This window comes from Miniopterus schreibersii (genome assembly GCF_964146895.1).
Source record: "Miniopterus schreibersii genome assembly, chromosome: 8".
Classification (NCBI taxonomy): Eukaryota; Metazoa; Chordata; class Mammalia; order Chiroptera; family Miniopteridae; genus Miniopterus; species Miniopterus schreibersii.
In genome coordinates, this window is record NC_138109.1 from 4,034,803 (window position 1) to 4,104,561 (window position 69,759).

The 69,759-nt window shown below is 55.1% G+C and overlaps 1 protein-coding gene across 5 annotated transcripts; it reads left to right on the forward strand.

Annotated features, from left to right (window-relative positions):
* Nucleotides 1–18,668: 18,668 nt before the first annotated feature.
* On the forward strand, nucleotides 18,669–57,276 carry DHRS3 (dehydrogenase/reductase 3). 5 transcript variants are annotated; one of them, XM_081145119.1, is made up of 7 exons: nucleotides 20,747–20,941; nucleotides 21,706–21,855; nucleotides 49,410–49,553; nucleotides 50,206–50,325; nucleotides 50,673–50,911; nucleotides 54,368–54,493; nucleotides 56,746–57,261. In XM_081145119.1, exons 1-7 carry the CDS (start codon nucleotides 20,828–20,830, stop codon nucleotides 56,828–56,830), a joined length of 978 nt encoding a protein of 325 aa, XP_081001245.1. In that variant the 5' UTR covers nucleotides 20,747–20,827; the 3' UTR covers nucleotides 56,831–57,261. The 5 variants fall into 5 exon arrangements, with proteins under 5 accessions (XP_081001242.1, XP_081001244.1, XP_081001241.1 ...); XM_081145116.1 differs by lacking the exons at nucleotides 20,747–20,941; nucleotides 21,706–21,855 and adding an exon at nucleotides 18,669–18,781 and having other exon boundaries at nucleotides 56,746–57,276; XM_081145118.1 differs by lacking the exons at nucleotides 20,747–20,941; nucleotides 21,706–21,855 and adding an exon at nucleotides 19,816–19,963 and having other exon boundaries at nucleotides 56,746–57,276.
* Nucleotides 57,277–69,759: the final 12,483 nt, after the last annotated feature.

Consider the following 69,759-nt stretch of genomic DNA (forward strand, 5'->3'; position numbering starts at 1 on the left):
ACCCATCCTGTCCCAAAGGGTACGAGATCCTTCTTTACAGCTGCGTAGTATTCCATGGTGTGAATGTCCCACAGCTTTTTTATCCACTCATCTCCTGGTGGGCACTTGGGCTGCTTCCAGATCTTAGCTATTGTAAACTGTGCTGCTATGAACATCGGGGTCCATATATTCTTTCTGATGAGTGTTTCAGGATTCTTAGGATACATTCCTAGGAGTGGAATCACTGGGTCAAAAGGCAGCTCCATTTTTAATTTTTTGAGGAACCTCCATACTGCTTTCCATAGTGGCTGCACCAGTCTGCATTCCCACCAGCAGTGTACTAGGGTTCCCCTTTCTCCACACCCTCCCCAGCACATGTCGTTTGTTGATTTGTTGATGGAGCCATTCTGACACGTGTGAAGTGACACCTCATTGTGGCTTTAACTTGCATCTCTGATGATTATCGGCATTAAGCATTTTCTCATGTGTCTCTTGGCCATCCGTATGTCCTCTTTGGAGAAGTGTCTATTTATGTCCTTTGCCCATTTCTTAATTGGGTTGTTTGTCTTCCTCTTGCTGAGTACTATGAGTTCTTTGTACACTTACACTTCGGAAATTAGCCCCTTATCAGATGCATCCTTGGCAAATATGTTTTCCCAGACCGTGGGGTTCCTTTGTATTTTGAGGCTGTTTTCTTTTGCTGTGCAGAAGCTTTTTAGTTGGATGGAGTCCCATGTTTATTTTTTCCTTTGTTTCTCTTGCCCTAGGAGATGTATCAGTGAAAAGTCCACTATGTGGCATGTCTGTGACTTCACTGCCTATGTTTTCTTCCAGGATTTTTATGGTTTCATGACTCACATTTAAGTCTTTTATCCATTTTGAGTTTATTTTTGTGTATGGTGAAAGTTGGTGGTCTAGTTTCATTCTTTTGCATGTATCTGTCCAATTTTCCCAGCACCACTTATTGAAGAGACTGTCTTTACTCCATTGGATACTCTTGCCTCCTTTGTCAAATATTAACTGACCATAATGGTGTGGGTCTATTTCTGGGGTTTCTGTTCTGTTCCATGGATCTATATGCCTGTTGCTGTACGTATACCAGGCCGTTTTGATTACAGTGGCTTCGTAATATAGTTTGAAATCCTGTAATGTGATCCCCCCCACTCTGTTCTTTTTTCTCAAGATGGCTGCAGCTATTCGGGGTCTTTTTTGGTTCCATATAAATTTTCGTAATTTTTGTTCTAGGTCTGTGAAATATGCTGTTGGTATTTTAATAGGGATTGCATTGAATTTATTAATTGCTTTGGGTAGTATGGACATTTAATGATATTAATTCTTCCAATCCATGAGCATGGTATTTTCTTCCACTTGTTTAAATCTTCCCCTATTTCTTTTTTCAGTGTCACGTAGTTTTCCGAGTACAGGTCTTTTACATCCTTGGTTAAGTTTATACCTAGGTATCTTATTTTTTTTAGTTGCAATGGTAAATGGTATTGCTTTTTTAGTTTCTCTCTCTGAAAGTTCATTGTTGGTGTATAAGAATGCCATTGATGCCCGGCCAGGCATGCCTCAGTGGTTTAGCATCGACCTAGGATCCAGGAGATTGGGGTTCGATTCCCGGTCAGGGCACATGCCCCGGTTGCAGGCTAGGCAGCCGATCAATGACTCTCTCATCATTGATGTTTCCGTCTCACTCTCTCCCCCTCCTTTCCTCTCTCTGAAATCAATAAAGATATGTTTAAAAAAAAAAAAAGAATGCCATTGATTTCCGGATGTTGATTTTGTATCCAGCTACCTTGCCAAATTCGTTTATCAAATCTAGTAGTACTTTGATGGAGTCTTTAGGGTTTTCTATGTACAATATCATGTCATCTGCAAATAATGACGGTTTTACTTCCTCCTTTCCAATTTGGATACCTTTTATGTTTTCCTCCTGTCTGATGGCTATGGCGAGGACTTCCAGTACTATGTTGAATAAGAGTGGTGAAAGAGGACATCCCTGTCTTGTTCGGTCTTTAATGGAAATGGTTTTAGTTTTTGCCCATTGAGTATGATGTTGGCTGTAGGCCTGTCATATATGGCCTTTGTTGTGTTGAGGTATGATCCCTCTATTCCCACTTTGCTGAGAGTTTTTAATCAGAAGTGGGTGCTGGATTTTGTCGAATGCTTTTTCTGAGTCTATTGATATGATCATATGATTTTTGTCCTTCATTTTGTTTATGTGATGCATCACGTTTATTGATTTGCGGATGTTGTACCAGCCTTGCATCCCTGGAATAAATCCCAGTTGGTCATGATGTATGATCTTTTTAATGTATTGCTGGAGCTGGTTTGCTAGTATGTTAGTGAGGATTTTAGCATCTATCTTCATCAGGGCTATTGGCCTGTAATTCTCTTTCTTTGTAGTGTCTTTATCTGGTTTTGGGATTAGGATGATGCTGGCCTCATAAAAAGAGTTTGGGAGTTTTCCCTTCTCTTGAATTTTCTGGAATAGTTTGAATAGAATAGGTGTTAATTCTTCTTTGAATGTTTGGTAAAACTCGCCTGTAAATCCATCTGGTCCAGGACTTTTGTTTGCTGGGAGTTTTTTGATTACTGCTTCAATTTCATTAGTTGTTATCGGCCTGTTCAGGTTTTCTGCCTCTTCTTGATTCAGCTTTGGAAGGTTGCATGCTTCTAGGGATTTGTCCATCTCAACCAGGTTGTCCAGTTTGTTGGCATATTATTGCTCATAGTATTTTCTTGCAATCCTTTGTATTCCTGTTGGGTCAGTTGTTATATCGCCTCTTTCATTTCTGATTTTATTTGGTTCCTCTCTCTTTGTTTCTTAGTGAGTCTGGCTAAAGGTGCATCAATCTTATTTATCTTTTCAAAGAACCAGCTTTTAGTCTTGCTGATTTTCTCTATTCGGTTCCTGTTTTCAATTTCCTTGACCTACACTCTAATCTTTATTGTTTTCTTTCTTTTTCCTGCTTACTTCGAGTTTAATTTGTTCTTCCTTTTCTAGTTTCCTAAGGTAAAAGCTAAGGTTCCTGATTTTAGATTTCGTCTTTTCTAACATATGCAGTCAATTGTATACATTTCCCTCTAAGCACCACTTTCACTGCATTCTACAAATTTTGATAAGTTGTATTTTCATTTTATTCAGTTCAAAGTGTTGTTTTTTTAAATTTCTGTTGAGATGCCTCCTTTGACCTACGTGTTATTTTAAAGTGTGTTGCATAATCACCATGTATTTGGGGATTTTCTTCAGCTATCTTTCTGTTACTGATTTCTAGTTTAATTCCACCACGGTCTGAAAGCAGGCATGATTTCCATTCTTTTAAATTTGTTAGGGTGTGTTTTTTAGCCCAGAATGTGATCCGTCTTGGTGACAAATGTGTTGTTGCTCTTATTATTTTGAACAAATGTTATTTATTAGATAATTAAAAATAAGAAAAATAAAAGTTTTTTATTTACCTTTACCTATTCATTTTCTAGTGCTCTTACTTTCTTTACATAGACCTCAGCTTCTAATCTGTATTATTTATTTCTCTCCAAAGAACTCCTTTTAATATTTCTAGAAAGGCAGGTGGATCTACAGGCAAGATACTTCCTCAATTTTTTTTTTTCTGAGAAAGTTTTAATTTCTCCTTCCCCTTTGAAGGATAATTTTACAGGGTACAGAATTCTAAATTGGCTTGTGGTTTTCTCTTAAACTTTAAATATTTAACTCCACCCTCCTCCTGCTTACTTGGCTTCTGGGAAGTTAGATATAATTCTTATCTTTGTTCCTCTATAGCTAAGGTGTTATTTTTCCTCTGGCTTCTTTCAAGATTTTGTCCCTTATCTTTGATTTTCTGAAGTTCAAATATGATATAGTTAGGTGTAGGCTTGGAGGCATTTGTCCTGCTTGGTCTCCTCTATGCTTCCTGGATCTGTGGTTTGGTGTCTGACATTATTTGGGGAGAATTTGTTAGGTATTATTTCTTTTGTTTCTTTCTTTTTCTGCATCATGCCAACATTATACCTTTTAAAATTTTCTCACAATTCTCAGATATTTTGTTCTGCTTTTTTCAGGGGTTTTTTCTCTTTGTTTCTCAGTGTTGGAAGTATACATTGTTATATCCTCAAACTCAGAGATTTTTTTCCTCAATTGTGTCCACTCTTAAATTTTTTATTTCTGTTATAGTATTTTTTATCTTTAACATTTCTTTTTTTATTCTTTCTAAGAATTTCCATCTCTCTGCATTTTCCATTTGTTCTTGCATATTGTCTACTGACACTCCTATGCTGCGAATATTGTGAAATTTCATGTTGTCCCACAGCTCCCTTAAACTGTCTTCCTGTTTTTCAATGGTTTTTTCGTTTTGGTTCTCTGATTTAGTGATTTTTTTTCTACCCTGTCTTCTTATTCACTGATCTGATCCTCAGCTTCCCCTAACCTTCTGTTTATTCCTTCCAATGCATTTTTTATTTCTACTATGTCCTTCTTAATTTCCTCCATAGTTTCTATATCTTTTCTCATGCTGTTGAGCATCCTTACAGTCAGTATTTTGAACTCTATATCTGATTGATTGCTTATCTCCATTTCATTTAGCTCTTCTTCTGGAGAATTCTCTTGTTCTTTCATTTGGGGCTTGTTTTGTGTGTGTGTGTGTTTTGTCTCCCCATTTTGGCTGCCTGTTTGGGTTTGTTTCTATGTATTAGGTAGATCTGCTAGGACTCCCTGTCTTTTGGATGATCTCTGGGGCAGGCCAATGTCAGATGCTGTTTGTGACTGGCCTTGAGAACCTTGTTTGAAGCTTTTCCGCAATCTAAAGCTTGTGGCTCCCTCTGCTGGGGCTGGGAGTGTTTGGACAGGACCAAGATGTGCACCAAGGTCTGCTTTTCCAAGCCCTAGGTCTAGGAGCAGATCAGGCAAAGACTCAAGGCACCCAGAAGTTGATTGGTGTTCAGTCTCTTAATTAGCCTCAGGCTGTAGACCACAGCAAGGCAGAAACTCCACAGGGTGGGGCGAGAGGTTTTCAATGGGTGGGGCAATTGCTCCCTCCACAGGCAAAAGCTGCCTGAAGGGTAAATGTCTGCCTGAGTAAGATGTCCTCTGCTTTATGGGGAAATGACTCTGCACAGGAATCCAAACAGGTGCCCTCCAAGCTCTATCTCCAGATCCGGCAACCCTGGATTCTCCTCACACAGCTCTAGTCTACTCTACCCTCCCTCTTCCAGAGAACAAGGTGAGTGGCTGCACACAAAACTTTGTGCCGTGGCTCTTTAAAAGGGGGCCTGCATTTCCAGTGGTCTCTCCCTGGCAGGCAGAAACCCTCTCCTTTTCATAGCCAGGTGTTATGTGGGCACCTTTCTCAGTTCTGGTGCTCTGGGCTGGGGAGCCCAGCTTGGGGTTTAGGCCCCAGAGTCCTCAGTGGGAACCCCCCACAGCTGAGATCTCCCTCCCGACCTTCAGCTGCTGCCTGTGGGAGCCCAGCAAGCCCTCTCGAGCCTCTGCACTTCCTACCTATCTCTATGCAGTCTCCCCTTTTCCTCCTTGGTTATGAGGGTGTTCCCCAGCTTGTCTTCAGTTGCAGTTGATCATTCAGGATGGTTTCTCTATACTTCAGTTGTAAATCCGGTTTGGTCCTGAGAGAGTGTCAGTGTCCACTTAATCCACCACCATCTTGGAATCTCTCTATTGGTTATTTTTTCCATTAAGGCCCTTAGCATATTAGACACAGCTTTTTAACAATGTCTGGTCGGATGATTCCAACATCCCTGCCATATCTTACTTTGGCTCTGATGTTCATTCAGTCTCTTCAAATTATGTGCTTTGCCTTTTAGTATGCCTTGTAATACTTTGCTGAAAGGAGGGCATGTACTGGGTAAAAGGAATTGTGGTAAAATAGACCTTTAGTAATGACTACAGTGATAAGGTGTGGGAGGGGGGAAGCACTCTACAGCCCTACGATTAGGTCTCAGTATTTAGTCAGCCTACGCCCCTGGGCTGTGAACTTGCCAGTGCTTCTAAGTGTGGCGGCCTCCCAATGGCAGGTCCCTCTGGAGTGTTTAACTGTTTTGTTCATGCCGAGCCCGCAGCAGTTTGTCAATTACAGTTCAGGTTTTCCTACCCCAGCACTGATTCCCACAGAGATTTGGAGTCTGAATGCATTTCAGGGCCAAGGTGATGTTTCCTTTAACACTTACAGACCTCATATGAGGCTTCCCCCTCTTAGGGGGTACAAATCACTGTATCGGAAAGGAAAGACGCAAGTTAATACATGGTGGCTTCCACACAAGAGGTATGGTCCTAGCAGCACGCATGGTGGTCATGGAAAGAAAATGTGACTTACAATTTGGGGGTTCACAAAGTAAGACCTACATGAATCGAAGGCTACAGATTAACAGTGCCTCCAACAAATGCAGTAGGGTTTCCTAGTGGCAGAGCAGCTTCTAGCACAGCTTCAAGTTGCTACAGAGCTTTCTGTTGCTCTGATCCCCACTCAGAAAAAGCAAACAGGCTGTAAGGGATTTTGTAAAAAAGCCTAGTGAGCATTGTGCATTTTTCATGCTAGGTGGCGCAGGCATATTACAACTTATCTTTTACCTTGGAGATGAACCCCAAGAAACTCCACTGAGATGGTTGTCCCTCAAATGTTTGAGGGTTTATCAATCACTCTCCACTCTGCATATGTCTTACTAAGATATTTTAAACTACATGCTTGCCAGATCTATTAGCATAATGCTATCAACCTAGTGGATTATCGTGATGTTTTCTGGAATGTCAAAACAATCGAGATCCCTAAGGACTATGTTATAGCAGAAAGCTATAGTGGACAAAGCCCGGAGGGGAGACTGGAAGGTGCCCTGTTGGCCCTGCCGGATGAGGCACATGGCTCTGGGATCCCTCACCCGTTGGTGTGGGGGAAAACACATCAGCCAGGTCAGTAGCTGCACCCCAAGTGCCAGGGCCGTGTGTATGAGCTCCAGTAGAGGTGCCACGGCTGGGACAGCAGCTGCAGCCAGAGTCACTGCATACCCTTAGGGTAATACACAGTCATTCTGCGAGGTCCATGTCTTCTGCCCTGGTTTTATTTTTAGAAACAACATCATCCCTCTACAGAGGAAAGGTAACAGCCCCAGCCAATTAGTGGGGTGCTCCCGGGGGCCCTGAAGAGGGAAGAGTGATCTTGGACAAGGGTCAGCCCAGTAGATGGGAGATAGTTAACCCCTAAGAAAGGGAGCGAGAACATCACACTGCAAATTCAGATATTGTTTGACTATCTGCCACCAGGTGGCAGCACATCCTAATCTCAGGGACCTTACGTAATGGAAGAAGCCAACCTCAGCCTCAGTAAATTTTCTCACATGAGCCTGTCCACCTATCCATCCACCCAAGCACCCATGCATCCATCCATCCATCTAGACAGACAGACAGACAGATGCATGCAGGCTTACCCTCCAGGACTTCCCAGGCCAGCATCCCACACAGAGGTGGTCTCTGAAGCCGACTCAACACACCTGAACAAGTAGATAGATGGGTGACTTTCTGGAATTAGACGCCCGGAGACACGTGGAGCTTCGCTGATCACAGCAGGGCTTTGAACCAAGGTTCCAAAGCACGGACTCCAGAGGGGAAGACAGCCCAGGGCGTTCCGGGTGGGAGATGGGTGCTTCCCGTGTGCAGCCAGCGAGGCTCCCGCATCCTGGCCAACTTGGGCCTCACCCTGTCTTTTCCAGCCACCCTCAGAGTCTCCTGGGGACTCCCAGCACCGAAAAGGTGGTGGCTTAGAATTCCAGCCCGTGGGGGAGGGTAAGATTTTGAACCCCATTTTGCGGGTGAGAACACTGGAGTTCAGGGAGGCTAACCCTGCCCAGATCTCACATAAGGCCCCGGGCAGCCACCCAGGGACTCCCTCCCTTTTGGAAGGGCCCAGGGTCCCTCCCTCCCCAGGCCGGTCCCTCAGGAGTGGTGCTGCCTTCACTGGGATGTGCCCCCTCCACCCCATCCCCACACAGGGAGAAACTCCAGGACACCAACTCCAAGGAAATTAAGTGGGGACTGAGCCCCGCCAGGAGGCCCTGGCCTCGCTGGACAGTGGGAATCCTTGTCCTGGTGCCCCCTCCCATCCCACCCGCTCCCTGGGCTGCCGCCCAAGCCCCCTGCCGTGTAAGTCAGCCTGCTGACCCAGCCCTGGAACAGACCCCTTGGGGACACTCCCCTTAGCCAAGAATTCCAAGCATTCAGGGGGCAGGGCCCTTGAGAAAACAGACATGTGACTCTTGCTATTTGGGCCGAAGCAGCCTTTCCATCCCTGGCCTGGGAGGGCTCACACGCCAGGCCCAGGGGGTCAAGGGCCAAGGCTCTCACCCACCTCTCCCGCCCTCCACAGTGCTGGCCGGGAAAATCCTGAGCAGCGTGCAGCCCAGAACTCTCCTGGGGGCGGAGCTGCCCTTGGAGCCAAGCAGTGAGGAGGCAGCTTGGCTTCAAGTGGAAACTTGGTTAGGATTCAAATTCAAAAGAATGTCCAACTTATTGAGTCTGACATTTATTGAACAGCCACACAAGGCTTTTCTAGCTCCAATCTAAGCATTTATAAACTAAGGGGTAGTAGCATAGGGGATATTGTGCCTGTTTTGCAGGTCAAGAAACTGAGGCACAGAGAGGTTGATTAACCTGCCCAAGGTCACACAGCAAGTGAATCCCAGAGCGGGAATCTAAACTCAGGGAATCTGACCCATAGTCTGTGGTCTGACCACAGTGAGGCCCTGCCCTCCCTTTAATGGGGTGTTGAAGATGACAGGGAAGGAGGTCATTCCCATTCTCTGACCGCAGTGAGATCCTGCCATCCCTTTTAATGGGGTTAAAAGTGACATCACAGGGGGCCGTTAGCACCGTTTCCCACAGCACAGCGTTGGTGGCCCCTGATGAGCCAGGGTCCTGTCTTGGGTGTGACAATCAATAGTGGAGGCTGGCGCGGGGGCTTCTACAGGTCCTCGGTGCCCCTGCGGAGAGACAGCTGGTCGCGGCCAGAACTACTGGGTAATACAACCTTCAACGCTCGATGCCAGGTGAGGGGCATTTAGGGAGCCAGGCCTTTCTCTGAGAGCTTTACCTACAACATCTCTTCAAGTCCTCACCACCCCCCATAGACACTACAGGCGTCCCCGTTTCACAGATGTGGGGGCCGAGGCTCAGGAGCGACAAGAAAAGGTGCCAGTGAGGCAGCTGGTAAGTGGGGAAGGCAGGTGGACTCATCTCCTACGGCCCCTAGCCGATGGCCGCCAGGTTGGCTTAAAACAACAGCCTTGTCCCTCAACTCTAGCGGCCCGGGCGCAGGAGTGGGGGCGCAGGCCTGCGCACTCCCGAGCTCCCCCCCGAGGGCTCTGAGGAGAACCCCTCTCCAGCCTCTGGTGGCATCACTGTTGTCACGGGGCCTGGTCTTCATCTCTGTGTGTCTCTTCTATAACCACACATGTCATCGGACTGAAAGCCTGTTGGGATAATCTAAGATGATCCAGAGTCTCGATCACACCCGCAAAGACCTTTTTCCAAATTCACTCACATGCTAGAGATTAGGATGCGGGCATATCTCTGGGGAGGAGGCACCTTTCAGCTCACTACGGTAGGATCTGAAGTGGTGTGACTGCCACCTGGGGGGCTTTTAAAAGCATAAGGCTGGGCGGGCAGGGGGGGCTCAAGTGCCCAGGATGCCAGTCCCTGCGAGGGGCTCGCGCAGGCCCAGGTGGAACTGAAAACACACCAGACCCACTTCCTCAAGATGCCTGGTCACTGGAGACAGCATAGCCTGGGGCCTCTAGGTGTTGGGGACAGGGCGCCTGGGTGGTCTTCTCACCTCCAGTAGTTTCCCCAACCCCCCGCCCTGAGCAATCCCCAGTCCCTGTCGCTTGCTGCATCCTGCCTTCGCCTTGGGACCCTCCTTTGTCTCGGTTGAATCAACAGTCGTTTCTTTCATTGGAGTTCACCAACCACCTCCCGCACGCCTCCACTGCGCAGGCCCTGTGCCGGGCCGAGGACAGACACTCAGACATCCTTCCTGCCCTCTCGCATGGAGGTAAATGCGCGACGCCCCGGCACTCCCAGGGCCCGCTGCACTGGGTGCGGGGCTGCAGGAGTGCGCGGGCCGGGAGCCAGGCGCAGGGCTGGCTGCCGCCCGAAGGCCCCTTCAAAGTGAAAATGCCCCCCCCCCCCCCCCCCCGTTCAAAGTCATGAAGGACCTCAAGACACCACAGCAGAGTGTTAACCCGGTGTGGGGCCTTCTAGGGTGGGGCCCGAGTGTCTGCAGAGGTCACGCACCCACGAGGCCGGGTGGGCCCACGCCCTGGGGAAGCTCCCAATCGGGTGCAAGATTGGGGCAGGCTGTTTGCCCTCTGTCTCTGTTTCCTTAGCTGGAAACTGGGTTTGCACCTGCCTCTTACATCAGGCTGTTGTGAGCATCAGATGAATGATGTTGAGAAATCTGCCGGAGCAGAGACCAGGATGCGGCAGATCCCCGATAAATACTAGCTATTATCATTCCAACAGGTTTCAAGAAGGGGAGGAGGGCCCCCGGGGGGGGGGGGGGGGCAGTTCCAAGAGCAGCTTCTTTAGAAGCGGTGGTGAGTCCACTAAGCCTTGAAACGCAAGTGTGCCCGGCCGGGTGGCCCAGCTGGTTAGAGTGTTGTCCGGATATAGCAAGGTTGCGGGTTCGATCCCAGGTCAGGGCGTATATTAGAAGAAACCAATGAATGCGTAGATAAGTGGACCAACAAATCCATATTTCTCTCAAATCAATTTTTTAAAAAACGTCATACAAGTGTGTGCTCCCCACAGACAGAGACAAACTGAGGATTTTGTGCTGATGTATAGGGCTGCTATGGTGGTAGACTCCCGTCCGTGTTGGGCTTTACGTATTTGTTCCCATTAGTTATCTTTCCTGATGGCCCCTCCACCTCCTGGCTGTGCGACCATAGCCCCTCCAGGCTCAGCTTTCCTTATCTGTGAAATGGGTATAATAGCAGTACACACCTCAGTGTGTTGTTCTGATGACCACGCATGAACTGCCTGGGCACGTGCTGGCAAGTGGGAAGAGCTTTTCATTTTAGTTGGAGGAAGGAAGCATCTAGAAGTATCTGGGATGCCAAGAATGAGCTAAGACCAAGCGGAACAAAGTCCACCATAGCCTGGGCGGCTTAAACAACAGGAATTTATGTCCTCACGGTCTGGACGCCGAGTTCTAGATAAAGGTTTGGTGTCTCCCGAGGCCTCTTTCCTTGGCCTGCGGGTGGCCTCCCCCCTCGCCACCCCCTTCCCCGTGTCCTCACAAGGACTTCGCCCGGTGCACGCACATCCCAGGTCTCTCTTGTGACCAAATTTCCTCTTCTTATAGTGACACCAGTCAGGTTGGGTTAGGACCACCCTAGCAGCCTCATTTTAACTTAATCACCATTTTGAGGGGCCTGTCACCAAGTATAATTGAATTCCGAGGTACTTGGAAGGAGGGTTCCGACATATGGAGTTAGGGGGACACACGTCAGCCCATAACAACCTGAGCTCTTCAGAAATGTCAAGGTCACGAGAGACAAAGAAAGGTAGAAGAGCAGATTAAAGTGGCCAACGGAGGCATGACAGCCAAGTCCCACATGTTCCTCTGGACTGGATCCCGGACCAGGAAAAAAAATTGTTTGTCTTTGGTTATGAAGGATGTTAGTGACACAATTGGCAAAATCTGAATAGGCCCGTAGATTACGTAACAGTATTCTATCCACGTGAACCTCCGGATTTCGCTTTTTAAAAAAGCGCCGTGGTTATGTAACCATTCTTGGTTTTGAGACATATACACGGAAGGGTTTGGGACTACGGAGCAATCGGGCCCACAGTGTACTCTCAAAACAAGGTAGACAGACAGACAGACAGATAGATGACGGGAGGATGGGTGGAGAGATAAAGTGTAAAATGTTCGCACATGAGTGAAGACGGCACTGAAATTCTTGGTTCCATTTATTGACCTTTTCTGTAAGTCTTTTCAGACCTAGGTGTAAAGACATCTAGACACGGAGCTACCACCCAGGACAATGTGGTGGGGACAGGGGAGGAGGGAAGGACACCTATGCATGTCAGGCAGCCTCTGCGGTCTTACGACAGCCCTGCAGGTAGTGGCCGGAACCCCCACTTTCAATCTCAGGAAAGGGAAGCACAAGGAAAGGACTTGCCCAAAGTCCTTTCTGGTTTTGTTAGGAGGGCACCCACGCCTAGGCCCCGCTTCCAGGTGGGGCGCCCAACACTTACACTCCCCCTGCCCCACTTCTGCCACCAGCCCCAAAGCAGCCTGGGAGAAGGCCCAGCCCCTGGGGCAGGTGCGTGAGTTATTGCTGGGTTTACACACCCGTGGTTTCTGCTGGGTCCCGAAACTTCGGGGGCAGCCTCGGCCCCTTCCGGCCCCGCAGCTGGCAGCGCTCAGGTTCGATGAAGCAGAGGCCCAGCGTGATCCGAACAACGTGTTTCCATAAAGTCATGAAAAGAGTCCTTGTTAGAGAGGCTCGGGCAGGAGGCAGGCGCGGGGCCGTGACACGTCTGATCACTTCTGCAGACTCCTGGCAAGCGGTGATCATTAGCAGATTTTGCTCTGGGCAGGCTCAGTGTCAGCCCCACGATACGGGATTTTATTGGATTTGCGCGCAGAACTTTCCTACAAAGCAAGGTATTATAGGACGGATTAGACGGTTCCAGAAAGCAAAGGTCTGGCTCCCCTGTTTGATTTTTTAGCAGATTTTTAAAGAGGCCCACAGTCAGGGGCTCTGCGGCCTCAAACCAGAACTCCTGCATCCTGCTGGGTCTAAAGCAAGCAAACGTGTACAAAAAGGCCATTGAGTGGATTCTGCTTAATATAAACTCATTATAGAACACGGGGAATATGTGAAGGCATTTTAAAAAAGATGAAAATCATACCCGACCTGTGTGGCTCAGGGGTTGGGCATCGACCTATGAACCAAGAGGTCACTGGTTCCATTCCCCGGCAGGGCACATGCCGGGGTTGTGGGCTCGATCCCCAGTAGGGGGCGTGCAGGAGGCAGCCGATCGATGACTCTCATCATTGATGTTTCTCTCTCCCTCCCTCTCCCTTCCTCTCTCGGAAATCAATAAAGACATTTTTGTAAAAAGTTGAAAATCACATCTACTGTCATATCACTACCCGACTACCGTCCAGAGACCGCCACTGTTGACATTCTGATGTGTTTCTCTCCTGTCTTCTTTCTGTGTGTACACTCGTGTGCGTGTGACTGTGCGTGTGCACGTGTTCCCGTCGACAGCGACAGAGAGAGAAAGACAAAGCGCCAGAGCAGGGAGAGGGAGGTGCAGAGAAAAGGGCTTTGACCTAAAACTGAGCCGACTTTGAATTCCCTACCTGCCACTCATGGACTCCGTGACCTTGGCCAAGCTGCGTGACCTTCAAGCCCACAGATCTCACTGGGGAATGGAGAGCCTACCTCACGGGGACCGTGTTGATTAAATGAGATTAAATTAAATGGATCCGAAGCAGTTAGTGACCTGCCTGACACACACTGAATCCCGGCCAAATGGTAATGAAATAAATATGAATCTATAGCATAGGCGTTTTCCTTCCAAAAGTGGGATCATGCTGCTATACGAACCTGGGGCCTAACACTCTAAGGGGTTTACTGCTGTAACTGTGGGAAAACAGATTTCTATTCCCAGGAGCTAAAAATATGTATAAAATTCCCAGTCGCACCCTGCTCTTTAGCCTAAATGCTGAATGGTGTAGGTAGTCTGTTCTCGATACTGTGCGCGTGTTTCGGGGGGATTCGTTCCTGCTCTTTTCCTTTGCAGCCCACCACCCCAGGGTAAGCTCAACAGCGCCTCACGGCTACATCCCCGTGCCCAGAAGTTCTAGTTATTCCACCTGTGTCCCAGCAACACCACTGCAAGCTGCACGGTTTGGACAAGCTGCTCTGCCTCTCTGGGCCTCAGTCTCCCCATCCATTGAATTCAGGTGATGCCACTTGGCCCTCAGCAGGTGGCTGTGATGGCCACGGGAGAGAATCCACGGGAAGCAGGTGCCTAGCAAGTGCTCAGTAAAAGGTAACAATTATCATTCTGCTTCTTCCATTAAAGAGACATAATCTCCATAGTAGCGATATCTGCACTTCCGTTTGCCTGTTTCCCACTTGTTTTTGTAAACTGATGAGCGTCGTACGCAATGAGGCACTGAAATAACTGCCCCGATGGAGCTTTTCAACAGGGGAGCCAGGGCTGGCAGGCCCTGAGGGACAGGAGGCCAGGTGTGGCCAAGGAAACGGAGTCCGGAGCATCTGGGGGGCATGTGCAAAGCCAAGGGCTCACATCTGTCCCCCACCTGAAGGCACGGACTGGGCCTTCGTGGGCATCTTTGAGAGCTGTTATAGTAAATGGCAGAGATAGAATAGATTTTAGGGACGTCCATTGTTGAGAGGCAATGAAGGGGAGATGCCAGGATCCCAAGTTAGACCCCCTGGAGTTCTACCTCCTGCTCGAATGTGTACAAGCCTGTGGTCTCGGGAAAGCGACTTGACATCTGGGGTTCTCAGTGTCTTCATCTTTTAGGACTGAGATGTTACATTTGAGGGGCTGGAAAGAGCACCCAGGGTGTGGCGAGCTCTCAGTCGATGTCGGCTCATCGTAGTGACTTAAACCCATTACTAGGCTCTCAGGCCTATTTCCTTTTTCCCTTCTTGGTGAACTCAGTCTCCCCCGAGATCCTGTTTCTCACAGTGGACAGTGACTTGGTCGGGCCCTATGCACACATTTCCAGAAAGAGGCAAGAAAGCAGCTGCTGCTTTTCTGAGGCTCAGGCTTCACCAGTTTCTTAGGTCTTGGTAGATCGGTGTTTGTTAGCTCGGTGGTGGTCTAGGGCAGAAATTGGCAAAGTACAGGCCACAGGCCACAGGCCACGTCTGGCCCACAGCCCTGCTGCCGTGGCCTGGCTTTCAGGACCATAGTGGAAGAGAAACCTGCAGGGGCGCAGCCCGAGGCCTGCGGAGGGCGGGAGACGTAACCACAGGAAAGGCTCTCCTGTCGGGGGAGGTTTCCATGTCTGCAAGGAGCCATTCTACCTGCTTTTGGTCTTTTCTTAATGTGTCCAGTCCTGTTAGCCAGGCCTCACCAGGAAGACAAGGGCCCCTTCTGGCAAATGTGGATTTAGAAGGGGAAGGTGTTCTAGGAAGGTTGTAAATGTCTCTAAGCTTTGCAGGCCAGCGTCCCCTCCCCGCAGGGATTTTCCTATTTCCCCCGCTCTGCTTCTCACACAGCTCATGCTCCCCACAGGTGTCCATCTCCACCAAGACCCCCCAGGACCACCCATCTTCAACTTCACAGAACACTGCTTTCTGCTAGGTCAGGAGGGTCTCCCAATCCAGCCCCTCATTCGACACTGCCAGCTTGTTCTGCTCAGGGCAAAGGAGCTCGCTGTCCAATAAAGCTGTGTGCGTGTGTGTGCATGTGTGTGCGTGTGAGCGTGTACCTGTGTGTGTTGCATGCTAAGTTATCAGTATTAAAACCCTGCTCAACAGGAGTGTCCCTTGGAGGGAAGGGACCTCCCAGGAGGTCCCTGAGCTGGGTGCTCTCGGTAGCAGGGCCTCCAGGTGTCACTGTCCACCCGACGTTAACCTGGTAGCTGTGGCCGTCTCTCCCTGACCGTCCCACACCGCCTCCTCGCCGCTGTCCCTGTGTCCACCCTTGGTTCCCTACAGGCTGTTCTGGGCCCAGCAGCTGAGCACTGCTTCTAGAACACGGATCTCCCCCGTCTCCCCCTGCTCCTGTCACACAAAATGAAACCCACAGCCATCCTCATGGCCTGCAGGATCCCCCCTTGCACTCCCCAAACTTCAGTGTGCACAAAATTTCCAGGGGCGGAGGCAAATGAAACACAGACTCTGACCCTGGAGGCCGAGGCTGGGGCCTGGGATTCAGCATGTCTCACCTGGAGCACCAGGTGACCACCTGCATGCCAGGTGATGGTGATATCCCTGGTCCAGGACCACACCAAGCCTCTGGGGGGTCCTGAGCCCTGACTACCCACCTCCTTCTCCCTATCTGGCTGCTCCAGGCCACCAAGCATCCTCCCACCTTCGCACTTCCTGTCCCTCCGTTAGGGCTCTTTACCCAGATTTCCTCGGGTTCGCTCCCCACTCCACTCAGGTCCCTGCCCCAATGGTCGCCCTACAGAACAGCTGCCTAGCGCACCCCCATCTCTCTATCCCCTGCCCACTCTCATCTCTGTCCCCCAAATACCCCATCGCTTTGTCCCCACAGGTCCATCACTCTGGCCCCCCAGGGACATTGGGGACTGAGAGGGGAGCTGGAAAGAGCTTCCTGGGAAAAAATACCACTTGAGCTAAAGGAGACCTTGCGAGATGAGTAGGGGTTTACTTGGCCAAAGAGAAAAGGTCCTGGGGGAGGGTGCTGGCAGGTGTGGGTGGAAGGTGGCTGGGGGGGGGGGGCCAGGAACACCCGGGACGTCAACCCCTCATGCTGCCCGGGAGGAGGCTGGCTCCTCGGCAAGATGGAAAGGCCCTGCCAGCGGGGCCCATCTCTGAGCTGGCATTTCCTGAGCTCTGCTAATCCCTATTGCCATCGTTACCCTCCCCTTACAAAAGATGAAGCTGGAAATAAGAGCCCGGAAGTGGCAGGGCTGGGATTTGAACCAAAGTTGCCGGAACCCAAAGCCAGAACCACCCCGTGCCACCCTCTCGGACCCATCTGGCCTATCCCCGTGGCCTCCCAGCCGCTGCAGGGGGCCGCCCAGGTGGGGACTCGGTGGCGGCTGGTTGACGGACCGATGGACTGAATGGTGAGTGGAGGCACCTGCTCCTCCAGCTTCCGTTTCCTTCCCCAAGAGTTACCTGTGAAGCCGACCGCAGCCACCAACCCAGACGGCCCGTGGGTGAGAGCTCAGGGCCGGGATGCAGCCTAAGTGCCAAGGAGGAAGGGCTCGTGTGGGGCCGAGGAGGCAAGGAGGGGCCGTGGAGAGGCAGCACTGGGAGGTTCTAGAACAATCACCAGCCCTCCGATTCCTGCCCCCCTCCCAGGGTGCTGGTCCCGGAGGTCTAGGCTGGAAACCCAGGAACCTGCGTTTTGACACGCTCCTGTGCGTTCTGAGAGAAACCCGAGGACAAAGCAGGCAGAGCTGAGCATCGACCAGGGTTCAAATCCCACCTGCATGTCTCAGCTGTGTGATCCTGAGTGACTTTCTGAATTCTCCAAGCCTCAGATGAGTAGAAGGCAGGAGGTGAGGCATGAGACCCATTTATTTTTCCAGCTCTCGCCTGAGGTTGTAAGGAGGAAAGTGCCTGGTTAAAGGACTACACATGAGCATTCATGTGTTTCACCCTGGGGATGCAATAGTAAGTTAAAAAGAAGATGGGGACTGGCCCTGGGGATGGGGGTGGGGAGGTACTGGCCACAGCCTGATGGCCCACCAGGGCCAGCAAGTTCCCCCGCGGGTCACAGGGTGGCTCTCTTGGGGACCCGCCCATCTGTAATCCGGGAACCGGCTGCCTGGGCTAGAAGGTGGCTCCGCCTGCCCTGCGAGTGCTCACACCTCCGGTGCCCACCCTGGGCGGCAGAGCTGAGTCATGGAAAAAGTGAGCTCTTCAGGCTGCACCTCACCTCCCCCCTCCACCAAGCCCACAAAGGCTCCTTTCACGTTGGGGGGCGGGGGGCGGGTGGGCGACTGCGGAGCCCTCTGCCCAGGCTGGGATGTGAAATTTCAAACTTCACCCCGGAGTTAAATTCCCCACCCCCTGCCCCAAAGGATACTAAGGGATGGGGGAGAGGGGGAGGGGCAGGAGGATCCAGCCCCTTGGGGTTCTCACTGAGGCCGGGCCACAGGGACCCCCCATGCTGGCCTGTGAGCTGCGCACCCCTCAGCCCAGGGCCCCTCGCCCTCACCTTGAGAACTTGGAGGGGGCGCCCAGAGGAGGTGACAGCGCCTCTCCAGGCAGCCGATGATGGAAGAAGAGGCCTGAGGCTCACAGGGATGCCAGGCCCACAAAACCCACATCCTGAAGGTGGAACAAGTAGAAAAAAGGTGTCTGCTTCCCAGCCACTGTCCAAGCCCAGCTCCTTTTAGGATTGCCGGACATGTTCCTTTTTACTGATTCCACCCCAAACCTGATGGGTGCGAGAATAAGAGGAGCACCCTGCGTGGCCTCACAGGAGATGCTTAGATGTGCTGAGCCTGTCTCCTCCCGCTAAGTGGCACAGTGACACCCGCCTCCTTGGGTGGTCAGGAGATTAAGTGAGAATATGTGTAAAGGGCTCGATACGGCGAAGCTCAGTTTGGGTCCTCAAAGTCCTTCCCACTCAAACACACACCCAGGGAAAGCAGGGGCAGGACCCAGGGGTCTCTGGGTTGGTCTGGCATCTGAGCAGCGTTGGCGTAGCTGGTTGGAGATCAGGGGACTTGGGTGAACATGCTGCTGTGAGCGTGAGTTACTCAACATCTCTGTGCCTCAGTCTCCCCATAAAGCAGCGGGTGTGTGGGGAACGGGGCTGATCTTCAGGAGTCTTTTCGGGTCCGGAAGGAAACGGATAGCGGGTGGGTTAGCAGAAAGCGGGAGGCTGGGGGCCGGGCGGCTTGGCGGTGCAGTGGCGCCTACGGGCCCCTAGGCGGCCTCGAGGATAACAGATGAGTCGGGGCTGCGCGCACCCCTCCAGCCCCGGGCTTTCTGAGCCGTCTTCTCGGCGGGCCTGGCAGACACCAGCCACCGCCGGGTGGGAAGGGCCTGGCTCTTCGGGGCTGGGATGTCTTTTCCATGTTTACAGACCTCCAAGGTAGGAAGAAGCCGTCACTCTAACCGAGTGCTGACTTTAGCCGTGGCCTGGGGGTAGGATGAAGGCAATGGCCTGCCTTTCGGTCATACTTCTGGAGGGTTGGATGGAGGCAGGAGGGAGCCTCATCCTGACCCTTCGCCTACCCTTCCGCCTGAGTGGGGTGGGTGGGAAGAGAAATCAGGTCTGGGACAATGATATCCCATTGCACAGTCAGTGGGAGACACAAAGTCAGCATATAAGCTTCCTTTTTTAAAAATGGATTTTTATTGTTGAGAATATTACAGATGTCCCCATTTCCCCCCCTTTGCCCCCCTTCACCGGGCACCTGCCCCACCCCAGGCCTTCACTGCACATTGCCCATGTCCATGGGCTATGCATATATGCATATAAATTCCTTGGTTGATCTCTTCCCTTCCTCCCTTCCCTCTGAGATCTGTCAGTCTGCTCCATGCTTCCATGTCTCTGGACCTATGTTGTTCGTCAGTTTATTTTGTTCATTAGATTCCACATATAAGCTTTCAATGTAGGACAGTCTCTCATCCAACCCCACTCTTCCAAACCCCTTTTGCTCCCCCAGCTGCTCTCCAGATAATGAGTTTCCCAATCCATCTGGAAGGAAGATCCCCCCTTCCCCCCGGCAGAACCGCTCCCCAGAACTAGAGGGTATGTGCAGCAGAGGAGGTAAACCCCAGCCACCGCTCCCCAATTCAGCCTTTCCCAAAAACACTCTCCCACGCGGTCCTCGGCAGAGCTACCGGGCGGAGCATTAGACCAGCTGATTCCAGCGCACCCAGAACGTGGGGGGAATGAGGCCTGAGCGAGTCTCCCTGCGGAACCGCGGCCCCAGATTACAGGGCAGCTCCCTGGCTCACCCCGTCTCCTCCTGGCCTGGGCCCATCAGGGGCAGCAGGAAGCAAGTCCCATCAGCACTTTTGACTGGGGCTGCTTTTTAGTGAGTCACCTCCCAGACTTCCTGCAACAGACGGCTCTAAATAGCTGGGTCCCACCCTCCAGCAGGGGAGACGTCCTTCATGGGGGAAGACAGGCGGTTACAAGGTGGGTGCCCAGCCCAAGCAGAGCAGAAGAGAGAAGTCGCTGCCAGCACAGCACAGCACAGGGGGCACCGGTGCAGGACGTTTTGTTTACAGGCTTTTGTTATTATGGAAATTGCTGTCAGTCAAGGTAATTCTAGCCCAGATGAGCAATAAATATGCTCCCACCTAATCTTATGGGGATTTTATTGGCACCTTGGGGGCAGAGGTTCCTTTCCCCTGCCCACCCTTTCCCCTCCAAGCAAAGCCCTGCTCCCCAGCTGTTTCCCCCATCCACGCGAAACTCCGGAGCAGCTTCGGAAAATGCTCTCAAAGTGAAGACCGAAGACGGAGGCGGCTGGGCCAAGGTCGGGAGTGGCTTCCTGGTCCTACCTGCAGGCAGGGGGTGACCAAATGACCTGAAATAAACCCTGGGCGACCTGGTTGGATCAAGGCATGCGCGAGTTTCCCTGGGCCTGCCCAGAACGCTGGGGCAGTCACCTGGTCCCCAGGCACCCCAGCTCGGGGAGACCGCGTCCCGGACCGGGAGGAATGTCTCGAAGAGGGAGCCGGTTCGCAGGAGTCGGTTTCCAGCGTGTTGGAGTTACAGCCGCGAGCCCTCGGAGGCACCGCCCGCAAGTCCCGGCTTGCAAATCGGGGAGCCAGCCCCGGGGAGAACTCGAGTCGGAGCGAACCCGGGTGCGCGCCCGCCCGCGCGCGCCCCCCGCGAGCGCGAGCGCGCGCCCCCCGCGAGCGCGCAGGGGGAGGGGAAGCTGCGGCAGCCAGTCAGAGGAACGCGAGTGAAGCCTCCGACCAACTTTAACTGTCAATCAGACTTAATGGGGTATTAAAAAAAAAAAAAAAAAAAAATGGGGGGAAAAAAGGCCGCCCTCTAGCTCCGCGCCGCTGCCGCCCCAGGAGCGAAATTAAAGCAGCGCGGACTCGGGGGTCCGACCCACGCGCGCCCCGCAGCCGGGCCCTCTCCAAGTTGGAAAGGACAAAAAGAAGGCAATAAATGCTCGGGAGGGCGAGCGAGGGAGCCGGGGCGAGCGGCAACTCCCAGGCTCGGCTGGAAGCGAGGGGGGAGCCGGCGCGAGCGAGCGAGCGCGCGCGAGGGCGAGCCATGCACGTAAAGAAACTGACACCCGGACCCCCCACTTCTGCTGCACGTTGCTGGCAATCAGAGCGCGTTTAAGCAATTTCCTGAGCCCAAGAATAGCATGAGTCGGGAGACTTTCGCGGGCTGAAATTGGGAGCTCCAAGCACTTTCCCACCCACCCCCCACTTTTTCTTTTCTTTTTTTTTTTTTTCTTGGAGAAGGGGTTGGGGGGGGCGCTACAATTTGGAAACAGCTTTTTTTTTTTTTTTTTTTTTTTTTTTTTTTTTTTTTATCTTGCACTTTGAAACCGCGGGACTGTGGCAGGGCGCGCGCGTGTGGTTGGTGCCCTTTCATTTTTTTTTTTTTTTTTTCCCTTCCCCTGCCTAAACTCCTCTGTCAGCCTGTAAACATTACCTGAGAATTCCCCAGCCGAAACGGCGGCTGGGGCAAGAAACTTCTTGTTAGAACTTCCCACCTCCGGCTTCCCCTCCACCTCTCTTACTGTCCCAACCTTCGGGAGACGCTTTCTCTTCTCCCCAGGATTTATCATCTTTTTTTTTTTTCTTTCTTTCTCACCCGGTGTTTTGCATTTGGCAAGAGGTGATTTCAAGAGTGGCCAGGTGGGACGCCTCTCCCCCCCCCCCCCGCAGTTTATTTATTATTGTTTGGAGTGTTTTCTTTTTCGATTCCTGTTTTGTTCGGCCCGGGGAGTTTCGCCCCCCGCCCTGCCCGGCTCCGCGGCGCGGAGGATGGTGTGGAAATGGCTGGGCGCGCTGGTGGTGTTCCCTCTCCAGATGCTCTATCTGGTGGCCAAGGCGGCCGTGGGGCTGGTGGTGCCCGCCAAGCTGCGGGACCTGTCTCGGGAGAACGTGCTCATCACCGGCGGCGGCAGAGGCATCGGGCGCCAGCTCGCTCGCGAGTTCGCAGAACGCGGCGCCCGAAAGGTACGGGGGGGGGGGGCAACGCGGGTCCTGCGGGTGGGGGCCGAGGGCGAGAGGGGCCCCGCGAGCGGGTGGGGTGCGCCCACCTGCTGCCCGCGCCCGGGGTCCGAGGTCGCCGGCCGCCCCGCTTCTCCGCGCCACCCGCGAATGCTGAGCTAGCCAGTTTCACCTTGTAAATTTCCCGGGCACCGGACTGTCTTTTTTTGGGGGGCAGGTCCCGAGCTGAATCCGCTCCTCTAGGATCCGAGGCAGGCAGGCTGGCCGGCTGGCTGTTCACCCCCACCCCGAAACTTAGGAGACCCACCCATTTCCCACATTCCTCCCTCCCCGAGGAAGGTGTCGCGTTCCCCCCTCCTCGCTTCCCCTCTTTGCCCCACCACCCTGGTGAGTGCAGGGTGTGTGCGCGCTCCTGGGGAGAGCTGGGAGCCAGCGCCTGCTTGCTGGCGCTTCGTATTTTCCTTGGCAACCCGCTTCCCAGCCCCAACCTGGGCGGCTGCAGCTCTGGAGGCACGAAGAGAGGGGGATACTTGGTTTGGGTTTGAAAAGGGGGGAAGCGGTCTTAGATGGTCTAGTCTGGCCTGCCGGGCACTGGGAGGCCCAGGTGTTATGGAAATCTGGGGAGAGGGGGACTGGGGAACCGGCAGCTGATAAAGAGCCCTTGTTCTTACCTTCAACCCTGCCCCCCCCACCCCAAATACAACCCCAAAGGGGGGGATCCTTCCCTCCCAGCGCTGCCTTTAACTTCGCGGTAGTCCCAGCGCCTCTTCCTCCAGTTTCCCCAGACCCGGTGCCGGAGAGCGGGGAGGGTGAGCCGGCTGTCACCCAACTCCGACCCGAGCCAGGCTAGGCTGACTCACCCAGCCCTGTGAAGTGGAAGAGCAAAAACAGGGAATTCGTTTGAAACTTAAACTGTTGAGAGCCAGGAGGGTGAAAGGGCCAGCAAAGCCAGCTGATCTGACAGGGGGCCACATACCTAGGAGATTAAGTGAATATGTACTGTAGAAAACCAAACCTGCATGTAATTCCAGGTTGCTTTTGTTTTGTTAAATGCTGCCCTGAGATTTACAATTCCTCTGGGGTGGCTGGGACTGGGACTGAACTTTGGAGCCAGAGCTATCGGCCAAAGCCTATCGCCGTTTAACTCTTCCCTTGCCGGCCAGTGGAGGGGGGGGGGGCGGCCCGTCCGGGGCTCCAGCTTCTCCTTGGGTGGTTTGGACAGCTGCTTGACCTTGCAGTTGGAAGGGGAGTTCGGAAGTGTTTTTAACCCTTGGACACACACAAAAAGGAGAAATAAGACTTGTTCTCAGCAGTTTCATTTCCTTGGGGTGATGCCCTGGTTGAAGGGCTCCCAAAGCCCTTTGTGGAAGGGGATCAGGAGGGCCCGTGAGGGTGTCCTTGCTAGGGGTCGTGGGGTTTGGGACAGTCGCGTGTGATTGTCATTCCTTAGCTGTCTGCATCCCACAGAAACTTTCTTCGGGCTCTTCCAGCTGGCCCAGGTCCTGGGTCTCTTTTACTGCCCTTGTAACTGGCTGCAGTAGGCATATGAAGAACTCTTTTAGTCAATCTGGAAAAACTTGACTGACTATAAACAAGCCTAAATTGAAAGAAGTGTGCGGCATTGGGGGAGGAGTGTGGAAGAGTGCAGAGTGGGCCCTGCAGGGTCGCGCACTGGGAACCCCGCCCCACCTCACTCAGGATGGAGGGTCTCTTCCAGGGAATAAGCCCAGGGCCAGTTAGAAATATGTCATAAATTGGCATCAGGTCACCAGAAACAGGATCCACGGGGCCTGGGAAACTGCCAGTGCCATTCATCCCAGGTTCCGTCATCAGACCAGTCAGGAGGACCAGGAGCGCTCCCTATAACTCATAATTATCCCACCAATTACTGGAGCGACTTTTTAATGAGCCGTCCTCTCGCTGTCACTGTCACGGTGGGAAATTTGGAATCGAGGCTTCTCGCCTGAGTCTATCTGGGGCCATTGAGAGGGCCATGGGATAATCTCCAGACCTAGGAGTGTTTGGGGGCCCAGTGGACTTGGGGACCAAGGGGCAAGTGTCGTGGAGTGGGGAATTCCTGGGAGACCGAACCGTGGGCTTAGGGTGATCCTGGAGTGGCTGGAGAGAAGAGGGAGGGCAGCGCCCCCTGCAGCCTGCAGGGATGTTTGACAGGTATTAGTGGCAAACCACAGAGGACCCGCTGTCCTTTGGTGGAAGGAGAGGCTGGATCTGAGAGCCCTTCCAGCTCGGGCTTGGGTGGGATTGGACTCAGAGGGGAAGGGCCCCGGAGATAAAGAAAGGAGGAGCATAGGCTCTGCAAACAGCCTGCAGGTCCAGGAGAGGTCTGTTTACTTTGGGGGGCGAGTGACTATCCAGTTTCACATAATGACCTTGAGTCAAACAGGATCTGGCAATATCTGCGGGCAGCCGTGCGCCTTAGGCTGTAAAGGTGACCCAAATAAGGGCTTTTCTTAAAGGGACACAGAGGCTCCCGGAATTATAAAGTTCCTCACCTGGAGACGGGTCTCCTTTCCCACCAAGTACCGAGGTTACCAAGGCCGGCCCGGCATGGTTGGGGTCTCTAAGGGGAAGGCTCTTCCTCTTTCTTGCCATGTCTTCCTGGGATTCCTCCCACAAAAGTATTTATAGAGCTTGGGCCCATCCCTCTTCCCCCCAAAGGCTCCTGGCTAGCTGGCCAGCTGGCCCAGCCTCCGAAGTCTCTGACCTTGACATGGTTTTAGCAGGAGGAGGGTGGGGGAGGAGAAGTGGACTGTTTGTTTGGAAGTATTTGCAGTGGCTGTTCCAGCCTTAGGTCCAGTACAGGGAAGTGGCTGGACCGGAGGCCCGGGCCCTGACTGCAGGCCTGTGGAGGCCCAGCGGCAGCAGTCTTTGCGAGACCTCAGCAAGCCTGCCTGCCGAGCGTCTGTCAGGTGTTGGTGCAGCTCTGGGTCCGGGCTGAGGGGTGGATACAACAAAAATGAATAAAGACCCGGAGCCTGGGCCAGGCACTCACAGTCCGGGCACAAATTGCAGCGTTTCCTGTGGCCGCCCTAACAAATTCCGCACGCTTGGTGGCCTACAACAGACGTTCATGCCCTCACAGTTCTGGAGGCCAGAAATCCAAAATCAGGGTGTTGGCAGAGCCCCCATTCCCTCCAGAGACTCTAGGGGACAATCCTTCCTTGCCTCTTCCAGCTCCTGGTGAGCCCTGGTGGCATCTGAGTGGTGTTCCTTGGCTCGCAGCAGCATCACTCCAGGCTCTGCCTCTGCCTTCACGTGGCTGTCTTCTCTGGCTCACTGCGTGTCTCTGTGCCTCTCATCTTCTTGTAGGCACACACTAACTTCAGTTATATCTCATCTTGAGATCCTTAACCAATGACATCTCCAAAGACCCTTGTGGATAAAAAAAGGGGCCACCTACTGAACCCGACAAGCTCAGGGGAGGCCAGCGTGGCGGGCCCTGCAAACTCAGAAGGAAAGTAACCGCGTAGGATGGTCTGAACATAAAAATTCCTAACTGAAAGCCAGTCATGGTGATAGTCACATCCTGGGCCTGTAGCTTCCTTGACAAAGGTCAATCTTGACCTTAAGCGAGCCTGTCTATTGTCTTTTGCATCTAAGATAACATACCTTTGAACTGTCAGAGTGACCCCCCTTTTCCAGACCCCTCAGGGCACAACCTCCTACTAGAGCAGAGACTCCCCCTTATCTTGTTCCCGGACACTATCTCTGTGGGCCGTAAATGTTCATTGCTAACTGTCCTGTACCCACAAATGTAAGAGAAGCGTATGTCTCTCCATTTTTTCTTTTGATCCAGTCCCAGAGGTTCTCCCTCCCCTTTGCTTTCTCCTGCCCCTTAATCTACCACCGATTAATTTCATGTGACCCTCCTTTTGTCTCCTCCTTTGATTCTAATGTATAAAATAAGCTGTAAAACTGCCCCACTCTGGAGCATTTTCTCATCCAGTGAGATTTTGCTTCCTGGCAATTGTCATCAGTTTGGCTCAAATAAACTCATAAAAAGTTCTCTATAGGTTCTTACATCAACACTCTACTTCCAAATAAAGTCACATTCAGAGGTTCCAGGTAGACCTGAATCTTGGGGGACATGTGGAGCTGTTAATCTAGCTCAGGGAAGCCTTCATGGAGGAGGTGGCATTTGAGTAAGCCTTGAAGAAGGTCAAGAGTTTCAAACATTCGAGTAAGCCTTGAAAAAGGTCAAGAGTTTCAAACAGAAGGGATGTGAGAAGGGCAGGCCAGGTGCAAGAAGCCACCTGAGCAGAGGCTGCACACCTGGCTCAACTTGAGGGAGGCAGGAGGCAAAGAAGGAAAATATCACATAGCCTGGGGGGTAAGCAGAGTGTGTATCCCAGACGCTGAGTTGGGCCAGTACCAATGAGAGCAGGAAAAAAGAGAGAGAGGAGAGGGGTTCAGGCAGGTCGCTTTGCAGGACGATGCAGAGTCATCAGGGCAAATTTGCTGCAATAAGCAACTGATACCTGATAAAGGTCACAAAGGCATCGGTGGCTTGGGAGACAGCAGTGGCCCATCTCCCCCATCTTCACCCCGAATGCAGCCTTTGCTGGGGATTTCTGGGAGAAGTACCAGGCTCCCATTTGGGAACAGGAAGGGGCCTACCTGTCCTACCTGTGGCATCTAGGAAAAGTCTTTCGGCTTGTAGCATGGGGTCCTGGGGTTTCAGACAGTGGGCCTTACAACTCGGCCAGTGTCATGAACCACAGACACCTCCCTCTTGCTGCCCCACCTCCTTCCCCTGAGGAACAGAAGCGGCCACATCCAGGGCCACGCCCCCTGTGGCCTGGCTCTCTGCCCTGGGAGGCCAGAGGCCAGGTTCTAGACTGGCCTCCGCTGAGACCCTGGAAAAGTCGCTACCTGCTCCAGGATGCAGCTAAGAAACACACCTGTGAAGTGAGAGGGGGCGCAGTGATCCCCAAGATCCCAGCCCTCTTGGAAATTCTCCTACTGTGGCTCAGCTGTCCCAGCAAAGAAACCCACTGCCAAGCTCCCTGAGTTGCAAGGAGACTTCTGCAAACACTGTCCCCATTCCTGCCCATCTCAGTCTTTCTTGCTGGTCACCAGATTCCACTTAACGAAAAAGCAGCAGCTTGGTTAGGAAGGAAATTCGCCCTGGGTGGGTAGGGCAGCCCCACCCCACCCTGCCCCGCCTGTTTCTGGCGGCCTCAGCAGCCACCAGGTAGCCATCTGCCATGGATTTGTTTCTTCTCTAGTAGATGTTAATACTGTTAATATTTTCCACCTGCGGCTTTCAAGGGAATGAGGGGCGCACATTTTCCAACGAATGTGTCAATCACAGCTTCCTGTTTGTTGTCCTAAAATCTCCAGAGTGTCTGCTTGGGCTTCAGAGAATGCTCCCGGGGTCTAGGGACGCTGAGCCTGAGTCAAGAAGTCCCTGGTTGGTCTGCCTAGCCCGCCAGCTCATTTTTTTTTTTTAAATATATCTTTATTGATTTCAGAGAGAGGAAAGGAGAGGGAGAGAGAGAGATAGAAACATCAATGATGAGAGAGTCATTGATCGAGCCCGCAACCCGGGCATGTGCCCTGACCAGGAATCGAACCCTGATCACCTGGATCCTAGGTCGACGCTCAACCACTGAGCCACGCCCGGCTGGGCTGCCAGCTCATTCTTGCTCAGAACTTTCAGCTTTTCGGAGTCCAGGGCATCTGTAGGCCCCTGCAGAGCCCTCCCGATCTCTTTAGCATGGTGGTTATGTCCCCAGGTTCATGTCCATCGTACTGTTTGCCGGTCACTGAGGAAAACATCTCCTCCGTATTCGTGAGAAGTGAGCTCTGTGCCACCCTTTTCTATCCTGGAAGGAGACCTGGCTGTCTGCCACTGGTCCTTGAAGGCCTGGTCCTGCTGCCGTCAAAACCAGCGTCATCCTGGGCATCCGCGCAGGAAGGGTTCCAGACCCAACATCCTCTCCTTTGTCTTTGGGCAACAGCAGGACCACACGTAGAATGTTCTAAGGCTTCTTCCTTGTTGGCTTCAAAACACACCAATATATAATATTTGAAAGGAAATGTTCAAAACGTCATTCATATGAAGCACACGGGTCACACAGGTCAGGATTCAGGAGACAGTTGAAGCCAAGTGACCAGGAGAGAAGTGAATCTCAAATGAAATGTGCGCTTGTCTGCCGTGGGCCAGTGAGGGCCCTGCAAATGAGTTAGAAAAATGAGCATGTCTGGAATCTCAGGAAGAAGGTGCCAAAGACCAGCACAGGCTAGGCAAGGGCGGTTGATGGGACCACTCAGTCATTTGGCAAACCTGTCGCACCCCATCTGTGTGCCAGGCACCCTGCTAGACACTGGGGATGTAGCAGTGAGCGACGCGGACAAACATCCCCGCCGACAGCTGACCGTGTAGCGAGGGGCAGATACATAAATAGGTTAGATCGTAGTAAGTGTGAGGGAGAAAGCGAGGGAGAGGCCCCCGGATGAGACCCTGGCGAGAAAGGAGGGAGCGGCATTCCAGGCGGAGGGGGAATGAGGGGCTCAGAGGAGAGCGTGTGCCCTGTGCCCTCACCCTCTGTTCTGCTCCCCCGCCCCCTGCCCTGCCCCCCTACCCCCTGCCCTGCCCCCTCACCCGCTATACTCTTCCCCCTCGGCCACTGTGCTCTGACCGCACTGGCCTCCTCACAGTTCCCCAAATACCCTCGGGCTCCTGGTACTATATGTGACTGTGGGGCTGGTGGTGCCCCACATGACTGTGGTGCCTTACGTGACTGGTGCTCTATGAGACTGGCACTCTGACTCTAACGTGTGTGACTGTGGTGTTGTATGTGACCACGGTACACGGTGCTTTTGCACGGTCCCTGTGTTGCCCGCGCCCAGAGGCAGGTGTGAGCAGCAGCCCGTTTCTGAGATGCAGGCGAAGGGAGCTGCCCAGGATGCTTGGCCTGAGTTAGGCTTTGAACCCGGGATTCCCAGCTTCAGAGCTCGGGCCTTTCCTGCCAGAAGAAATAACCTCAGCCTGGCCGCCCACCCCAGCCAGGGTTACGGAGAGGTCAGGAGACAAGCTGTGAAGGAATGGGGCCCAGGGCACCGGGGCTCCGCGGAGAGAGGACTGATAAGCCGGACAGGAGTCAACAGGATGGGGCCAGGATGTAGTTAAAATTACTTCTGCAAAAACATTGTTTTAAATCACGAGTAGCATTATTTGCATACAATGACTGGGATGCTTGCCAGAGGATTAAGGTAGTCCTCGGTTATCAGGCTCTGTTTTAAAAAACGAGCTGATAAGCCGGAAACCAGTGCAGCCCTATTTCATTCATTTGACAACAGTGTGGCACCTCAAATATGCAAGGAACCAGCTTTCAGGGAGGAGTGAGGGCTCGCTCCTTCCAGCTAAACCTGAGGTCACCAAGCTGGAGCCTTTGAAGTGATCCGAGAGCTTTGTTAGAACAGAGGAGGGAGAGATCATTATAAATTAAGGGAAACCTTAGAAGACTTCTTGAAGGAGGTGCCATTGGTGGTGCAGGCCAGGGCTGCTGGGAACCAGTCCCTCCCACAAATCTTAGGGGGCCTCCCCGGGACCTGCTATGTGACCTTGGACAGGTAACTATCTCTCTGAGCTTCATTTCCCTCATCTGAAAAGTGGAGGTGTAGAGATTGTGCAATGACATGGAAACGCCTAGTTCAGCACGAGGAATTTGCAAGAAATGATGTTCTGTTCATTTGGGGGGTGGGGGGTACAGTGGATAGCCCCCAGCCCTGGCTCTGCACCTTTTGGATACGAGGGGCAAATGGCAAACAACCCCCTGGCCGGCCTCACCCTGCTGCTGGGATTCCCCAGGAAGGAAGGGAGGGAGAATTCTGCCCGTGCCACAGAAGCCCTCAGGAATTTCAGCTCTTGACCCTTTCTAGAAATCGATGGGAGGGACTCACTCTCTCCACAGGGAGAGTGCAGAGCCTGCTGAGATGACGGGTGACAACAGCCCCTTTCTTCAGGGGCAGGGGCTGGTCCAGTGCAGGCCTTCTGTAGCCAAGGGGTAGAAAGGCCCGTCCAGTGCTGGGCCTCTGCTGTCCCCGCTGCCCACTCCCCGGACAACCACCCAACTTCCCCTGTGTGGCATTAGTCATTTCGTCTCCGCATCCAAGTAGCTCAACTGGTCAGGGTTGGGCTGTGGTGAGGTCAAAGTCATGGGTTACCATGGCAACTCACCACGCTCTGTGGCTGCTTGTTGCCTTCTCCAAAATTTTGTAACATCCTCAGGGACAGGGGACGTGTCCTCTGACTCACCAAGTGTCCCAGGCATCTGGCACACAGTAGGCACTTAATAAATGTTTGTTGCCTGAGCAAATGCGTGACCAATCCATCGTAACTAATTAGAGGCCATGTTTAGTGAGCACCTACTATGTGTCAGGGACCATTCTGAGCACCTTACAGTCATTTACTCCCCACAGTAAGTGGGTGCAGTTATCATTCTTGTTTCACTGGTCAAGATTCTGAGGGTCACCAATTTAAGATCACACAGCTAGTAAGTGACTAAGTAGGATTTGAACCCAGGGTATCTACTCTTGGACCGGTGATTGTGTTGCCTCTCAGTTATTCTATGGAACAGAATAGACCCTGTTGACAGCCCCTGGCAGAGTCTGTGCAGCACATGCCTTTAGCAGCCAGGGAGTCTAAATGGGTTTAACAATGTTAACTGCAGCTTTTCTGATGGGGGGTCTGGAGGTGTGCCTTAGATTAGTTTATTAACTTGTGACTGGAAAAGTCCCTGGGAGGTCTAACTCCGAGCATGGCTCCAGGGGCGCACACAGTCTTGTCAGGACTCAGGCTCTCTTTAGACAGGCCCTCTCTACCATGGGGCCGTGCACATCTGTCCCCTGCTGCCTCCCAGTTCCCATTCAAGTGGACAGACTGGTGTCTCTGCCCAGCGGTTCCAGAAGGGTCGAGGAATTGAGTCTCCCTGGCTGTGACTGGGTCAGGCCTGAAGAAGTCATTTGTAATGGTTTAATGATTGATTGGCCAGCCATGGGTCACAGGCTTATCTCTGAGCCAGGGGTGTAGCAGCCCCAGCCAAGCCACTATGTTTGAGAGTGAGGAGGCGGGCTTTTGTGGGTAAAATTGGGGTGCTATTCCAGGAGCAAGGGGATCAGGAGCAGACGTCCAGACCTCCTTCTTACGGAAGGAGCAGTCCAGTTGTCAGTCATCTTAGGAGGAAACTTCCAGGAGATTCAGGCCTGTCTGCTAGCTGATCCTCCCAGGTCTAGTCCTGCAGACCTTGTCAGGTCATTTACTGACACAGGTAAAAAGATAAGATAAACGTTTCAGAGTTGAGCTGAAACCTCCCTGCCCTCAGGAAGTTTGTAGTTCAAAGAGGCAAAATGAGCAGCTACTCAAAGTGGCCCAGCATGTTGTCAACAGACCTCCTTTGTAGTTTTTTTTCTAAATTTCAGGCCACTGTAATAAGAGAGGAAAAGGAAATCCCTTTGCTAGTTTCCCTGGCTGTGAGAAACCGCCTCTCTCCCTCCTTTCCCACTGCAGGCAGGTGAGCCAAGAGAGCTCATACTGGGTCCTTCCAAGGTGGGAGGAAGAGTCTCTGGGGTCCTTTACAGCTCCCAGGACCAAGGGGGACACAGTCGAGCCCAGCCAGCTAGCCCAGCCAGCCAGCCCAGTTCACCCTGACCTCTCATAGGCCCCGAAGCAGGTCTCAGGGAGCTGGGGCCTGTGTGACCACAGAGGGCGGCATGACCTCCCAGCAGGCGGGCAGTCCTTCTAGGCACGCCCGTGCAAAGTCAGGCCACCCATGGCTCCCACATCCATGTCCTCACACCTCACCTCACCGGGCCACTTCCCTGTGAACACACAGCAGAGGTCAGAGGACAAGTCCTGTGACCTCTCCTGGGGTCCTCCAGGGGCACAGGAGCAGTGTGGGCTGGGCACGCTGTGTGCCCTCTGAGGGCTCGTGCCTCCTCGGCTAGTGGGTCCATTGTCTTGGTTTGGGGGCCACCTCTTGACAGACGTGTATATGTGCGTGTGCACGTGTGCTCACACGGGAGCATGCACACCTGTGTTCATTTTTTCTTCCTCAAGGAACCAGTATAGAATAATGATGCATATTTTGAGCTCGAGAGTCCACCATCCAAAGTTCATATGCTGGCTTTTCCACTCAGTTGCTGAGTGGCCCAGGGCAAGTTACTAGACCTCTCTGAGCCTGTTTCTTTGTCTGTAAAATGAGGGTCCAATGAGATAATGTATGGAAGGTGCCAGGCACAATATGTGTGCTCAGTACATGTTGGCCATGATGGTGGGGCTGTGGGTCAGATCTGACTGACCACTCCAGCCCCCTCAGGCACTTTCTCCAGAAGCCTCTGGGGCAGTTCCTTATGACAGAAAGGGTTCCTTTTAAATAATGAGAACTGCTGTGCCATTGGGAGCCCAGACTTTGGAGCAGACTCGGTTTCTTTATTATTACTATTTTTTTTATTCTATTTTTTAATCGTCACCTAAAGATAAGTGTGTTTTTTTTAAATTGACTTTTAGAGAGAGAGGAAGGGAGAGAGAGAGAGAGAGAGAGAAAGAGAAATGTCGATGTGAGAGGGAAACATGGATGTGAGAAACATCAATCAGTTGCCTCCTGCACACACCTGACCAGGGTCTGAAACTGCAACCTGGGCACGTGCCCTGACCAGGTATTGAACCTGCCACCTTTTGGTGTACAGGGCAACGCTCCAACCGAGCCACCCGACCAGGGCCAGATTCGGGTTTCAATCCCAGCTCCTCTGGCTGGAGGCCTTGGACAAGTCCCGTGACCTCTCCGTGTAAGCTTCCTGTGGCTGCTCTAACAAGTTTGTTCTCTTACTGCTTTGGATGTCAGAAATCCAACATGGGTCTCATGGCGCTAAAATCAAGGTGTCAGGGCTGCTTTCCTTCTGGGGGCTCTAGGGGAGAATCTCTTCCCTTGCCTTTTCCACCTTCTAGTGGCCGCCTGCATTCCTTGGCTCCTGGCCCCTTCCTCCGTCTCAAAGCTGCATCACTCTGGCCCGGCTTCCACAGTCACATCTCCCTCCAGCTCCCTTCTGTCTCCTTCCACTGCTAAGGCCTCTTGTGATTACACGGGCCCACTTGGATAACCCAGGATAATTTTCTATTTTAAAGTCAGTTGATTAGCAAATTTAATTCCATGTGAACCTTAATTCCCCTTTCCCATGCCAGGTAAAATACCCTCAGGTTCTGGGGATTGGGAATGTGGGCATCCTTGGGGGGTGCCATTCTGAGCCTAGCTCTGAAGTGACAGTGCTAGTCCCGACCTCCCAGGGCTGTCGGGAGGATTCCAGGATGCTGCTGACTCTGCAGGCCCGGGCTCAGAAAATGCTGCTTGGATCTGATGGTGTACAAAGCTCTGTTCCTGGTGCCACCCAGAGTCACCGGGGATGGAAGAAGTCACCGTCCCCGCTGCAGAGCCTCTAGCAATGTGACTAGGGCAGGGGAACGTCATCGGGGAGGGTTTGCCCTTGGAGAGCAAAACAGAAACGGGAGACTTTAATTGACCCTGAACTGGGTGGGCAGCTGCTGCACAGAAGAGAAAACTCCGGGTCAGCTGGAAGGCTTCCTATGGGGCTAGGAAGGAGGGAGGGGAGGAGGGGAGGAGGGCAGGGTGCGCAGGGGCCTTTCCTAGGTCACAGGGACCAGGCGGGCATGGCAGGGGGAAAACGCACCAGGTTCTAGGTCCTCGGTGTAGCTGGGAGAGTGGACCAGTGGCGGTCGGTGGCACTCTGGTGTGAGGGGCGCTTTGAGGGAGCAAACCATGGCAAAGTATGAGCACAGGGCGTGGCTCCCAACCAGTCTTTGAACCGTGAATAGAGTCCGTCCTACACACTAAGTGATTTACAGGGATAAACTGATTTGCTCCCCGGAGCAGCCCTATGAGGTAGGAACCATTACTGACCCCATTTTAAAAACGAGGAAAGTATGGCTCAGAGAGGTTAAATCCTTGCCTAACATCACACAGCACACACATGGTCATGGTATTTGAACCCAGGCTGTCTACCTCCTGTGGAAGAAAGGCTGGCAATAGCTAGGACCAGGATCTAAGATGAGGTGTCGGGGATGAGGCGGATGCCAGAAGGAGAACATCCCAGGCAGAGGGGAAGAGCGCATCTGGAAAATGTGGGGAGTAGTGGAGATGGGCAGGGCCAGGCCTCACAGAGCTTGGTGGCCGTGAGGTGAAGTCTGGACTTGATTGGGAAAGCACTAGGGAGCCACAGCAGGCTTTCCACAGGATGCATGGCCAGACTGGCTGAAAGGAAGGGGAGGAAAGCCTGAGTCTCTGATGGGGGAAGGATGGGTCTCTGTGGAACACTAAAAGCTACCTTCTGCAGGGTTGCTGCTAAGGAGAAACCCTGCCCCACCTGGCTTCCTAGGCCGAGGTCCGTTTGTTTGGGTTTGTTCCCAACATCCTGGCCTTCACAGGATGTGCTGATCAGGCCACTTCCCATTGCAATGTCCCAGTGCTTCCCCTGAGTCCCCCCAGCCCTCTGGGCCCCGATCCCCAGACTGATAGTGGGATGCCAGCCCCCGGCCAGCGGGAAGGGTCAGCTCCATGGCGTTTGACCTTCTTCCAGCGGAGATTAAAGCGATTCCTAATTAATAGCCGTAGGGTAGATAGTTACACTGGCACAACTTGCAAGTAATTCAAAGCTTGTCCTCGGGAGGCCAGTCTACAAATTATGCTTAATTAGCTGAGGGTCTCCCTGGGACGCACCCGCTCAGGGACCTCCGAAGTTCAGATTGGGGTAGGATGTCCCGGGATGCTGAGAGACACAGCCTGATAAAAAGTCTGCCTTGCCTTTCCCAAAACAACAGCTGTGTTCTCACCTCCGCCAGCAGCTCCCAGAAGCGTTGCCAGCGTTGGGGTCCCGGCTCAGCCACTTCCTGGCCATGCCCTTGACATTTCCCAGACTTCAGTGCCTCCTCTCTAAAATGGACCAATATCGCGGGCCCACAGCCCCTTGAGGACTTGCCTACATGCATGGGTCAAAGGGGGGAAAAAAAAGGGTTTTGGAGTTTGTTGGATTGTGGAACCGGGATGGAGGGGTTGCGGGTTCTCCGTGGCACTCGGGAGAAGCTCCTGAGCAGATGCTCACGACGGTGACGATGGTTCTAGGATTCCTTTGCCCCTCTCGTACCGACTGCTTTCGCTCTCTGCACGTGTAGTGTGGGTGTGCAGGCACCTTTCAGCCAGCTGTTGACAGCTGTCTGGGGTGTGCCGTACCAAGCTGCAGCGCACAGCGGCCCTGCTGCCCAGGGTGGGGGTGGGAGGCTCGCGTCCTGGCATTCGCCCCCTCTGGGCATTGCCATTGAGCGCCCTCTGCGTCCTCACCCTGGCGGGCGTCCTGGCTCTGCGACCTGGGCGGTCACGCAGGGCCCCGCTTGTTCATGCCCTGCTGTAGCCATCCTGAAATTCTCAGGAATTTTGGAACCAGGGGCCTGAATCTTCATTTTGCACGGGGCCTTGGAAATGACGTGGCCGGTCCAGTCACAGCCGTGCCACACAGGTGGTCAGCTTTTTCCCTCCCGAGGTCCCCGTCAAGGGGCCTTGTCACCAGTTCCATGGGGGAGGCAAAATATTTCATTCATTCGTTCACACACTCACGGACACCTGATTACCAAGCCAGGTGCCGGGGGAGCCCCTCCTGCTAGGGGTGTGGGTGTGGGTGTGTGGGGGGTGTCGGGGGGGGAGTAGACAAACAAGCAAACAAATAAATATAAAAATTTCAGACAATGACAAAATGCTGTAAAGACAATAAAACAGGGTGACTGAGGGAGAGAGATTTAAATATTAACTTCGGTGAAAGGGACGCTGGTATTGGCTCTGGTGTTAAGCTCTGGTGCCTGCTGCATTCCCGGGGGTGCTTTTTAAAGACTTGGGGTCATTTCCAGGTTCCCCCACCTCCCACCAGGACCTGAGTTGGTGGGGTCCAAGTAGAGGAGGCAGTGTGTGGGGTCCGTGGGCCCAGGGGACGTTGACCTATATGTCTCCACAGCCGGGGCTTTTCCCAGGGAACCCAGAAGGCCAAGTTTGGGAGGCAAGGGGGTGAGTAGAGGGCCTGCCTTCGTTTTTCGAGCGTCTTGTGTTTTCACTGCCCCGCCCCGCACCAGAGGCTTCTGACCCTCCAGCCCCGTGAGGGTTTTTCTTTAACTTGTGACCTTCCCCACACCAGCATCTGGAGGCCACTTTCGATTCGCCCTACTTCCCCAGGGGCAGATGGTGCAGCCCAGAGACGCCAAGTGACTCATCCAAAAGTCACACAGCAAATCAACTCCAGAGCAGAGTGCTGGCCTGCTGGCCCCAGCCCGGCTGCCTTCCATTCCCAAGGGCAGTTCAGACGCCAGGGCTGCCAAGGGTATGCGGTCCAGGACCGCTCTGGGAGATCCCTGGAATAAAGGGTGACCCCCTGCACCGTGGAGGGGAGTGGCTGGCGGGGGAGCTTGGCATCTGCTTCTACCTGGCCCACGGGGCCTCCAGCATCGGCTTCGCTGGAGAGACGTGAACTTCCCAGAAAGCTGAGCACAAAGGCAGCCACTTCCCCAATCTGGTGGGGCAGAGGGCCCCAAACTGACCCCCGGAAGCCCAGCCCCGGGTTTGGGAGCCCCCTAGGGAGGCACAGGACGGATCTCTGCTGGAGAGGCTGACCCCAGATGGGTGGAAGCTGCGGCCCCCAGGGATGCTCCAGAGGAGGGAGGCTGTGCTCCAGCTGGGCTGGTGCCCGCCAGGGGGGCGGCGGAGGAGGGCGTCGGGCCGGTTCACGCTGCGGCCAGCAGACTGGCTGCGTGTTGCAATGTCTGGTGGCGTTTGCAGCATCCTGTCCGTGTGTGGGGCTGGGGTAACCTCAGGCCGGCGGAGGAGCGTGTGTGGCTCGCAGGCTGCGCGGCCCGGAGGCTGCTGGCACCTTGCATCTCGTTTACAGCTCTGGGTTCAGCCGCAGGTCAGCGGAGCCCGTGACATCACCGCGTTTGTTTACTGCTCTGCTGGAGGGAGGAAGCGAGGGCGGTCCCTGCCAGGGAGGGGGACCTCGCACCCCCACCCCACCCCACCCCCGCCCCCAACCCGCCCAGCCATCCCTGCCTGACCCCCCCACCTGGCCCCCCTCCTCAACCCCCGCCCCTCCCATCTGTGCCACCACCCCAACCCTAATAACCAGACGCCCCTCCTTACCCTGCTCCCGCCCTCCCCATCTGCGTCTGGCCTGGCCTCCTCCCCACCTCTCTGCCCCCTCCCCAGGCCCTCCCCCACACCCCCTGCACCCCTACTAGGCGCCCTGCCCCACTCCTCCCGTCTACCTACCCTTTCGGTCCCTTGGGATTCCAGCCCAATCCCCACCCAGGCCTGCAGCCCGGCCGGGCCCCCGCCTCTCTCGGGACCCCTGCGGGCCCCCACCCTGCGCCAGCCCGGGGCCCACTTTCGGAAAGACTTCCTGGAGCCTCCTGCCAGACCCGCTGAGGTTTCGCCCGCGGCTCCTCCTGCCACCCCCTCACCCATCATGTGAGCGCCGGCTCTGCTCCCCGCCGAGCGCAGCGGAGCAGGCCGCGGGCTCATGACTGTCAGGGCAGGGCTGCGATGGCCGGCCACTTTGTTATTGGAAACTGGTGTGTTTACCAGCGGCGCTAGGTGGGTAGCTGGCCTGCTTGGCGGGCATCCAGGCACCTCTGCCTGGGGAGGCTGCCCTGGCCACCTGGAACCGTTTCCTCACTCGGGGCCACCCTCTCCCCCTCCCTCTGCTGAAGCCGAGTGTTCTGGAAGCTGGAGGGACTTGGGGATCCAAGGCAGGATCTTTCTCTTTCTGGGAACCTGGGACTGGCCAGAGTCCTCCTTCCCTAGACAGTGAGGCTCAGAGGCTCCCTTCGCTTCTTCCATGTCTTCAGGCCACACCCTTTGGGGTCCTTTTTGTCTGGCAGCCCCACCCCACAGCCATGCTGAGTCTCTCCTTTACCATCACCTCCACTCGAGTGCCCCAGCCCCAGCCCCCTCCATCTACCACATCTGCCACCTGCCACACAGCAGCTCCTAACTGGCCCCCTCCACGGCCCTGGCTCCCACCCCTGCTCCACACCTCCACCTCAGCAGCCAGACTTGTTCCAAAGTGCAGGTCAGACGCTGTTATTTCTCTGTTCACAACCCTCTGAAGGGCTTCCCGTTACTGGGAGTAGAATTCAATGCCCCACCCCCCATGGCGACAGCCCCCAACCTCCTGTCTTCTGTTGGGCTCAGCTGCTTTGCTTCCTTTCTGTCCCCCAACACCAAACTCATTCCCACCCCAGGGCCTTTGCACTGGCTGTTTCCTGGGCCTGGAATGTCTGCATCGCTGCCTCCTTCACTTCCCTCAAGTCTCTGCCCTAATGTTACTTTTATCAGAGGCTTTGCCTGTCCCTGCCCCCATCTGAGTACTGCTCCCACCCCCTACCCAGCTTCCTGTTTCTTCCTCGCACTTTTCGCCACCTTTCTATGTTATAAAGTCAATTGTTCCTGTGCTTATTGTCACCCATCTTCCCACATACTCACAAGAAAGCAAACTCCAGGCGGGTGGGATGGATTTATTTTCTCCAACAGTGGCTTGAAGGAGGGAGGGAGTGAGTGAGTGAGCGAACGAGGCATGATGGGGACTAGTGGAGGAGCTCAGCTTTGGGGTCCAGGTTCAAGTGTTGCTTTGAAACTTCTAGTAGGGCAGCCTGCGTGAGTTACAGCCTGCCTGAGCCTTACCCGTGGGCTGGACTTAGGGTCCCATTTCTCAGGATGGTACTACTGAGGATGTGTACTGTGGCCTGTAAATGCTGGCTCTCCTCTCCCCTGTTGGGCGCCCCTACCTGAAGCTCACCTGGCTTCTCCCACTGGGGGTTCAGATGCAGGAACTGGGGCAGAGGTCATGGGGCTTCAGCCAAGAACTCCGACCTGAGTTTCTCCACCCCCGTATTTTTGTATTTTGCCAAGTGCAGTCTGAAGGAGGCCGAGCCCTAGGGCCAGTCTCGTGGGCAGTTAATGTTTGTGGAGAGAAACATCAGCCCCTGGCTGGAAGTGAGAAGTTGTTCTGCTCTCCCTAGAGCCAGCCTTTGAGACAGTTTCCCTGGAGGGTCTTCCCAGTGGTCCCAGAACCAGAAAGAGTCTCAAGAATCACACCCAGGGACGAGGTGGAGACTTAGCCACGTGATGACACTTGGTTTGTGAGCACCTGCTCTTGGGAGGTGGCCGTGGCGTTAGGTCCTGAGGGGGGTGCCCGCCGTCCTTGGGGGCATGAGATGCCCGTCGCAGAGGGAGGCGTATGCCTCGGCTACTGGAGGAGCCGAACAAGGCAGGGGCGTGCCCACGCGAGTGCACAGCCGCTCTATTCATAACTGCCCGCCTCGCCACCCAGTTGCCCTTCAGTAGGGGAACGGCTAAATAAACTGGAACGCCCAGACAATGGGAAAGTCTTCACTCGGTGCTCTGAAGAAGGGCGCTGTCTAGCCGTGAAAAGGCACGGAGGAAACGTAAATGCTTTTTACTGAGCGAAAGAAGCCGGCCTGGAAAGGCTACAAGCCACGCGAGTCTAACCCTATGGCCTTCTGGAAAAGGCCACATTACGGGGACAGTGAAAGGGCCGGGGCTGCGGCGGGTTGCGGGGAGGGATGAGCAGGCGGAACACGGGGCTGCAAGGCGGGGAACCTGCTCCGTGGGCCCCGCAGCGTGGATGCTTGGCATTGGCATCTGTGCACACCCGCAGGTCGTGCAACCCCAGGGGTGGCCAGGGTGAGGTGTGGGCTTGGGTGACGACATCGGCGCAGGCCCGTCAGTTGTACCCTCTGGTGCTCATGTGGACAGTGGGGGATGCTGTGCATGTGTGGGGACCCACCGGGGCTATGTGGGAAATCTCTGTACCGTCTACTCAGTTTTGCTGTGGACTTAGAACTTTTCTAAGAGAATAAAGTCTACTAATAAGGCAATGTTTTTGAAAGGCAAGGACAGGGTTGGGAAGCGAGTGTCTGTGGGGGTGGGAGGCATTTTACAGGAAGAGCGCTCAAGTAAAGACACTTGAGCAGACCTCTGAGGAAAGGGCACAGGGAGAGGGCTGCCTGGAGGGAGAGGACCGAGCGGAGCTGGTGCAAAGGCCCTGAGAGGAGTGGCCCTGGGGGAGCGGGTATGCGAGCCAGGAGGGGACATCCCTGGGAGGGGATGAACGATGAACTGAAGGCAGATGGTGGGAGGCCTGCGGTCCTGGTCAACACTGTGGATTCCGCTCTGGGTAAAATGGGGTGCCGTTGGGAGTTGTGAGCACGGCCACAATTACGTTCTAGAACGATCTCTGGCCGCTGTGTTGAGAATAGGCTGAGGCAGGGTCAGGGGCTGTGGGGCAAGGGGGACCCGTCGGGCCTTTGCTGCGATCCAGGGGAGGGGTGATGGGGCTGGGCCCAGAGCTCAGCCGCGGAGGAGGCGGGAAGTGGTCAGCTTCGGATTCCAGAGGTCGGGCTGGCGGGGCAGGTTGTCGGATGGGAGGGAACAGTTCATGGGGGACAGTAGAAGTCTCTGGGGGGGAAAGAGCTGGGCACCTGCTGTCCTTGCCAGTCCTCCGCAGTCAGCCTGTGAGGACCCGGGATCCTTACAACAGGGTGAGGGTCGTCGCTGTCACCCATTCAGCAAACACTTGGTCAGCAGGACCATGCCCTACCCCAGAGCAGGGCAGCCGGTCCTTCGGTCCCCGGGAGGTGCACGCCTTGCCCTGTAGGTGGAGTACGGTGGCCGAGGGCACAGGTTGGGCTAAAGGTATTCCTGTGGCACCCGAGGGGCGGGTTCTAGGCTGGATGTTGCCGGGAAGAAGTCTCTGTCCAGTCCAGGCTGTGGTCAGGGCCCCGTGGGAGGAGGACACCGCTGGCTGGTCTAAGTCCAGGACCTTCGTTACAGTCCTGTCTGCAGCCAGCGGTCTCCAGGACGTTGGCGGCAGGCTCCTCGGGGACCAAGCCAGGGCATGTCTGCCACTCCGGCTACATGGGAGAGTCCCGCCTTCCGCGTGGGCAGCTGGGCTGTGCAGGGACAGGAAGGGGAGGCCACGCCGAAGCCCGACAGAGGGGCCCAGTCGTGTTTGTCATCCCTGACTCCCTGGGGCAGCGGGCCAGCGGTGGGACCCGAGCAGTGAACCTGCGGCTGCACCGGGGGCAGGGCGGACAGAGGCAGGTAGAGTTTGGCAACGGGCCTCCCAGGAGGGAAGGTGGAAGGATTAGGAAGTCCGGAGATGTCTCGGGGGGGACCGGCCACTGTGGGCGATTCTGGAAGGCTGTCTTCGGAAGAAGGGCTGGTGGGCTTGTGGGTGCGCGTGCAGGTGACAGGCCGCACTCCCGTAGGCGAGACGTAGGACAAAACAGGGACTTCTGTCCCGGAGAGGAGAGTGCTGTGGGTGAAGAGGGGTGGCATTCAAACGTCGTTATTTTTTAGCAACAGATTCTTTGTAGAAATGACATTTCTGGAAGCCTAGTAGAAGTACCACTGCTCCACCCTGGCCGGTGTGGCTCGGTTGGGGGTCCTCTCGTGCGCCCGTGAGCCGCAGGGTTGCTGGTTAGATTCCCTGTCAGGGCACATGCCCAGGTCTCGGCCTCGATCCCTGGCAGGGGGCGGGCAGGAGGCAGCTGATAGATGTTCCGCTCTCACAGCAGTGTTTCTCTCTCCCTCTCCATTCCACTTTCTCTAAAAATCAATAAAAAAAAAATTTTTAAAGGGGATGAGCCCAGCGGGGCGTGGCTCAGTGGTTGAGCATCGACCTAGGATCCAGGCGATCAGGGTTCGATTCCCGGTCAGGGCACATGCCCGGGTTGCAGGCTGTAGCCAATCAGTGACTCTCTCATCATTGATGTTTCCATCTCTCTCTCTCCCTCCCCCTTCCTCTCTCTGAAATCAATAAAGATATATTTTTTAAAAAAAAAGTAAATATAAAAAAATAAATAAATAAATAAAAAATAAATAAATAAAAAGGGGATGAGCCAAGACCCTCTCTACCAAGCCCCTCAGCCCTCAGCAGCCCCTAGGGGTCCTCACTGGAACCCCCCCGCCCCCACGAGCTCAGCGTGAAAACCTCTCCCACTGAGAAACCCTCTCAGTGGGTGACCTGTAGCCAGCTCCGAGGCCGGACACGGACAGTTCTGACCCTGATCTCCACCTTCCCGGCCTCAGTCATGGGGAAGGATGGGCACAGAGAGGTCTCTAAGAGTCTGTGATTCTGCCCCCAGTCAAAACTGAGTCTAGAAGCAGATGCCCGGGTGGGGTGGTCTAAGCGTCTGTCACCCTGATGACCTCAGTTTTGTGGGGGATCCTCTGTGAGCATGGAGGGGGTCTATTTCTGTTCCTGGGTTGTTAATAATAACAATAATAATAATTATAGCAGCTAACATTTATCATGTCCTTTGTTTTCCTCTTCCCAGCCATCCTTCAAAGGGGGTGCTCTGATAACATTAGTTTATAGGGCAGCTGAGTGGGTTTTCCAAGCTCCTGTGAGTCCTAAGTGGCAGGTCACCGAATGAGCCCAGGCAGCCGGCTCCTGGGCCCGTGTTCCGGCCACTCTGCTCGAGACTGGGGCCTCGCTTTGGAAATGGACAGGGATGGGAAAGAGAGGAGAGCTCAGCATTTAGCTTACACTGCACGTGTCCCTGCGAAGAGCATGTGTGTCCACGTTTCTAGAGTCACCTGCCCACACACACACCTCCACTCGCCCCCTTCTCGCTGGCGCCCGGTTCTAACTCTCGGCCTTGACACACTCACTTTCACTGCTCGTTTTCATCTGGCCACAAGAATCAACTTTTATTAACATCCTCCTGCTGGAGGTGCTGGGTGGACAAGGGCTGTGCACCCTCCCCATTGTGACCTTCCCACCCCCACCCACCCTGCCGCGGTCTGGGGGGTGTGTCTCTGGTGGGTATTTTCTTTCCTTCTGAGAAGCCAACTCAGCACCGCTCCGGTCCAAAACATGGGGCCCATGGGATGCGAGCTGGCCTGCCAAAGACCTGCTCAGGGACTTGGATCTTTCCAGAGCTGCCAATTATAAACAGATGCTCCTCCTGGGAGCCGCCCAGAGACCACCCGGCGCATGTCACTGGTGGAACTGTGCTCTGCAGCTAACTCCAGCAATGAGCATCGAGTCCAGGCATCTATGTGAGCCCCCCTGGGCGAGGAAGGCAAGGCTGGGTGGAGAAGGGCCTGCAGATTTTTCTAGAATCTTCCTACGGCCAGTGCCACGTGACTACTAACTGGGCTCTACTCTGTGCCTGACCTGTGATGGGTGCCGAGGTTACGGGATGAGTAGGACTCCCTGGAGCACCTCGTGGAAACAGGCCCAGCACCCTGGCATCTGTGCTTAGCAGAGGTACGAACCAGGGTTAGGGTTCATGGTCCGGAGCGTGAATTCTGAGTTACACTGCTCTGCTAATTCTGAGCGGTATCCCCTTGGGCAAGCCATTGTATCTATTTGAGCCTCACCCATAAAATGGAGAGAGTACCCATACCCACATGGGATTGTGAGGATGAAAGAAGAAAACACATGGATGTACTCAGCACAGTTCCTGACCCACAGCAAGTACTCCATAGATGTTAGCCATGGTGTCGTGTTGTAGGGAGGATAGAAGGAGCAGCCAGAGAAGCTTCAGAACTGAAGGGGCATTCAGGCAGGGTTCTGCAGGGTGGATAGGAGTCTGCAAGCATACTTGGCATTTGAAGCAGAGACAAACAGTCTGTGCTGGGCACCCAGTAAGGTCATGGGGAACCCATAGTGGGTGAGATTTAGTCCCTGCCTTCTAAGAGACAGGGTGTAGAATGAAAATGAGGGTGACGGCACACATAGGGCCAAGGGCACTGTGTAAGGAGTGAGTGTAGCCCGGAGCCCAGCATGCTCCCTCACTCATTCACTCAGCAATGGGCGAGAGATGCAAACAGACAATGGATGCGAGCCCTGGACAGGGACTGCCAAGGACTGGGGAGCAGCAAAGGTTGGACTTGCACCGCGGAGTTACCCGTAATGAAAACATGTATTTGGGGACTGATCTGCAGGGAGAGCCTAGGAAGCAAACGACAGGCGGCCCTGATCCCACCCCGAGCCAGGCCCTGTTCCTGTGCAGCCTGGTGACCTCCATGAACCTGCTGAGTTGTTAGAATTGAGAGCATCCCATATGGGTAACACCGCGCCTTTTCCCTGATGTTAAATCTCTGAGCTCTTTCCCATGTAACAAACACTCATGTTCTAATGGCTGCAGAGGAGGGTACATTGGGAGGCTGAGCTGCGATTTTCCCAGCTCTTCTTCCCCATGGGAAATAGTAATGAGAGCACTTACTGAGCTCAGTGGGCGTCAGCTTCTGAGCTTAATCCCCACAGACCTTAATCCCCAAGAGACCTAAAACAGGAAATGGCTCTCCTACTGGGAGAGGGAACAATGGTGAAACATCTGTTTCAATCCCAGCTCTGTCACTCAGTTGCTGTGTGACCTCAGACAAGTTGCCTAGCCTCTCTGAGCTGCAGTTTCCTTTTTATACAAAGACGTAATATAACAACCCCCCCGCCCGCCCCCGATTTAAGCCAAGTTCCCTGCTTATTCTTTTTTTTTTTTTTCTTTTTAAATATATCTTTATTGATTTCAGAGAGAGGAACGGAGAGGGAGAGAGAGAGATAGAAACATCAATGATGAGAGTCATTGGTTGAGCCCACAACCCGGGCATGTGCCCTGACCGGGAATCAAACCCTGATCGCCTGGATCCTAGGTTGACCCTCAACCGCTGAGCCACGCCCGGCCGGGCTCCCCGCTTATTCTTTATCCAGCTCCTGGTAATTTATCCTCGACGGTTCTCTCCTTCCTTTGGGTCTCCCTCCACCAGAACGTGGGCTTCCGGAGACAGGGGGCTCCCGGGGACAGGGACCATGTCTCTTGTTCTCTGCTGGCTCCCCAGCACCAGGCCCGGTGCCCGGCCCAGAGCTGGTCCTCCCAGTGGTCCTGGCGAGCAGACAGAAAGTCATCATGAAAGGAGAGCGAGACAGAGCTCGAGAAGGACGGGGTGGGAGTGAGCGCCGGTGTGAGGACACGGGACAGTTGGGTCAGAAGTCTCACAGCTCAGAACACCCACTGTGCCTCGAGGTTCAGGGGTGCTTGTGTGGAAGACAAAGACTCTGGGTTTGAATCCTGCCTCCGCCACCCACTGAGTGTGGCTTAGGGCCTTTATATCCTATAGAAAGTGGGCAATGACGGCCTTCGACTTCGGGGCTGTGCAGGGTCCCAGCTGCCCTCACCTCTGGGCGGGTGGCTCCAGGGGGGAAGGGCAAGAACCAGGCCTTTGCTAGGAGGCTCTGGCCGTGGCCAGTGTGGGCCCATCACCCCCAGGAGGCCACAGGTCTTTGTCCTCTTACCTCCTCCTTGCCAGTCACAGGCGCAGGACAGAAGCTAACTGCTTGCCCCAGAGGGGAGGGGAGGCCAGGAGGTGTTGAGCTACCCTGAGCCCTTATTTTATAAACCCAGCTTAAGAGTAAATCCTGGGCCACTGACCCTCCCCAGCTGCTCCCTGTTGTGGGAGTTAATTAAGAGGAGGCCGTATTGGGTTCCAAGGGCTCATAAATCTGCCCCCTCCCCAGCCTGCCTCCCCCACAATCCTCTGAGACCCCCGCCTCCTGCCCCCTGGTCCTTGCCCGCATCTGGCACTGAGTGGGCCTCCTCTCCTGCCAGCTGTCCAGGGTCAACACCAGGTTGACTCTGGGCAGGGGCCACCTGGTGGGCCTGCTGAGCTGTACCAGCCAGTTTCCTGATCCATGATTCTGGGTCCCCAGAGGGGCCTGGGCAGAGGACTGGAGGAAGAAGAGAGGCCAGGAAGAGACGGTGGCTACAGCTGCCCAAGCCATTTTCTCCACTCACCTCTCTCCCTCACCTACCCCCAGTGGACCAGCCACTGACCATGCCATCGCCATGGAGATGCACCTGGGGCCTAAGACGGGGACATGCCCAGTATGGCTCTCGGGGACTGAGCATCCACCAAGGGCCTGAGGAAATGCAGAGAGGTGTGAAAGGCTGCACACACACACACACACACTCACGGATACAGAGAGACACAGAGACACGGAGACACATACAGACACACACACCTAGGGACACATGGTGAGGCACATACATACCCCTCTGAACCTTGTTTTCATCTGAGATGAACCCCGTGCCCCGCTTCAAGGGTCCAGCCTGTGACCTGGCTCCTGACCTCGAAGCTCAGCCCCAGGTGGTTTTGCGGCTCTGGGAAAATCCCGGGTCCTGCTGGCTCCGGGTCTAAGTAGACTCTGTGTGGAGGGTTCTGAGACCCTAAAGGACTCAGTCAAGAAAGATGGGACAGTCTCAGCCTCACAGAAGCCGTTTAACCACATCCCACCCCATCCCATCCCACCTGGAATCCTGAACATTCATTCATTCACTCAACAAACAACACGGGCTGTACTGGGCATGAGGAAGCGAAAACAAACAATCCAGAACCAAGGGCCTTGGGGCTCCCAGCCCAGTAGGGTTGGGGTGGGGGGGCAGAAAGCAAAGCTGTCACAGAGCCTGGGGAGAAGTGGGGCTCTGAGCACAGGCAGGAGGAGGCCAGTCCCCCAGCCACCAGGGGGTCCTCCACAGAACCTCGAAGGGAAATGGCCAAGCCTCAGGCCTGCCCCCCTGGAGGCATCCCCACCCATGGAAGGCTTGGGGCACAGCCTTCACTGCACCTCCCTTACCCCAGCCCTGTGCGCATCTCCAGCTTTTCTCTCTAGTCATGTGGACACGGCTGGCATCCCAGGGCCCCTGACTGCCAGTTCCCTGGACAGACCACACTGGGCATTAGACCCTCCCCTTCTTGCCATACCTGAGAACTGGGGGTCCAGGAAGAGTTCATCTGGCCCAGCAGCCTCTGGGTGCTCGGTGCCCTTTTTGCTGGAACCCCATGCACACTGCTTTGTGCTGAGAACAAATAGGGTTCCCAGAATGAAGGGCACTGGGCTGCTGCCCCAGACCCTCTGAGGTGACCACTGTGCTTCCAGGCATCTGGACCCCTGCACCTTCCAACAAGTCCCCCACTTTAAGCTTCCCCTCTCTGTCAACTTGTCCAGAAATCCTCAGAGTCCCCAGAGGCACCTCTCCCTGCATCACCACACCCTAGGGCACCATGCAAGCCCCAGGGTCCTGTTTCCCATATGAGCTGGAGGTGCGATGAGGTTAGGCAGGGACCAGAGCAGGAGAATGGAGGCCAAGGATTACCTTCAGCTCACTCGGACATACTCAGAAGATGGATGGATGGATGGATGGATGGATGGATGGATGGATGGATGGATGGCGGGGTGCGTAGAAGGATGGATGGATGATGGATGATGGATGGTGGATGGATGGATGGATGGACAGATGGGGTGACAAGGAAGGATGGAAGGAGACTTGGGTGACGTGACTATGAGGCGAGGGCGAGTCTGGTGGAGTGGAGCATGCCGACACCCAACTGCCTTCCTAGAACAGAAGTTTGTGTCTGATCTCCAGGAAGGGACTCTCCCCAGCCTCTCCTGGAGGAGCACATGCTACGGTTGCTTTTAGTTCAACAGACAAAAAAGTGTCCCTTGGAGCCTGTCTAATTGCAGTCCGTTTGTCCTTGATGGACTTTTGGGTTGAGGAGAGCCACCGCTGGAGTCCTCCCTCACAATCCCGTCCTGTGTGCCAAGACCTCAGTTAAGCCCTGGCCGGGTTACTCAGTTGGTTAGAGTGTCGTCCTGATACTCCAGGGTCCCGGGGCCGATCCCGTCAGGGCATATACAGGAGTCAACCAATGAAGGCATAAGTAAGTGGAACAGGAGATCTCTCTCCCTTCCTCTCTCTCTCCTTTCGTTTCTCTCTGTAAAATCAATAAATGAAAAAAAGAAGACTTTATTTAAAGTCTTTAATTAAAGTGGTTGGACAAGGTTGGGTTTTCAAACTGGGCTTTCCCAAAGATGTTTTAGCGGTTGAGAAAACACTTTTATTTTCTTTTAAAAACTATTTCAAAAGTTTTAAAAACCCTAATAAAAAAATCAAGCCCAGCCGGGCGTGGCTCCACGGTTGAACGTCAGCCTAGGATCCAGGCGATCGGGGTTCAATTCCCTGTCAGGGCACATGCCTGGGTTGCGGGCTCGATCCCCAGTCGGGGGCGTGCAGGAGGCAGCCGATCCATGACTCTCTCATCATTGATGTTTCTATCTCTCTCCCTCTTTTTGAAATCAATAAAGATATATATATTTTTAAAAAAATCAAATTCATTGGAGACCAACAGCCCCTTTGTGTGTCCCCCAGCGACACCTATTCCAGACCCTTTTTGCTCAAGTGGAAGTTCTGAGATTTCAAGGTAAACAGCTGATAAACTGTCCCTACCGGCAGCTGCTTATCGGTGTGACTTTTCTTTATCCTGTGTCGCAAAGCATCGTACAGAAATCCACTGGGCTCTGGTCCGACGTGACTGGCGCTCCGTCTGTAGCCCCCACTTGAAAGTACCCGCCTTCCCGACACGCCCCCCCCCCCTCCAGTTGCGTTTAGAGTAAGAAACTGCGGGCTCGGGCGTGCACTGGAGTCCTTGTGCTGGCTTCACCCATTGGGGTTTGCACGTTGGGCTTTATCTTTAAAGGGCGCGTTTCGTCGATAATTTTAAAATGCAAGGGAAGAAACAAAAATAGAAACGGTTAAACTAATCCCCAAGGAGCCTTCCTTTCTCCGACTGTCCCCAGCCCCGGCCTTTCCTCCGTCTGTGCTGATGAAGCTGCGTCTTAGGGCTCAGTCCCCCTGCCCGCGACCCTTTCACCACAGGGGCCTCTCGGACCCGAGCACAGGTTGTGGGAGGTGTGTCCTCGCTCAGGTCAAGGCTGAGAAACAGCCAGGCCCCTCTGCTGAGCCTTTGTGGCCGGCCGTTCGTAAATTCGTCCAACCCCTTTACAAATCCATTTTCTGGTCCTCCCGGGGTCACCTCCTGGCATGATGAGTCCCGGTGGGGGTGGGGAGGCCGTTTCCTTCTCAGCGGGAGCCTGGCTGCCTCTGTTCCTGGCCCTCCTTCCGAGTGTGACCAAGTGTGACCACAGCCAGGTGACGGCTCGGCTTGGCCCAGGCGCCTCGTGGCCGGAACCTCCCGGTGCGATCTCGCTGCTGGCTCATGAACCTGGCTCCAGACCTACCTGCTGGGAAGGCCAGTTTGTTCCCAGCTGAGGACATTCTAGAACATTCTGCAGAGAGAGCGCTGCTATTGCTTCTAACTGTGTAGGGTGACTGGAACTGGGCTGGCAGGAGGGGACCGGCTGGGAGGAATGTCTGGGGCTTGAAAATAACACGTCAACGGGTCGAGGTCAGAAATGGGCTCAGAACCTACCCGCGCGCTTCAGAGCCGGCTGGATCCTTTAAAAAGGTCATCGCGTTAGTTTACTTCCTGTGCTCTCCTCGGAGGGACTCAGGGAGGCCGGTCCTCGGGCAGATGGCGTTACATACTGAATTTCTGGTGGCGGTCACTGAGTCTCGACGGCTTGCTTAGTGACTCCCTGTTCTGTCTGTTATCTTCGCTTTACAGATTGTCCTCTGGGGCCGGACTGAGAAATGCCTGAAGGAGACGACCGAGGAGATTCGGCAGATGGGCACCGAGTGCCACTACTTCATCTGCGACGTGGGCAACCGGGAGGAGGTGTACCAGACGGCCAAAGCTGTCCGGGAGAAGGTAATAAATAGCCTGGGAGGGTTGTCCTCAGCTCAGCGGGACGCAGAGAGCGCTCGCCAAGGAGAACGTTCCCCTGTGGCCTGGGACGCAGCATTGCGACGGCAGGATGGCTGCTTCCAGGGCATCTCCGGGGACTCCCACGAAGCTGGCCCCATGTGTGTGCATGGATGCGCATGCATGTGTGTGTTGCAGGGGAAGGGGCTAGGGGTATGGGTTGATCATATGACAGGAGTAGTCCTCTCTTGTCCCCTTTGGAATTTAGACCTTGTGAGTTTCTGTCCTGGACCTTGGGGGACAAATGTCCTGCTGCCCTCTGGGAAAATCCTCTGCTGACTCCAGCCATCTCTTTCCCCTGAGTGTACCAGTGAGCTCCAAGAGAGCCAAAACCACCCCATTTAGTATCTGGCACATGGCAAATGTTAATTTTTAAGTAACAATAACCTCACTTATGGTAAATGGGCTCTATGCTGGGTATATTATGCGGCACAAATTATTCCTAATCCTCAGGAAAACTCTGGTCATGAGCTCCATCTCACAAGTCAAGGCCGGTGCTCAGAATGGCCATGTGGCTGCCCAGGGTCACACGCCCGGGGAGGGATGGGGCCAGGCCCCTGGGCTGCCCTAGCGGAACCTGCGGCCCCTCTCACCGCAGGTGGGGGACATCACCATCCTTGTGAACAACGCAGCCGTGGTCCACGGGAAGAGCCTCATGGACAGCGATGACGACGCCCTCCTCAAGTCCCAGCACGTCAACACCCTGGGCCAGTTCTGGGTAAGGACCGCTCTGCGCCAGCCCCAGCCCCGGGCGTCACAGTGACATGTTCCTTCCCTCCAGGGAGCCTGGGGGCCTTAACAGAGGCAGGAGAGGCCCACCAGGGCTTGGGCTCAGGCCGGGGGGATGGCCAAGGACAAGGTGGCCGGACATGAGGCACGGTCAGCCCCAGGAGGCGCCTGGACGCCCGGATATGTGCATGCAGGGCAGGCAGCCCTCGGCCCTCCCGCCCCGGACGGCTCCGCCATCGGGGCGGGGCGGGTGTGCGGGGTGGCCTGTTCCTCCTGGGAGGGGGCGGAGGGACTGGGAGGTACGGCTGCTCCACTGACCCCGCCCGCCCCGCTCAGACCACCAAGGCCTTCCTGCCGCGCATGCTGGAGCTGCAGAACGGCCACATCGTGTGCCTCAACTCGGTGCTGGCGCTGTCGGCCATCCCCGGGGCCATCGACTACTGCACCTCCAAAGCCTCGGCCTTCGCCTTCATGGAGAGCCTGACGCTGGGGCTGCTGGACTGTCCGGGCGTCAGCGCCACCACCGTGCTCCCCTTCCACACCAGCACCGAGATGTTCCAGGGCATGAGGGTCAGGTCAGTGAGCGGGCCCCCCCCCAGCCGGGTCCCGCCAGCAGGCTTTGAGGTCTGGTACCTGAGTCTCCATCTGCAGGACAGGGGGACACGGGGGGGGGGGGTTCAGGGCCCTGCTTCTCAGGCCGGGGCGCTGTTACAGGGCGCCGATGCAAGCAGTGGAGGGCCACCCACTTAAAAAGAGAACGGAGTGCAGGTCCCCGAGCCGCGAGGATGGCTCACAGGAGTATTATGTTGAGCAAAAGAAGCCGGAGACAAGAGTGCATTCTGTGCGATTCTACCTGGAAGAAGTTCTAGAGCAGGCAGAACGGGGCCGTGGTGACAGAAGTCAGAACGGGGGCCACGCCTGGGGGCCTGGGGGTGTGATAGAGCCTGCCGGGGAGCACAGGGGAACTTTCTAGGCTTTTAGAGATGTTTTCTCTTCTTGATCTGGGCGGTGGTTACATAGGTAAAAATTAATCACACTGTACACTTCAGGTCGGTGCCTTTTATTGTATGCAAATTATAGGCGTTGGTGGAGTGGGCGCCGGGAGGGAGCCACTCAGCGCCCCTTCGAGGTGATGACTGAGTGTGGGTTTGGGGATCACACCTCTGCTGCTGTCCGGCTGTGAGAACCTGAGCCAGTCTCATTGCCTCCGAGCTTTACTTCGTTCCCCTGTAAAACTGTGGGAACAGTATTTCCTTCGTAGGATTATTGGGAGAATTAAAAGCAACAGAGCAGAGCCTGGGGCACACTCAATGTTCAGTAACGAACCATGGCTCTTACCGTTTTTACCAACAATAAGCATCTTGCTAAATGCCTCTGCTATGAATCCTCCCGGCCGGCCCCACCTTCAGTGTCACAGAAGTGTGCATTCCCACCCGACTTGCGTGCAGATGACCTCAGATGCTGAATGCAGATGGGGCTGGATTAGTGACTGTTAATGTTCTGCGTTGGATTTTTCCCCCAAGAGGTCTTGGTTTGGTTTCTTTTCACCTGGGCCTACAGGAAGCGCACAGTAAGTGCCTATTGGGTGGAAATGCAGCAGGGGCAGTCACAGTTTTCATTGGCACCCTGGGCACAGAAGTGGGCAGGGCATTTGCAGACCTTGCCTTCTGTCTAGTTTGCAGTCCACCAGTTTCCTCTCCTTTCCCCCAGGAAGGAAATTCAAGGTTTTGGGCAGGTCATTTTCCACAGTCATTCCATGTGTGGGCCCAAACTGCTTGGGGCCAAATCCCAGCTCTGTGTCACCTTGGGCAAGTCACTGCTCTTCTCTGTGCCTCAGTTTCCTCACCTATGAGAAGGGGTTGATAAGAGTCCCCCTACTTCATGGGTTGGATGCTCCTGTGTGTGAATCGCTGGCTGTAAGCTCTAGGTGAAGGTTAGTTACCTGTTGGGCAGGTCAGCCGGCGGACTTGGGAGAAGAGTCGTAGAGGGTGCTTGGTGTTGACTAGCGCCTTGTCAAATCCCATTTCCCGAAAAAATAAAAAAAGGAAATCATTGGCTTCCTCCCCAGCCAGGCTTAGCAGCTCCCCAGGGTGGAGGGTGGCAGACAGATGTTTAGGACAAAACCGATGGGTTTCCTGGCTGCGGTGGCATATAGGTGGGTGCTGTTATTTGTTAACTGCTATTGATTGATCTGTGTTCCAGACACACCAGACGCTTTTTGTTTTTAAGAGAGGGAGAGGTTGCTTTTATTGCTTTTTTATTATTTTTTAAAATATGTCTTTATTGATTTCAGAGAGAGGAAAGGAGAGGGGGACAGAGAGATAGAAACGTCAGTGATGAGAGAGAGTCATCGATCAGCTGCCTCCTGCACGCTCCCTACCAGAGAGCTCGGCTTGCATCCCCATTTCACAGATGAGGGAACTGAGGCTCAGAGACGCTAAGTGACTTGCCCAAGGCCACACAGATGACGTTGCCGAGCATGCTTCTCCCAGAGTTGTGCTCCCTCCTTGGGAGTTAATAGCTCTGCTGGTTCCCTGTGTACTCATCCCACCCGTGGAGAGAAAGGAGACAGTTTCTCCAGCAGATGTGAACGGGGCATCTCTCAGGTCCTCCTGCGGGAGTCCTGCCAGGAAGGGCCTCCGGGACCCTGGAGCTGGGTCTGTATCATGTCCTCCCTTCCCCCAGTAGCAGCACTGGCCCGGGGAAGGACTGGAAAGGCAGACTGTCCGCTGTGTCTGTAGGGCTCCAACCCCAGTGAGCTGCCTCAACACGCTCACCTCTGCAGGACCCTGGCAGCTGGCCTTCCAGACAGCAGGGTGTGGGATCTTAGCAGCACATGGTGACAGCGAGGAAGCCCAGGGCGGGGATGAGATCCGGGGCTCTCCGGCGGAGGCCAACCGAGTCAGCGTGGGGGGCCCAGGAGTTGCCCTTTGCTTTGGGTGACATCAGACCCAGGTGACTCATCAGTCTTAATCCTTCTGGTGCCAGAGCAGCTCACAAGCCTTTGTGGGATTGAGGTCGGAGCCAGCGGCATCAGCTCTGCGCCTACAGGCCCGAGGGGCGAGACGGGCAGTGAGTGAGGGCGGGGCAGAGCCTGGGGCGCTGTGCAGGCCAGGCTGGGATCCCTCATCCCCTCACCCACTGCCCAGAGCCTCAGTTTCCTTCTCTGTGAGTCGGAGTGACTGATTCCGGGTGAGCACCTGGCACAGGCCTGGCATCCAGGGAGCATCGTCAGTATATGGGTCTCAGGTCAGATGCCTGAGAATAGGCACAGAAGCCCCTGATGTTTGCTGATTTAATCATTTATTTGTCCCACGGAACAGCCCCACGGAAAGTATCTGTATATGTTTCGATGAATCAATAAATCGATGCATGAGGGAACCTGCTGCCTCCAGACAGGATAAGTGTTCATTTGTTCAGCAAGCATTTCTTGAGCACCTGTTATGTGCCGGACACAGCACATGGGGGATACAACACGGAGCAAGACCCAGCAGACCTCTGCCCTTTTGGGGCGCATGGTCTGATGGGGGAGACAGGCCATTCACAAGGAAACAAACATGCAAGGCCACTGGAGACGTGTTGAGATGACTCCCTGAGGAAGACAGAGCCAGGCTGATGGGACGGCTGGTTAAAGACCCTGAGACGGGCAAGAACTTAAGTGACAGGGACCAAAGGATCGGCCAGGACTGTTGGAGCAGAGAAGGGAAGGGAGGGGGCCAGGCGGCAGGCAGCCCCCCACCCCTCACGAGGCATGAGCAGGGCTCTAGAGAGCACGGGGAGCCCGGGAGGGTTGGGGCCCTGGTGGCTGGGCTGCAAGTCGCTGCTTCTCAAAGGGAGACTCAGTGGGCGGGTGAGGGAGTGAGGATCTGGCACATTTGGGGGTGGCAGAGATTCCGAACACGTCTCAAGTCTCCCGATGGCAGGTCTTCTCAAGGAGACGCTGCAGGGATGGCCCAGCCCCGTAGGCCACAGGGTTGGAGCAGCAGCACCTGCTTCTTCGGGAGAAACCCACTGTGTCTCTTCGCACGCAGGTTCCCCAATCTCTTCCCCCCGCTGAAGCCCGAGACGGTGGCCCGGAGGACAGTGGAGGCCGTGCAGCTGAACCGGGCCCTGCTCCTGCTCCCCTGGACCATGCACGCCCTGGTTATCTTGAAAAGGTACAGATGGGGCCGGGGCAAGCTCCAGGCCGGGCTCCTGCCCACCACTGACCCAGGCGGGGGTGGGCCCCAGGCAGGAGAAAGCACACATGCGATCGCCCAGTCCCGTCTGCTGTGGGCGCAGAGACGAGGGGAGGTGGCTCGTGTGCCAGGGGCATCCTGTCCTTAATTTGGGCAGCAGCTCTCAAACTTGCTGGTCTCGGGACCCCTTTACAATCTTGAAAGTTATTGAGGCCCCCAAAGAGCTTTCGTTTACCTGTATCTATTGCCGCTTACTGTATTAGAAATGGAAACTGAGGAAAAGGGCTACCAGATTCATACATTTGCTTATATTTACGGCATTTATTCACTTAGAAATAACAATAAAAAAACCTCATTCCATGTTACCGTAAACGATTTCTTATGAAAAGTGAGTAAACTTTCAAACAAGAAAAATGGATATAGTGAGAAGATGGCGCTGTTTCGCGTTTTCGCAAAGCTCTTTATTGTCTCACATAATTGGAGACAACTGGACCCTTCTCTCTGCTTCTGATTTTAATCCGTTGCGATGTCACGTGTCACGTAGCCTCCGGAAAACCCAGCTGTACGTTCGTGGGAGGAGGAGTGAAGAGGCAAATCACATCTGAGTAGTAGTATAAAGCAGTTGGAGCTTGCAGACCCCCGAGGAGACCTCAAGTACCCCCAAGGGGTCCCGGGCCACACGTTGAGGACCACTGTTCTGAGACTAATCGTTGGCCCCGGCTTTCAGGGAGTTTAATCTAATGGGAAGACAGAGCTTTCGATGCCAAGGGCTGGGGATTCACAGAGATGTCCCAGAGCTGGTCAGGTGGGTTCGCCAGGGCAGGCAGACCACCTGGGGAGGTGGGCTGAGTAGAGGAGACGGCCTCCTCCAGAATTTGGCCAGCATTACATTCCCTAGAACTTTCCAGACTTTGGGCAGCAAACCCTTCCACCGGAGTCCCATACTGAAGGGCCAGTCCATCCCACCTGAGCAGTGTTCATGGGCCATGGGCTCCTGGCTCCCCCGGCTACCCCGCCACCTCCAGCCCCCTGGCCCTGCTGGCCGCACCCCTCTGACCTGGAGGCCTTTTCAGAAAGTGAAGCCCCCAAGCCTCTACTAGATACCAACTCCCAGGAAGCCAGGTTCCCTCTGGCTGTGTGTCCCGTGGGCTCCCACTGCAGGCACAGAAACCTCGTAATGGAGGGGATGTGTCCATCAGTCCTTTCTCCTCAAACTCAAAGCCCTTTCAGAGACACAGGGCAGGGGACGGGCTGGGGACACCTGAGGGCATTGGGGCCATGCCGCAGTCTCCCTCAGTCGATGCTGACTCTTGCTCTGAGATGCTCCTGGGCTTGCTCCATGAGCAGGGACTCAGGTCTTTATCAAAGCCAGGCTGCCACCTTCCCCACAGGGAGCTTGTTAGGAGTCTTTCAGAAATTCTAGAGAAAAGCTTGTTTGTCTAGAATGTCTCAGTGCCCTCACCCTAAGCCCCCAGCCTACCTTTTCACTTCTATCCCGGGCTACTTTCCCACAGGAAGCAGAGGCCACCCTCCTCCCCACTCCCTGGACTACACCCCCTCTTCACTTTCCGCAAGAGAAATCTTTACGGGCTCAGCTCCATTGCCACCACCTCCGGGAAGCCTTCCAGATTGCTCTTACTGGAAGGGGGCCTTTCCCATCTTGCACCAAAGTGGGCCAGGCCCTTCAATTTGATTCAACAAATGGACTGAGGCCCTCTCATGCCAGCCCTGTGCTAGGGACCAGAATCAGAGGTGAAATGTCGCCACAAGGTCCCCCATGGGCTTGACAGCGAGGACAGTACCAGGACTTGTTGGGGAAGCGCTGGACTATGGGGAGCCCAGGAGAGTCTGGGCGTGAGTGTGAGGAGTTTCCCTGGAGGAGGGTCACCCAGTACACAAGCCCTCATCCCCACACAGTAATTATTTGTGGAATAAGTGGCATTTGGAGTTCACTGCTCTCTGAGATAACTATGGGCCCTAAAATGCAAAGAATGTGGCCCTGAAAGTTTATTTCTACCGCCCACCCTTTGCCTTGTAAACAGCCATTTATCCACTTATTTGAAAGTCTTTCCTCCATGGACGGGTGGGCGGGGGTGGCTTGGGGGCTTGTGAGAGGGGTGGGGAGAGTTTGTAGGCATCTCTGTACTACACCATCTTGTGTGGCCACTAGTGACCCAGTTGCTGGTCCCCCACCCACTGACCATCTTTTTTCTTGTCTCTGGCCACCCCAGCATCCTCCCACAGGCTGCCCTTGAGGAGATCCACAGATTCTCAGGAACCTATACCTGCATGAACACTTTCAAAGGGCGGACATAACGGCAGGATGTGGACACGCTTGAAAGCCTGCAGGGGCCACGGCAGCTGGGCACACGCCCATGTGCCTGCCCCTTGGCACACTTCTGCTGGGTGAGCAGGACTGCTCCTCTCCCGGGGAAGAATCCAGCTGCCCCCTCCCCCCGGGCCAGCCCCAGGACCTTTGCACAGGACTGATGGGTGTAACTCTGACCCCCATGGGGAGGCAAGAAACCAGCCAGCGGCCACCTTGACACTTTTGTACATTTCTAATTCCGTAGAGTTTATTGTTAAATTGCTTCTCAAGTCTAACCAGCCTCAGCAGTGCACAAAGACTATTTTGGGAGGGTCTGTGCCCAGATGTTCCTCCTTTGCCTCCAAAATCCACTCATCCTCAGCTTCTGCAAACTGGTTGAACGGCAGGAATGAAAAATAAAGAGCGATGGCTTTTGCGAGTTCCTTTATTGACATCCTTGGCCCCTGGTCCTTGGTGGGCAGTAGGGAGGGGACCAGTCCCAACCACAAAAACCCCATCCTTTGAGAGAGAGCTGGTCTGTGTGGGGTCCCCAGCTGGCAGGAATGAAATGAGTGTGCAGGGGGCAGAGCAGAGCCCAGGCCTGGGTACACATGGTCCTCACCGACTCTGCCAGGCCCCTCCCAGCAGCCATGGGTTAGGGGGCACTTTGCCTCCCCACCTGCTTCCCTGAGTAGCCTTGAACTGGGCTGCAGACAGCGGCCCTCTGCCCTGCCACAGCCCCACCAGCCACGAAGCCACCAGCTCGGGAGAGCAGAACCAGTTTCTGTGGAGCACCAGTGTCTACCTGGCATGTCCTGGGTGCTAGGAGGGCAATGTTGCTGAAAAGCCACAACTGTGAAGACCACCAGCACCAAAGGCCAGTGCTAGGGGGGTGCTCTGGGCCCTGCGCCAGACTGGATTGCAGGGGATAGAAGTGAACTAACAAAGGGGGGAGGTCTGGAGCGGCAGAGGGATTGACACGGCCCAGTCGGTGGGAAAAATTACAGCCCAGGGGATGGCCCCTGATTCCTCTGGCGTGTGTATGCCTCTCCTGCAGCAGCTTAATAAACCTGACCTTGGGCGCAGGGGACAGGTGGCGATGGAATCTCACCTAAGCAGCCTCCGTCTACACAGCTCTTGTAAGGATAGAGGGGTCCAGGGAGGGGGCAGGCAGTGAGGAGAAGGCCACCGGCCACAAATTCGAGGAGGAACTTCCTGAGGGGCGCATAAAGCCTGCCCGTGTGCACCACTCGCATTAGAAGATCGGTCTCGCAGCCTGGATGGCGGTCAGGCTGGCCTGTGGGCAGAAGTGCCAGGCCCTGACTACACCCACTGTCTACTGAGTGCCTGCTGAGACCGCCACGTCCCGAGGCGAAGCATTTCACTGATGATTGCCCGCTGCCCCCAGCAGCAGCCGAAGACGGAAAGCAGCTCTCGGGACCCTTGTAAGGACCTCCAGCAGCCACGTGTGTCATCAGCCAGGATGTGACCCCGGGTCTCACGCCACCTGCCCTTGGAGGGTGGCTACAGCTCTGCTCTGCGTCATCTCCACTCAGGGGCCCCAGGCGACAGAGGTGCCTCCGTGGGCATGGACAATGCCCTCTCGTGGCAGCAGCAGACGCCCCTGCACACTGGCTCTGACAGTTTCTGACCAGCAGCAACGCAAGTCACTTCTGCTCCCATTTCAGTGGCCGGAGCAGGTCACGTGGACAAGCCTGCCACGGCGGCAGCTGGCATCCAGTCCCCATGGAGTGGCAGAGGTTCTCACTAAACTGCAATCTGCCCCACGGCGGGAGATGGCCGTGAGAACACAAGGCGAAATTGAGCTGTAGTCAGAGGATGGAGGAGGCAGATGACACTGCGCTGGGACCACGGTGTGGCCTCTCGGTGGCCACACAAGGTGCTGAGCCGAGGGCTGAAGAGGCTCTGACCTTGGTGTGTGGGGGGGGAGTATTAGAAAGACCATTTGCAGGTGAGGAAACAGGCTCAGCCCAGGGGAATTGCGTGCCCAGGTTTGTGTGGCTGGTGGGCAACAGTCAGAATTTGAACCAGGCTCTCCCCGACCCACAAGCCCCCTCGCTGACTGCGTCGCCTTCATTTTGGTCCTTGAGGACATGTCTCATGAAAGTGTGGGAGACAGAGGAGAAAGCTGCTACAGGGGTCCTCCTGGCACCCTTGCCAGCCTGGTGAGGTGGGACCTGGAGTGTCCACAGCCACACGCATCCCCCAACTTCGATGTTTGGACAATATAGTGGGTGCCCTGGGCTCTCCCTGCCCCACTGCTTTCCCAGCAGCACAGCCCAGGTGCCTGTCGCTGGCTCTCAGAGGAGACAGGCTGGGGGCAGACCCATCTCAGGGAGCAGGGCTGGAAGAGCAGGAGGAAGTGGGGACCCTTTCAGCTAAGACGACTTTCCTGAGCGGCACGTGGGTCTCTGCACACAGCCCGGCCCCAGGCCTGCCTTCTGGGGAGGATCTGACTCCTGAGGTTTCCATGAAGTTGCACTTGGCCTGCAGGCCGGAAACACAGAGAGGACCCCAGGGGTCTGAGAGGACACTGGCCCAGCTGGCCCTGCTTAGGGCCCACTGAGAGCAGAATCGCAGTCTTGGCTGCAGTGGGACCTTGTGGCTTCCCAGGGCCCCAGGGGCTTCTCCTGACTGCTGGGCAGGGCCTGGTCCCACCCTACCCCCACCCTCTCTACTTGGACACTTTTAGTCTTTTTCTGGATCCATTCCCAGAGGAACCAGGGAAAAAGCCTTGGGCAGGTTCCCAGGAGGCCCATCCTGGTCCCTCCCCGAGATGGTCTGGCTGCTCGGAGAGCTTTGAGAGTGAGAGTGGAGAGCTAATTCTGTCCCCTCGCTTAGCCAAGCGAGGGAGAGTGACAAGCACTCCGCCTCCCTGAACCCCTAAGGGGCAGGACAGGGTATGCCAGCCCTGGGAAGGAGACTTGGGTCCTGGGAAATGACCCAGTTGCCAGGCCTGGGGCTCCTCCCCATTGCCAAAGAGAAGCAGATTGGAGGTGGGCACAGAGCCCGGGGAGGCGCCAGACCCAAGCCCCACTCTGCCACGGTTCCAGGCGACCAGGCGAGCTGGCCGGACAAGTGTTCTGGGATGGAGTCCTGTGGTCACCGCCTGCTCCCGGGGCCAGAATGCTCTGAGAAGTGGACTCTCTTCTTCTCAGACCACACTGATGGCCAGAAGGGGCCAAAGTGACAGAAAGCTTCGGGGCTGACCACAGCACCCTACCCCCCTGCCCCAGCCCATCTGCCAGGCAGACAGCCCACACCCCTGGGAATGTCCCTATCTGATGGGGGACAAAAGAAGGAAGCCGGTCACAAAGGAACGAGCAAGCCCTGCCGCCCCAGTGCTGAGCAGCGCGGAGGGAAGGAAGCAATTACAGGGGGCGGACGGGGTGGGGAGTCATTTCAGGGCCCTCATGGGGCTCTCCCGCCCACCACGGCGCATCCGGGACTTCTCCCTCTGAGGGTCTGCTCCCATGTTCAGGAAGGACCTTCCAAAGTGGGCGGGAGGATTGTGACGAGGAGCCCAGAGGTCTGCTTGCAGAGACTGCACAGACACCCCTCGCTTCAAGCAAAGCCAGGAGGTGACCCGCCCCGTCCACCCACCTACAACTGTAATGGTTGGAGTGGGAGGAAGCTGGGGCCAGGGACGCCCCAGAGGAGGGCAGAAGGAAGGGCCGATGAGGGGGGCGGCTTCATGGAGAATGGGAACACTGTCCTCCGGCTCGCGGGCGGGGTCGGGTGTTTCTCTGGCACCTCCTCCCCTGCTGGCTCCGGGCAGGCCCTTTGCGCCCAAGTCTCTCTGTGGTTCAGGGTGAAAATAAACACAGAAGTCCCATGAGAAGTCGCTGCTGGGAGGGGTGAGATGGCCACTGCCCTGCTGGGCAGCTGCTCTGGGTACCGGGATCCTTCAGGTGCATGGCCGGCCTCAGAAGCAGGACGCTCAGAGAGCCACCCAAACCAGCTGGCAGGGAGAGCCCAGCAGGGCCACCTGGCCTGCCCCGGATGCTGGCTCAGTGCACAGCTTGTGTGACCCAGGGCCATGACCTTGTGATTGAAGCAGCTGTGAGGGGATATTTCCGCAGGGCCCTGCCGCCTAGATGCCCACGGTCCCCTGTGCTCACACAGGCTGGCCACCGAGAAACCAGGACTCTCCCCAGCCGCCCCTCCCACCCCGCCTGCAGAAGCGGCTCGCCTGAGGCCGAGTCTCACCTGAGCCAAGTCAGCAGCCTGCGCCTCAGGCTTCGCTCACTTCATCCACCCCTGGCTCCCCATTCGCCACCCGATCGCTTTCGCATAGCACAGTCACTGGGATTAATTCACACAGCACACAACTGGCCCATTTACAGTGTGCGATTCACGGTGCTTCATCTATTCCCCGGCTGAGCCACTGTCACCACAAACATTTTGGGAACATACATACAGGATGTGGTCTTTTGCATCTGGCTTCGTTCACGAAGCATAAGGTTTTCAGGGTTCATCCTGCAGGTCGCAGCGAGTACCAGAGCCTCGATCCTTTCCACGGCCGAGTGGCTCCCCTTGCAGGTCCCCCACAGTGCGCCTGCCCAGCCCACCCTCTTTTTTTTTTTAATATATATTTATTTCACTTTTATTTTTTGTTAATCCTCATGAGGATATTTTTTCCATTGCTCTTCAGAGAGAGTGGAAGGGAGGCAGAGGGTAGGAGAGACAAAGAGAGAAACATCTATGTGAGAGACACATCGACCGGTTGCCTCCCGCATGCTCCCGACCAGGCGGCAGGGAACAAACCTACAACCCAGATATGTGCCCTTGACCAGGAATCGAACCCGCCACTCTCTGGTGCACAGGCCAATGCTCTAACTATCGAGCCACACCAGCCAGGCCATGTTCTCATTTCTTTTCCATCATGACCCAGGGCAGTAGGACTTAGCCTTGAATAGCTGAGGAGTCTGAGGACCAAAGAGAGGGTTGGTGGCCAGACCAACGAGAGGGGATGTGAAGCCTGCCCCCAGGGGAGGCCCTTAACCCACAAGCTTGGGGGGGGGGGCAGGAATCAGGAGGTCCCCACCCCCCACCCCCATCCAGGGCCTGCCAGGTCACCTCAGAGTGTCCTTTTATTATTTCAAACTCCCTCATGCCGCCCTCTTGGTGAGTGAAGCCAACACTGCAGTTTTCTGGCCTGCCGCCCCCACCCCATCCCCCGCCCTCGAATCCCTATCATTCCTTTCATTTTTCAATGTTCACAAGACAAAGGAAATAAGCACTTGGAGGAAGACACAAGCTGTGTTTGTTCCTTAGCTGCTGCTGAGTTGTAACTGGATCCTGCTTGGGGAGGTCACGCTGGGACCATGAGCAGAGCCTGGCTGTGGGCATGGTGACTTCCACAGCCCTGGTGTGCGGAGAGGGAGGCGAGGCCGACTGTCCCCCAAAGGCCACGATGGGTTCCCCTGGCAGCGGGCTCCTGTGGGGGTGGGCGGGCCAGGTGCTGGCCTGGCCCACCCCTTCTCAGCCATGCCAGGTCCCCACTGGGAGGACCCACTGATGACATGGGGCAGTCCGCTTGGCCACTCCTGACGGGAATGTGGAACATGCAGAGGGGGAAGAGGCTGACTTTGGACCCAGCAACATCTGGTTGAAATTCCAAACCCTGGTTCTGTGGGACCTTCAGCAGGTCACTTAACCTCCCTGAGCCTCAGTTCCCTCATTTGTAGGATGAGACCAATAGCCTCATGGAGTTTTTTGTGAAAATCAAGGGAGTAACTAACACACATAAATTAATGCATGTGTATTTGGCATTAATAAATAGCAATTCATAAATTAATAGGTTTATATTATTTTTTTAAGTAAAGTTATAAATTAATTGTTGTATATTTGGTACATGACAGACCCTCAGTGCTTCATATATATTTAATAATTAACCCCCCCAACTATTTACAGGAAACAAAGGCAGCGAGAGAGACCATCATCTGCCACCGCTAGCAATGGGCAGAGTCAGGATTTGAACCCAGAGCCTGGTTGCAAAGCCCTTGTGCTTAACCCATGGGTCTCATAGTTTCTTGAATAAGAAGCCTGGCATGCAAACAGCGTGGGGTGTAATGCTGGTCATCGTCCACCAGCGCTGCTATTGGCCAGGCAGCCCGGCCTCTGCCTGGCCCATCCACGACCATGGCGCTGCCTGGTTCTGACACCCTTGGCCCGCTGCTCAATCCTGGCCGCAGGTGGGCCCAGGCAGGCCAGCCGCGGGCAGTCATCCAGGCCCTTCCGTAATCACACCGCTTCAAGGAGACTTTCCTTTCAGAGCTTCCTGGGGTCGGCCCTGCCCTCTGAGCTGTGGGCCCAGGAGGGAGGGAGTGTCCACTTCATCGGTGCCCCAGCCCACCCTCAGACATGCACGCGCGCACACCTGCATGTGCACACACGTATACACACGTGCACGCAGACACAGATGCACGTGCACGCACACATACGCACGTGCACGCACACATACGCACGTGCACACACACGTGTACGCACGTGCACGCATACACAGATGCATGTGCACGCATACACACGTGTACACGCACGCACGCATACAGATGCACGCACACATACACACGTGTACACACGCATGCAGACACAGATGCACGTGCACGCACACACAGATGCAAGTGCGTGCACGCACACGCATACACACGTGTACACACACGCATACACACACGTGCATACACAAGCGCGCACGTGCACGCACCCGCCATCCCCCAGGGCTGGGCGCAAAGCCGGTGCCCAGGCAGATTGCTCCCCGTACCCAATTTTCAAGCCCCTAAAATGTTCCTAGCCCTCTGGCACGCGGTTTAGGGGACACTTAACGCTCAGGGCGCCCGCTCAGCGCGTGAGCCGTGGTGAACGGGCAGGAGTCGGCCAGGCCCGCGCCGGGAGCTGGAGGGCGCTCCCCGCCCTGCGCCCAGCTCCCCCTAGCCCTCAGTCCCCCCAGGGGGACGAGGGTGGCGGCGGCTTCTTTGCCCGTCAGCGCCACGTGCTCCGCGCTGGCTTCACCCGCGGACATCGCCCTCACGCCCGGCCCTCCAGGGGCGCGGCCGCAGCCTCACACCTCCCCTGGCTCAAGGGCAGCAGCCGGGCAGGTCATCCAGACTTAGTTCTGATTGGCTTGATTTGAGTCACATGTCCATATGTGAGCCAATCACAGTGCCTAGAGAAACGCAATGCTCTGATTGGCCAGTCCCCAGCCACGTGGTCTGTCTCCCCAGCCTGGGGCGTGGTGGAAGGACCCCAGGGAAACACGTGGTGGGAGCCGGCGCGGGGAGGCCCCCCGAGTCCAGCGGGGTGCCCTGGCCAAGGGCAAAGGTGAGAGGAATCTGGGGGCGAAGTCAGCTGTCACCAGACGGGGCACTGATGGGCTTCCCGACTCGCCTCTGGGCCTTTCAGAGTGACCGCTGGCGGGGCCGTGACGGGCAGCCCTGCGGCCCCAGAGGGGACTGGGCCTCTCCTGACGGACAGTTGGCCGGCACGGTGACAGGCGGTTGGCGTCCTCCTCTTGACTCCTGCCCCTCCTGACTGGCAGGAGGTGGTGCCCCGGGGGGCGCTTGGCTGGCGCGGTGCTTGGCCGTTGACCAGTCCTGTCTGGCAGGCCCTTGTGGGCTGCCCGAGGGAGGAAGGGAGGCCTGCTGGGGTCTCCCCCATCCCGCTCGGCCTCTGCCCCCCCTGGCTGCACCCCTTAGAAAAGCCTTTTGTCCCCGAGTGGCAGCGGGAGCTCCCGTCCAGGGGAGTGAGAGGCCGTTTGGGGCCAGCGGGGCCCTCTGGGCGCCAAGGACGGTGGCCCTGGAGGGCAGGGGCTCAGGAGATTCCTGCTCACTCACTGCCACTGGGGGGGGCACTGGAGGGTGGGGGGGCAGTGAACTAACGGGCGGAGCGCGGGCTCCCTGAAATTTCAGCCCATCAGGGAGGAGGGCCCCACTCATGTGATGATTCGTGTGGGATGGGGGTGGGCTGGAACCCCAGAGAGTGATGTATAAACCGAGACCCCCGAGACTGCCCCGGGAAGATCCAGAGAAGGCCCAGCTCAAGGAGCTTCCGGCCATGGAGAAGGTGGGGGCAGCTGGAGTGAGGGGTGTGCGGGCACCGGCCTCCACGCCCTGGAGAGTCCATGCGGCCAAATCCTAGAGGACGTGATGGGCCTGGTGAGGATCTGGGACCTTCTACCACAGGCAGGGACACGGTCAGACTTGCATTGTAGAAAGATCATTCCAGGTCCAGACAGAACAAGAACTGATTGTGGGGGACACAGCGGAAGCAAGGAGGCGGGGGGGGGGGGGGGGGGGTGTAGGGATGTGGCTTCAGGTAGGTCCCACAGGCTGTAGGGTGAGTGAACAGCTGCTGAGGAACTTCCCCAGTGGGATCTGGTTCATGTCCGCACGAATGAGGGAGTCTGTCCGTGCGCGCACGCATGCACACACATGCATGCACACGTGCGCACCCACGTGCACCGTGTTTATGGGCATTGGTACCGACAGAGAAAGTGGGAGAGGGTCGCAGTTCTTTTTTTTTTTTTTAAATGTGTTTTTATTGATTTTAGAGAGAGAGGAGGGGAGAGGGACGGAGGAACATGGACCGACTGCCTCCCACACACACCCCCCCACCGGGGATCAGGCCCAAAACCTAGCTGGGCGTGCGCCCTGACCAGGAATCCAGCCGGCAACCTTTCAGTGCCCAGGATGACCCCCAACCAGCTGAGCCACACCGGCTAGGGCTGGGACAGTCCATTCCTTATGCGTCTTTGTGCCTTCACTGGTTGCTGGAACAGGTGCTACTCTCGTGGTTCTGAAAGGGATTTTCATGAAGGAGTGAAGACGGAGGTGGCTAAGAGCTGGCTCAGGTCAGCGCGACCTGGAATCCCGTTACTGACAACTAAGAGACCTGAGGACGGTGACCTGGCCCATCCCAGCCCCGTCTTTCAGCTGCCCTGTGGATTGTGGGAGATCACACATGTCAGGTGCTTTGCACAGGGCCAGGGTGGCTGTTGCTGTTGTTATGACTGTCCTCTCCTCTCCACCCCTCCCCCTTCCCAACCTTCCTTCCCCCACCCACCTCCCGCTATTCCCTCCTCCACATCCCCACCGCGTATGTCCAAGAAATGCAGGCTAAGATGAGGACGGGTCTGCCCTGGAGAGGCCTGGACAGATGGAGGGCCGCCCCCGGGCCAGGGAAGGAGGCCAGCCTCCCCTGCGGGATGGCTGGTCCATGCGTCCGGCTCCTGCCCAGGGCCAGGATGACAGATGGCCCCCAAAGGAAAGGTCACTGTCTCGGGAGCCGTTGTGTGTTTGGCGGAGGCTGGCGGGGTGGGGCGCTTTCTAAGCGCCGGCTCGGCCCCTGTCTGGGGTTTGGGGGCCTGGACCTCACCAGCAACTGGACTTTATTTTGGTTACTGAAGATGGGAAGGTTCGGCTCATAAATTACCGCCTGGCAGGGCAGCCAGCCTCTCCCCCCGGGGCAGCCGCAGGCCTGAGGCCTCTTCAAGGCCAGCATGTCCCCCGCCTCTCAGCGCGGGCGGGAGGTCTGGTGGCGGCTTGGAAGCCCAGTGGGGAGGCGGGGGAGAGAGGAGAGGGGTCTGGGGGCCTGGGTTCAGAGCAAGGTTAGCCAAATAGTGGATAAATTAGGCGAGGGAAACAGACATCTCCTCTCTCGGTGAACTTTTCACCCAGCTAACCTGCTCCTCGCCCACTCTCAGGTGGCAGCAGCTCGCGCCCGTAGCTGTCACCCCTGGGGGGGTTGTCACCTGCCTCCTCCGCCAAGCACTGCCACTGCCACCCCAGGTGAGAGCTGAGGCCGGAGGGCTCAGGACAGGCTCCTGGATCACAGGGTCTCATGTAGAAACTTGGGGATTTGACCCAGCCTGAAGTTCAAACTTTCTCCCTTCCCTACCCCCACCTGAAGCCCTCCAGTGGGCACATGCTTCTGACAGACCTAGCACCTGCCTTTGACAGGGCACTGGGGGGGGGGGGGCATGACCATTTCGTCTGAAGTTAGCCCTGGGAGTTTCAGGCGAATTCTTCAGCGGGACCCTCTACCCAGCCCTCCATCTCTGGGCTTGTTTCTGGCCTGAGCAACCCCTTGGGCAACTATCTCTGTCTCAGGGAGCAAAGGAAAAGACCCTCCCAATGACAGAGTGGGCTGGAAGGGCCCCCCCCAGCAATGCCACTGCCCCAGGCTCCCTACCCCAGTCAGGCTTGGCCCTCAGTCACCGGAGCCTCCTCTGAACTGGGCCCCGGGAACAGGAATGGCTTCATCGGCCATCAGGCTACAAGGCGGGTGCTGAAGGAGGGCATGGGGGCCAGGCTGGGGAGGGTCACCAGGAAGGGGGTCTGCAGAAGAGGTGGAGGAAGCCCTGAGACCCAGTCGCCCGCCATCTCCTCCCACCATCCTGTTCACGGGTGGAGGCCCAGCCTGGATACACAGACGGTGCTTAGAGAAACTGTGACCAAAGCAAGGGTGAGCTGAGCCAGGAGGGGAAGGGCGGGCGATCCAGTTGGGACACGCAGGACACCGTGGGGGCGGGCACTGGGAGTCGCCTGGTATTCACACTCTGTGGGCACGTTGAGACTGATGCCTGTTGCATCCTGAGCATGGGGCCTGGTGCCGGGAATACAGTGTGAGCAGGCCGGGAGCCCACGAGATCACAGAGCACAGCCTAGTGTGGGAGGGGGACAGAGAGGTCCACAGACCAATCACAGGGCGAATACCAGGCAGACCGTGCCTGGGGTGGTCAGTGAAGGCCCAAGGAGGAAGTGACATCCGGGCAGAGGTCAGAATGATAAGTGGGGACAGCCTGGTAAGGGGAGTTGTGTGCAGTGAGGTAGAGAGTTGGGCGGGCCTGAAGCACAAGGCTGAGGGGCAGTGCTAGAGGCCAGGCCAAGGTCACGACCTCACTTTTGACCTTGACCCTCCTGATAGATAGTCTTGTTGCCATCTTGAGGCTCCCTGACAGGGCCACTGTCTTGTCCCACCCACCACAGGGGATAAGAATTGATGAGCCCTGTCATCTGGATGGAGCCTTGGCTCTGTCACTTGTCCTCTGTGTGACTTGGGAGGCTTACTTCAGCCTCAGAGCCTCAGTTTAGGTTTCTGTAAAATGGGAACTCAGTGCTGACCTTCCAAAGGAACAGTTAAAGAAGGAGGCAGCTTGGGGAGTAAGCTTTCCCTGGACAGTCGCCTTCCAAGCCCAAGTCTCCATGGAGAAGCTGCTGGGCCCTCCGCTGGACTTAGAGCTGTCTCCCAGGAAACAGTTTCTTGTTTGAGGCCACTGTCTCCTACCATGAAATTTGCTCTGTGATTCTTGATTAGAGAAAGAATATACGCTCATTATTTTTAAAAATTAAAATAGTGGTAAAACACTTGGGTCTCGAGAGCCTGGTCCCCTTGAGTTGGGTTTCTGAGAGAGGGTCTGATGCACAGATCACCAGTTCTTCCTGCCGGATCCTCCTTTGGATCAGGAGCCTGGCAGCTCATGGATAGGCCAGGGACTACTGGGCATGCACCCTGGGGCCTCACCCTGTCACCCTAGCCCAGGGCTGCAGAGACAAAAGCTGGGCCTGGGCTGAGCGGGAATTTGGGTCTCCTACAGAGACCCCGATCTCAGAATCCTCCTGGGATCCCATAAACTATCACCCTTACTCTGTCTCCTACCATGAAATTTGCTCTGTGATTCTTGATTAGAGAAAGAATATACGCTCATTATTTTTAAAAATTAAAATAGTGGTAAAACACTCGGGTCTCGGGGGCTCTGTCCCTGCCTCAGGACTACTGTCCCTGACCACCCCAGGACAGCTCAATTGTCACAGAGGAAGTGCCCTGTCCCGCTGTGCTGGATGAGGGAATGAACGAATGAGTGAGTGAAGGAGTGAATGAGTGGATAAACATCAGTGAGCCTTCAAAGACAGCTGACTGCTTTACGATGAGACCGTTGCTGTCATCAGCATCCTGTCCCCCTAAAAACAGGTTCTCCTAATGCCGAGCCTGGGGACAGTGGGATTTCCCAGGGGCCCTGTGACCTTCCAGCTTCCTGTCTTTCCCACAGTTCCCGGGCCAGGGGCTTCCCAGAGCAGATGGTCTGTCCATGGGCTCATTGTTTTAAAATATTTATTTAGTATTATTAAAAAGATGGTGTCGTGACAAGAAAGAAAAAAATGAGAAAGAAAAAACACTGGGCATTCACCAGCTGCCCGAGCAGGGACAACTTCCTGCCTACAGATGGTCCTCGGGACCCAGCTCAGCACAAATTTGTCTGAAGCTGCAGTTTTTTTTAACTGACGTTTCCAGTATAGAGTTTTTATTTAACACTTTAATGTTCTCCGTGTTTCCATGTAACCTTTAACACTGTCACTTTAAAGGACATTTCAATGGCTTTCCTATGTGATAATAGGCTGTTTCCAGTTTTTTGGTTTTGGGGGTTTTTTTTGCCGTTGACAACAAGGCAACTGTACACATTTTAGCAGCTGTGGTTTTTTGCTTGTAAACCTGTTCCTTGGGCTGAATTCTAATAGAGGGTCATAGGGACCGAGGACGTAAGCTGTGTTTTGGCTTCTTTCCTGGGTGTCATCTGTTTCTTTTCTAAGGAGACACCTGTGCGGCGCCACCCGCAGCTGAGTGGGGATCAGGCTCCTCCGCGCTCGCCAACGCTGGGTGGGGCCTTAGAAACACTTTCTTGCTACCGCAATAAGTATAATAAAAGTCTCTCGGTGCTGCCTTAATGGGCTCTTTTTGGATTATTGGCACGGCAGAACCTGCCCTGCGTGGTGGCTCAGCGCAGGCGCCGGCCCCGTTCATTAATCTTCAGCACCCGACTGTAAGGCTCAAGTGAGATAATGCCACCTCCTCCTGGCATCACTGATCGTTGTTTTCCAGCTCAGCCCATCACTGTCTTCTCATTTGCATATTTATAGGTGCT

Excerpts from the sequence above, each read along its gene's own strand:
- DHRS3 (XM_081145119.1), top strand. The coding sequence starts at position 20,828 with ATGCTCGGGAGGGCGAGCGAGGGAGCCGGGGCGAGCGGCAACTCCCAG. Across the intron at positions 20,942-21,705 it reads CGCGAGGGCGAGCCATGCAC|ATGCTCTATCTGGTGGCCAA; the intron begins GTAAAGAAACTG and ends TTCCCTCTCCAG. Across the intron at positions 21,856-49,409 it reads CAGAACGCGGCGCCCGAAAG|ATTGTCCTCTGGGGCCGGAC; the intron begins GTACGGGGGGGG and ends TTCGCTTTACAG.